Below are 71,053 nucleotides of genomic sequence, written 5' to 3'. Positions count from 1 at the left end.
GTATGCTGAAGGGTTGAAGGCTCCATGGGCTTACTTTATGGGGTCAGTTCCTGGGCACGGGGGCACGCTTGGTGCAGCTGATGGCTGCGGCTGTGCTGTGCTGGGGCTTGGTGCTGCAGCGTGGCACTCAGTCAGGTTGGATCTACTTCATCTTCGGTGACAGTAGCAATCACAAGAAGTAGCATGAATGGAGGTTTGCTTTCTGAATTGCAGCACGGCATGCTCGTTGGTGCTGAACGTTTGCCTCTCTTGTTTTCCAGGACACTGGAGTTCCTGATGAGACACTTGGCGTGTCTGGCTGGGAGCTCCACCATCACAAACATGCATGCCAAGAACCTAGCCATTGTGTGGGCTCCAAACCTCTTAAGGTAAACTGCTGGTTCTGTTTCAACACAACGCTTACATCTGTTCTCCATTAAAAAAAAAAACAGTGCTCCCTTTTTCTCCATCAAATGTGCTCTTCTCCTGTAAAATCTGTGGCTGACAGAAGAGCAGGAGCCTGAGCTGTTCTCCATCCCCACGGGCACAATGTCTAGGTGACAATTTCTGCAGTCTTGTTGAGATGGGACTGACGTGTCCTTGATCATCCAGGGGAATTTCTGCAGTGGCATCACTGATTGCCCACTGCGGAAGTCTCCAGAGCCTCAGCTGACAGCTTTTGGCTGCAACAATTCAGACTCGGGGAAACGGTCTTGGAGAAATGACTTCTAAAATCTGCCTTTTCTACAGATCACAGCAGAACGAGTCTGCCTGCGCCAGCGGAAGAGCTGCCTGCATGGAGCTGCAGACGCAGTCGGATGTGGTGGAATTCATCATCAACCACACCGACGTCCTCTTCGGCTCCAAATCCGGAGCAGACATTGCAGATGCAGCAGGTGAGTGTCTTCCTCCATTAGCTTGATCTTGACCTGACACCTTGACCAAATGCAGGCCTTCTCCAGGATGTTTGAGATACTCTTTTACCATCAAGGGGACAGCAGACTTCTGGACTTCCATTAGGGTATGGCATCCTGTTGCTGGATGCTGAGAATGTCCAAGCCCAAACTTCACAAGGAGGAAACCGTCATTATTATGGTTTGCACGCAGGAAAAGCTTGATGCAAGTGTGGCAGCGAAGCTTTCTCAGTTCCCTGCCCCCATTTCCTTGGGTTTTTCCTTGCCTATTTTGATACAGTAAGCTGCTCTTAATGATGACCGTGTCCTTTGCCATAAACACACCTCTTCCCACATGGTTATTTTGAGCTCCTCTTCTTCCAGTGGCTCGGATAAGCAAGCCTGAGAAAAATACAGCACCTCCCCCAGAACTGTGGTGGCTGTGCTGCTGCTTTCTGATCCTCGCTCTTACCTGTGGTTTTCCCTGACAGGGCACAATTCTCTCCCAGGGCCCAAGTCTGTGGGGGTCTCTTCTGCTGCCACAAAGCTGCTCAGCCTGGAGGAGGCACAGGCACAGAGGCGAGGCCACAGCACCTCTTCTGTGGTAACAGAGAGCAGCAGGGACATTGAAGTGGAAGAAAGCCCTGCAGCTGGGCAGGGCAAATTCCACACCGTCGTTGACTTTCCATCTGACAGGTAAAGAGGACTTTCTTTTCCAGCACCTAGCATCATTGTTTGGGTGGGTTTTTGTGTTTTCCTGCAGAAACCAGGCAGTGCTAGGAACAAGCAACTGCTGCCAAGAGCTCAGTGCTGCTCTTCCCTCACCCTGCACCACGCACGACTCACAGCATTGGCTGTTCTCTCTCTCCAGACAAAATCCACCCAGCAAGACTGAGGAATCACCAGCTAGCAGTTGGTGTTGCTGCTTCAGCCTCAGGAAGCCATCCTCTGGCAGCAAACGCCAACTGCAGCGCAATGCCAGGCAGCCCTCTGAAACAGCAGTGGTAGTCCTGGCAGGTAAGGGTGCAAATGCAGCTTCCAAATCCCTGCTTTTCAGGAACATAGAATTCAAGCTTGCTCTGCACATGTATCTCTTTCTAGCGTTCAATCCCGTGCCTAAATCTTCACCCCTGATCAAGTACCACTGTCGTAATTCAGCTTGTGAAAGTTTGACACTAACCCCTGTGTATCCTTTCTAGGTGAATCGAGCCCTTGCCAAGCCATAAGATCCAGGGCAAGTAGCGAGGATGCTCTGTGTGCTTCCATCAGTGGAGAGCTCATAGGAAGCACAAGTTGCTGCAGTTCTAATAGCAGCCTTCCATCTGACATCAGTAATGGAGAGAAGGAGCTCATCGAAGTCCATGCTCTCATTACACCTGGCTCTGCTGAAGTTGCTGACCTGAGCCTCCCAGACACCACAGTCACAAGTGTGGATTTTAACCCAGAGTCTCTGCAGTGCAGCCCATCTGAAGCACAGTGTGAGTGCCCCGACAGCAGCACCTCCATGCAGGAGCAGGTCAGCATCAGTGAAGAGGAGCAGAGCCTCTTGCAGGGGGACTTTCAATCAGGCCTCCAGTCCCAGGCACCGGACAGCAGCACTGAGAGCTCTGAGCCACTCTCTCCATGACAAGACAGGATGAGTCCCATCTTCACCGTGGACCTCTCACACCCTCCTGTCCTTTATATAATAATAAAAGCACACTCGTGCTCAATCAACGCCTTGACTGCCTCCAGAGTCTTCATTCACACGGACTGGGATGAATGCAGCACACAGCAAGGCACCCCAGCTTGCAATGCTGTGGCTGTGGGGTGCATGCAGCTCAGCTCCGGGTTTGTTCCTGTTTTGTCTGGCTTTGGGATGTCTGCAGGGGGAGCTCTGCTACCATTTGGCATGGTAGCAAATAATCTCTCGCATCCTGGATGCTGCTCATGATACTCCCAAGCTTCCTGGCTGTGGCTTTGTGATGCTTTTCAGGGCCTTCTGATGCATTTTCATGCCTTGGATGTTGCTTAACACCTCCCTCCTCCCATCATGTCCTTTCCTGGCTCCCATCTACGAACTGGCCCTGCAGATCATCTCCAGACCTGTCATCAGCACACTGCGGCAGGAGAAGCTCCCCTGGCCAACGTCAGGCAGTACTGCTTGGTCTGCAGCTCAGTGGCCATTTCCCTTTTAGGCGGCTCCTGCAGAAGAATCAAGCAGCAGAACCTTTTGCTCACCCTGCACCACACAAATGCTGCAAAAGCAGAAACAACCTGGGAATCTCTGGTTTGCAAGACTTCACAGACACTTATTGACTGTGTCTGATGGTTCCCTCCCATCCTTGATTTCCTTCTCCCCTTCTCCTCGTCTGATCCCACTGCTGAGCCATGATCAAGCTGCCCAGTGTGGCAGAGCATCGTGCAGAGCCGTGCTGGCACCTCCTCCCCTTCCTCTCCTGCAGCTCAGCCTGCAACCTGAGCAAGTTTTTTTCTGAGAAAGTGACCAGCTCTTTTCCATCCCTTTGCCCCTACAAACAGTTGTCCAGAGGATCTCGTCCAAGAATTCCTGGAACAGCCTGCAGCTGGCTCTCCTGAAGTTCAGGCTCCTGCCTTTGCTTCCTGCCAGGCCCGCATTCCTTGAGATCACCAACTCAAGGAGGGCATGGTCACTGCAGCCCTGACCGCCTCCTGTCGTAACCCCTGGTGTGCACCATGTCCAGCAATGCTTCCCTTCTGCTTGCTGTGCCCAATGCCTGCACCACAGAGTGATTCTCACTGCACTCCAGGAGTCTGTCAGATTGCTTGCAGCCAGCCATGCTGATTTCCCAGACTGACTGGAATCCCCCATCAGGATGAGAGTCAGTGAGTGCGATGCTTCTGCTGGCTGCAGTAAGCAGCTCCCACCAACAGGCTCTCTTTCCAGGCGGCTGTAGCAGACCCTCACCTCCAGAAGCCCTGCACTGCTGCACTTCCTAATTTTACCCACAAGTTCACAACCTGCTCATGGCTCTTCTTAGTTCTTTGCACTCAACTTCTCATCATAGAGGGCAAATCCCTTGCCTTCCAGAATTCCATAGTATCAATTGTGTCTGCTAATGTCAGGATTTTTTTTCTTTCTTTTCTTTTTCCATTTTCTAGGTAGGAAAATGAATTTCTGAGCCAGGAGAAGCAGAAGTGAAACAGTCTTCCTGGCACTGCTCAGGTTGCAGGAGTTGCCAAGTGCTCCTCAGGTAATGTGTGCTGAAGAGCTGACCTTGGTGGCAGGGGCTGTGGCTGCATTTTGTGCCTGTCATGCGGGAATCCAAGAAAGCCTATTCAGAGCAGGAGCTGCAGAGCGAGATAAACATCACGAGAAGGTAAGGCTGAGAAGCAAGGACACCTCCAGAAAGAAGAGAAAAACTGAGTCAAGTGAGCTGCGTGACGGCCGTGTGATGCTGACCATGATTGGAGGAAGAGCGCATGGCTGGGAATGACTGATGGCTCTGGTTGGATGGGTGCCTGTGTGCACAGAGTTAAGGAGTGTTTGTGGGATGTTTTGCTGGCATCTAACGGCTGTAAGGGGAAGTCAAGAGAGAAAACTTGTGAATGCATAGAAGGGATGTTAAAATCTGGAACAGACTGTTTGGATCAGTCACAGCTGAGTCCAGATTGCCACACTGTCAGAACCTGGGGCCTAGGATTTTCCTTTAAGAGTGCCAACTGCTCATTTTAAATGATAAAAAGTAACATTGATAGAAGCTTCCCTCCTTGCATTAGAATAAGGCATTGATATTTGATGTTTCTGTCTTTCCATTCCTTTAGCAGCCTGGGTGTTGATGCAGCTGTATGCATCTGCTGCCCTCTCCTTCTGTTTTGTGTAAAAGAACAGTAAAATATGCAATCAGTGTGAGATCTTTCTGAAGTATTTTACTTTATTTGCCCCTAGGCTGCAATGGCTGGGAAATGGCAGTGTCACCCAGGAGCCCACACGGCGACCTGATGTCTCATTGTTGGGGTCTATTGGAAACCACCACGATGACAAAAGAATGCCTGGGATTCCTCCGGCCCAAATGCCAAACCTTGCACTTGGCTGTGCTGAACCTCATGAGGTTCACCCAGGCCCACCTCTCAAGTCTGCTGAGCTCAAACAGATGTCATTTTTCTCGTGTCCTTCCATTCCGAATCCATCTGTTCCCCAAAGCAAAAGAATTTGGAAGGAACCACCGACAGTTATGTGAGCGATTTCAGCGTCTATTTCTGATCATGGCAACAACTTCAGAGGTCACACTTAATTTACGGTGCCCGTTGTAATTCTGACCAAGGCTGCAGTTGCAGCTGACTTCCCAAGGCTGCAAGACGTGGTGGTGACACAGCCTTGTGCTTCTGCATTGGTGCTCATCCCACGTTTCCTTTCTCTGTCTCGCAGGTCAGCTCCTGCTGGAAGCAGATGGTATCCCAGTGTGAATGAAGGTCAGTGCAGGAGCAGCTGCTGATGGGAGGAAGGAAGTCCATGCTGAAGAGCTCTGAAGCATCTGCAGGTATGGTTCTGGAGGAGGCAGCAGTGATGTCGGAGGGCTCCCAGCAGGAAGCTGTCTCATCCAAATGCTTGCTGAGTGGTTGGAAGGGAGCTTTCTGCATGACAGCAGCACCAGTTGCTTGCTTCAAATGCTGCAAAGACAAGGATTAGCACGAGTTCCAGTATCTACAGTATCATCACGAATCACGATAGGATTACAATGTGTCCTCATACAAACGCAGCCATTTCTCTCTGAGTCCAAAGGCTGTCCGGAAAGCATCTTTGAGGTCTCTCACACCAAACCACTGCTGTCCGTGTGGGATCTGACTCATTAGGGTATAGGGGTTAGGAACCACAGGCTGTCTTTTGAGAACGGGTTCAGTCATTTCCTTACATCTTGCAGCAGCCGATACGTGCCGTCTGCCTTCCGTGCCGACAGGATTGGGGTGTTATAAGGCCACAGACAAGGTTCCAGAAGACCATCCTTAAGCACTGTCTGTGTTACAGCTTTTAGACCCACTCTCCCTTCTAAGGCTATGGGATATTGTTGCTGTTTCACAGCTCCACTCCCTCCTTGGGCAGTTCTTTGTAAGGGAAAATTGTGAGTCCACCCCGATTTCCTTCCCCTGCCCACACCTTTTGATTCATTTCTTCTTCATCACAGCTGTTAACACATTCATTGACCCCTGATATCTGTTTCACAGACTTGCAGCTGTAATCCTCATTTAACTGTTAAATCTCTCCCCCATAAATCGGTCCCTGCTTCAGGCACACAGAACAATTGCCCTGCAACTATTTTATCTTTCCATTTTAGTTCTGTGGTCTCCAAGAGTGGAGCTGTCACTTCTGATCCCTCAGCCCCAGTTATGCACAACAGCCACATCCAGATACACGTCTGGTACCTCTGAACTAGCTAATGCTGTAGGATGGAATGTTGTTTCTGCACTGGCTATCAAATGTGGGATTGCTCTGAAGCAGTACAGCACAATGTGTTTTGTAATTTGACCTTAGAAACAGTTTGAAAAAGTAGAAAGACTTTATTAGTATTAGTAAAAAGAAGTTATTTCATAACATATTTTAGAAATACAGTTGTTCAATCATGTGATCAATTCTCACTTACAGAACTGTAATAGTTACAAATTGCATGGGTATAGCATTAAGGACCAGAAAGCATGTTGTAAGGCCATTCTGTTTGGATAGGAGAAGCTCAGCAAAAGAAAAACAGACTCCAAAGAAGCCAGGGCCTCCACACAAGGCCGAAGTGACTCACTCTGTGGGCAGGTTGGGATGCAACAGGCAGGCATCAAGAGACTCCCCTCTGTCCTCCTTCCAAACTTCTCTCTCTTCAGGGATGAGCAGCTGTCCAGAAATAGTGGCCAAGTGTTGATAAGCAGCTGTCAGGCGTTCAATAATTAGCAGTATACCTGCTGAGCTAGCAACAATTGGTGTTTAGCCAGTCACACACACACACACAGAATGGCCCGGGTTGGAAGGGACCTCAAGGATCAGGAATCTCCAACTCCCTGCCACAGGCAGGACCACCAACATCTGTAGCACTGCATATATGCACATTGCTGGATAGAAACAGCAGTGTGGGAAAAAACTGTATGCTGTGGATGCAAAGGGTGAATCAGAATGGCTTAACAGCTGTCCCACAAGGAAAAGCAATCCCTTACCTGCTGTGACATGCTCATGGCAACACCAATGCAGAAGCTAGCAGCTGATGCCCACAAGGACAGCCAGCCTGGACTTATTTTCACTACATATCTTTGTCCTGATGTCCTTGTAGAACCTGGGACATTTCTCCATCTCAGCAGAAGAGGGCAAGAGGGGTAGAAAGCATGCACACTCTCCTCTATTTTTCTGGCACTCAAAGAGAAAGAGAAAATGAAAATCAGCTGTGTTTCCCTGCCCATGGCAAACACCAGCCTTTCCATCCTTATAGTCCTTCATGTCATCAGCACTAATTGAAACAACATCCCACTCACCTTTGCCATGTCTGGCAGAGGTTGCAGCTCTTTCTATTGCATCCCTCTAGCTTTCAAGTCAAGAGCTCCTGTGTCACACAAGGAAAAGCAATCTTTTACCTGCTGTGCCATGCTCATGGCAGCAGAAGTCCAGATGCCAGCAGCTGATGCCCACAAGGACAGCCAGCCTGGACTTATTTTCATTACATATCTTTGTCCTGATGTCCTTCTAGAAGCTGGGACATTTCTCACTCTGAGCAGCAGAGGGCAGGAGAGTTAGAAGTTGCAGGCACACTCTCCTCTTTTTCTGCCACACAAAGAGAAAATGAAAACCAGATGTGTTTCCCTGCCCATTGCAAACACCAGACTTTGCATCCTTACAGTCCTCCTGACATCAACAGCAACTGAAACAACATCCCACTCACCTTTGCCATGTCTGGCAGAGGTTGCAGCTCTTTCTATTGCATCCCTCTAACTTTCAAGTCAAGAGCTCCTGTGTCACACAAGGAAACGCAATCTTTTACCTGCTGTGCCATGCTCATGGCTGCAGACGTCCAGATGCCAGCAGCTGATGCCCACAAGGACAGCCAGCCTGGACTTATTTTCATTACATATCCTTGTCCTGATGTCCTTCTACAAGCTGGAACATTTCTCCATCTCAGCAGAAGAGGGCAGGAGGGGTCCAAGGTGAGGGCACACTCTGCTCTTTTTCTGGCACTCAAAGAGAAAGAGAAAATGAAAACCAGATGTGTTTCCCTGCCCATGGCAAACACCAGCCTTTCCATCCTTCCAGTCCTTCCTGACATCAGCACTAATTGAAACAACATCCCACTCACCTTTGCCATGTCTGGCAGAGGTTTCAGCTCTTTGTATTGCATCCCTCTAGCTGTCAAGTCAAGAGCTCCTGTGTCACACAAGGAAAAGCAATCTTTTACCTGCTGTGCCATGCTCATGGCTGCAGCAATGGAGATGCCAGCAGCTGATGCCCACAAGGACAGCCAGCCTGGACTTATTTTCATTATATATCCTTGTCCTGATGTCCTTCTACAAGCTGGAATATTTCACCATCTCAGCAGAAGAGGGCAGAAGGGGTCCAAGGTTAGGGCACACTCTGCTCTTTAACTGGCACTCAAAGAGAAAGAGAAAATGAAAACCAGATGTGTTTCCCTCCCCATGGCAAACACCAGACATTCCATCTTTACAGTCCTTCCTGACATCAGCACTAATTGAAACAACATCCCACTCACCTTTGCCATGTCTGGCAGAGGTTGCAGCTCTTTCTATTGCATCCCTCTAGCTTTCAAGTCAAGAGCTCCTGTGTCACACAAGGAAAAGCAATCTTTTACCTGCTGTGCCATGCTCATGGCAGCAGCAATGCAGATGCCAGCAGCTGATGCCCACAAGGACAGCCAGCCTGGACTTATTTTCATTACATATCTTTGTCCTGATGTCCTTCTAGAAGCTGGGACATTTCTCACTCTGAGCAGCAGAGGGCAGGAGAGTTAGAAGTTGCAGGCACACTCTCCTCTTTTTCTGCCACACAAAGAGAAAATGAAAACCAGATGTGTTTCCCTGCCCATTGCAAACACCAGACTTTGCATCCTTACAGTCCTCCTGACATCAACAGCAACTGAAACAACATCCCACTCACCTTTGCCATGTCTGGCAGAGGTTGCAGCTCTTTCTATTGCATCCCTCTAACTTTCAAGTCAAGAGCTCCTGTGTCACACAAGGAAAAGCAATCTTTTACCTGCTGTGCCATGCTCATGGCTGCAGACGTCCAGATGCCAGCAGCTGATGCCCACAAGGACAGCCAGCCTGGACTTATTTTCATTACATATCCTTGTCCTGATGTCCTTCTACAAGCTGGAACATTTCTCCATCTCAGCAGAAGAGGGCAGGAGGGGTCCAAGGTGAGGGCACACTCTGCTCTTTTTCTGGCACTCAAAGAGAAAGAGAAAATGAAAACCAGATGTGTTTCCCTGCCCATGGCAAACACCAGCCTTTCCATCCTTCCAGTCCTTCCTGACATCAGCACTAATTGAAACAACATCCCACTCACCTTTGCCATGTCTGGCAGAGGTTTCAGCTCTTTGTATTGCATCCCTCTAGCTGTCAAGTCAAGAGCTCCTGTGTCACACAAGGAAAAGCAATCTTTTACCTGCTGTGCCATGCTCATGGCAGCAGCAATGGAGATGCCAGCAGCTGATGCCCACAAGGACAGCCAGCCTGGACTTATTTTCATTATATATCCTTGTCCTGATGTCCTTCTACAAGCTGGAATATTTCACCATCTCAGCAGAAGAGGGCAGAAGGGGTCCAAGGTTAGGGCACACTCTGCTCTTTAACTGGCACTCAAAGAGAAAGAGAAAATGAAAACCAGATGTGTTTCCCTCCCCATGGCAAACACCAGACATTCCATCTTTACAGTCCTTCCTGACATCAGCACTAATTGAAACAACATCCCACTCACCTTTGCCATGTCTGGCAGAGGTTGCAGCTCTTTCTATTGCATCCCTCTAGCTTTCAAGTCAAGAGCTCCTGTGTCACACAAGGAAAAGCAATCTTTTACCTCCTGTGCCATGCTCATGGCAGCAGCAATGCAGATGCCAGCAGCTGATGCCCACAAGGACAGCCAGCCTGGACTTATTTTCATTACATATCTTTGTCCTGATGTCCTTCTAGAAGCTGGGACATTTCTCACTCTGAGCAGCAGAGGGCAGGAGAGTTAGAAGTTGCAGGCACACTCTCCTCTTTTTCTGCCACACAAAGAGAAAATGAAAACCAGATGTGTTTCCCTGCCCATTGCAAACACCAGACTTTGCATCCTTACAGTCCTCCTGACATCAACAGCAACTGAAACAACATCCCACTCACCTTTGCCATGTCTGGCAGAGGTTGCAGCTCTTTCTATTGCATCCCTCTAGCTTTCAAGTCAAGAGCTCCTGTGTCACACAAGGAAAAGCAATCTTTTACCTGCTGTGCCATGCTCATGGCTGCAGACGTCCAGATGCCAGCAGCTGATGCCCACAAGGACAGCCAGCCTGGACTTATTTTCATTACATATCTTTGTCCTGATGTCCTTCTAGAAGCTGGAACATTTCTCCATCTCAGCAGAAGAGGGCAGGAGGGGTCCAAGGTGAGGGCACACTCTGCTCTTTTTCTGGCACTCAAAGAGAAAGAGAAAATGAAAACCAGATGTGTTTCCCTGCCCATGGCAAACACCAGCCTTTCCATCCTTCCAGTCCTTCCTGACATCAGCACTAATTGAAACAACATCCCACTCACCTTTGCCATGTCTGGCAGAGGTTGCAGCTCTTTCTATTGCATCCCTCTAGCTTTCAAGTCAAGAGCTCCTGTGTCACACAAGGAAAAGCAATCTTTTAACTCCTGTGCCATGCTCATGGCAGCAGCAATGCAGATGCCAGCAGCTGATGCCCACAAGGACAGCCAGCCTGGACTTATTTTCATTACATATCTTTGTCCTGATGTCCTTCTAGAAGCTGGAATATTTCACCATCTCAGCAGAAGAGGGCAGGAGGGGTCCAAGGTGAGGGCACACTCTGCTCTTTTTCTGGTACACAAAGAGAAAATGAAAACCAGATGTGTTTCCCTGCCCATGGCAAACACCAGACTTTCCATCCTTACAGTCCTTCCTGACATCAGCAGCAACTGAAACAACATCCCACTCACCTTTGCCATGTCTGGCAGAGGTTGCAGCTCTTTCTATTGCATCCCTCTAGCTTTCAAGTCAAGAGCTCCTGTGTCACACAAGGAAAAGCAATCTTTTACCTCCTGTGCCATGCTCATGGCAGCAGCAATGCAGATGCCAGCAGCTGATGCCCACAAGGACAGCCAGCCTGGACTTATTTTCATTACATATCTTTGTCCTGATGTCCTTCTAGAAGCTGGAATATTTCACCATCTCAGCAGAAGAGGGCAGGAGGGGTCCAAGGTGAGGGCACACTCTGCTCTTTTTCTGGTACACAAAGAGAAAATGAAAACCAGATGTGTTTCCCTGCCCATGGCAAACACCAGACTTTCCATCCTTACAGTCCTTCCTGACATCAGCAATAATTGAAACAACATCCCACTCACCTTTGCCATGTCTGGCAGAGGTTGCAGCTCTTTCTATTGCATCCCTCTAGCTTTCAAGTCAAGAGCTCCTGTGTCACACAAGGAAAAGCAATCTTTTACCTGCTGTGCCATGCTCATGGCAGCAGCAATGCAGATGCCAGCAGCTGATGCCCACAAGGACAGCCAGCCTGGACTTATTTTCATTACATATCCTTGTCCTGATGTCCTTCTACAAGCTGGAACATTTCTCCATCTCAGCAGAAGAGGGCAGGAGGGGTCCAAGGTGAGGGCACACTCTGCTCTTTATCTGGCACTCAAAGAGAAAGAGAAAATGAAAACCAGATGTGTTTCCCTCCCCATGGCAAACACCAGACTTTCCATCTTTACAGTCCTTCCTGACATCAGCACTAATTGAAACAACATCCCACTCACCTTTGCCATGTCTGGCAGAGGTTGCAGCTCTTTCTATTGCATCCCTCTAGCTGTCAAGTCAAGAGCTCCTATGTCACACAAGGAAAAGCAATCTTTTACCTGCTGTGCCATGGTCATGGCAGCAGCAATGGAGATGCCAGCAGCTGATGCCCACAAGGACAGCCAGCCTGGACTTATTTTCATTACATATCCTTGTCCTGATGTCCTTCTACAAGCTGGAACATTTCTCCATCTCAGCAGAAGAGGGCAGGAGAGTTCCAAGGTAAGGGCACACTCTCCTCTTTTTCTGGCACACAAAGACAAAGAGAAGATGAAAACAAGATGTGTTTCCCAGCCCATGGCAAACACCAGCCTTTCCATCCTTACAGTCCTTCCTGACATCAGCAGCAACTGAAACAACATCCCACTCACCTTTGCCATGTCTGGCAGAGGTTGCAGCTCTTTCTATTGCATCCCTCTAGCTTTCAAGTCAAGAGCTCCTATGTCACACAAGGAAAAGCAATCTTTTACCTGCTGTGCCATGCTCATGGCAGCAGCAATGCAGATGCCAGCAGCTGATGCCCACAAGGACAGCCAGCCTGGACTTATTTTCATTACATATCTTTGTCCTGATGTCCTTTTCGAAGATTGGACATTTCACCCTCTGAGCAGAAGAGGGCAGGATGGGTCCAAGGTGAGGGCACACTCTGCTCTTTTTCTGGCACACAAAGAGAAAAGAAAAACAAGATGTGTTTCCCTGCCCATGGCAAACACCAGACTTTCCATCCTTAAAGTCCTTCCTGACATCAGCAGCAACTGAAACAACATCCCACTCACCTTTGCCATGTCTGGCAGAGGTTGCAGCTCTTTCTATTGCATCCCTCTAGCTTTCAAGTCAAGAGCTCCTGTGTCACACAAGGAAAAGCAATCTTTTACCTGCTGTGCCATGCTCATGGCAGCAGCAATGCAGATGCCAGCAGCTGATGCCCACAAGGACAGCCAGCCTGGACTTATTTTCATTACATATCTTTGTCCTGATGTCCTTCTACAAGCTGGAACATTTCTCCATCTCAGCAGAAAAGGGCAGGAGGGGTCCAAGGTGAGGGCACACTCTGCTTTTAACTGGCACTCAAAGAGAAAGAGAAAATGAAAACCAGATGTGTTTCCCTCCCCATGGCAAACACCAGACTTTCCATCTTTACAGTCCTTCCTGACATCAGCACTAATTGAAACAACATCCCACTCACCTTTGCCATGTCTGGCAGAGGTTGCAGCTCTTTCTATTGCATTCCTCTAGCTTTCAAGTCAAGAGCTCCTGTGACACAAGGAAAAGCAATCTTTTACTAGCTTTGCCATGCTCATGGCAGCAGCAATGCAGATGCCAGCAGCTGATGCCCACAAGGACAGCCAGCCTGGACTTATGTTCATTACGCATCTTTGTCCTGATGTCCTTCTAGAAGCTGGAACATTTCTCCATCTCAGCAGAAGAGGGCAGGAGGGGTCCAAGGTGAGGGCACACTCTGCTCTTTATCTGGCACTCAAAGAGAAAGAGAAAATGAAAACCAGATGTGTTTCCCTCCCCATGGCAAACACCAGACTTTCCATCCTTCCAGTCCTTCCTGACATCAGCACTAATTGAAACAACATCCCACTCACCTTTGCCATGTCTGGCAGAGGTTGCAGCTCTTTCTATTGCATCCCTCTAGCTTTCAAGTCAAGAGCTCCTGTGTCACACAAGGAAAAGCAATCTTTTACCTCCTGTGCCATGCTCATGGCAGCAGCAATGCAGATGCCAGCAGCAGATGCCCACAAGGACAGCCAGCCTGGACTTATTTTCATTACATATCTTTGTCCTGATGTCCTTCTAGAAGCTGGAACATTTCTCCATCTCAGCAGAAGAGGGCAGGAGGGGTCCAAGGTGAGGGCACACTCTGCTCTTTTTCTGGCACTCAAAGAGAAAGAGAAAATGAAAACCAGATGTGTTTCCCTGCCCATGGCAAACACCAGCCTTTCCATCCTTCCAGTCCTTCCTGACATCAGCACTAATTGAAACAACATCCCACTCACCTTTGCCATGTCTGGCAGAGGTTGCAGCTCTTTCTATTGCATCCCTCTAGCTTTCAAGTCAAGAGCTCCTGTGTCACACAAGGAAAAGCAATCTTTTACCTCCTGTGCCATGCTCATGGCAGCAGCAATGCAGATGCCAGCAGCTGATGCCCACAAGGACAGCCAGCCTGGACTTATTTTCATTACATATCTTTGTCCTGATGTCCTTCTAGAAGCTGGAATATTTCACCATCTCAGCAGAAGAGGGCAGGAGGGGTCCAAGGTGAGGGCACACTCTGCTCTTTTTCTGGTACACAAAGAGAAAATGAAAACCAGATGTGTTTCCCTGCCCATGGCAAACACCAGACTTTCCATCCTTACAGTCCTTCCTGACATCAGCAATAATTGAAACAACATCCCACTCACCTTTGCCATGTCTGGCAGAGGTTGCAGCTCTTTCTATTGCATCCCTCTAGCTTTCAAGTCAAGAGCTCCTGTGTCACACAAGGAAAAGCAATCTTTTACCTGCTGTGCCATGCTCATGGCAGCAGCAATGCAGATGCCAGCAGCTGATGCCCACAAGGACAGCCAGCCTGGACTTATTTTCATTACATATCCTTGTCCTGATGTCCTTCTACAAGCTGGAACATTTCTCCATCTCAGCAGAAGAGGGCAGGAGGGGTCCAAGGTGAGGGCACACTCTGCTCTTTATCTGGCACTCAAAGAGAAAGAGAAAATGAAAACCAGATGTGTTTCCCAGCCCATGGCAAACACCAGACTTTCCATCTTTACAGTCCTTCCTGACATCAGCACTAATTGAAACAACATCCCACTCACCTTTGCCATGTCTGGCAGAGGTTGCAGCTCTTTCTATTGCATTCCTCTAGCTGTCAAGTCAAGAGCTCCTGTGACACAAGGAAAAGCAATCTTTTACTAGCTTTGCCATGCTCATGGCAGCAGCAATGCAGATGCCAGCAGCTGATGCCCACAAGGAAAGCCAGCCTGGACTTATGTTCATTACGCATCGTTGTCCTGATGTCCTTCTAGAAGCTGGAACATTTCTCCATCTCAGCAGAAGAGGGCAGGAGGGGTCCAAGGTGAGGGCACACTCTGCTCTTTATCTGGCACTCAAAGAGAAAGAGAAAATGAAAACCAGATGTGTTTCCCTCCCCATGGCAAACACCAGACTTTCCATCCTTCCAGTCCTTCCTGACATCAGCACTAATTGAAACAACATCCCACTCACCTTTGCCATGTCTGGCAGAGGTTGCAGCTCTTTCTATTGCATCCCTCTAGCTTTCAAGTCAAGAGCTCCTGTGTCACACAAGGAAAAGCAATCTTTTACCTCCTGTGCCATGCTCATGGCAGCAGCAATGCAGATGCCAGCAGCTGATGCCCACAAGGACAGCCAGCCTGGACTTATTTTCATTACATATCTTTGTCCTGATGTCCTTCTAGAAGCTGGAATATTTCACCATCTCAGCAGAAAAGGGCAGGAGGGGTCCAAGGTGAGGGCACACTCTGCTCTTTATCTGGCACTCAAAGAGAAAGAGAAAATGAAAACCAGATGTGTTTCCCAGCCCATGGCAAACACCAGCCTTTCCATCCTTACAGTCCTTCCTGACATCAGCAGCAACTGAAACAACATCCCACTCACCTTTGCCATGTCTGGCAGAGGTTGCAGCTCTTTCTATTGCATCCCTCTAGCTTTCAAGTCAAGAGCTCCTGTGTCACACAAGGAAAAGCAATCTTTTACCTGCTGTGCCATGCTCATGGCAGCAGCAATGCAGATGCCAGCAGCTGATGCCCACAAGGACAGCCAGCCTGGACTTATTTTCATTACATATCCATGTCCTGATGTCCTTCTACAAGCTGGAACATTTCTCCATCTCAGCAGAAGAGGGCAGGAGGGGTCCAAGGTGAGGGCACACTCTGCTCTTTATCTGGCACTCAAAGAGAAAGAGAAAATGAAAACCAGATGTATTTCCCTGCCCATGGCAAACACCAGACTTTCCATCCTTCCAGTCCTTCCTGACATCAGCACTAATTGAAACAACATCCCACTCACCTTTGCCATGTCTGGCAGAGGTTGCAGCTCTTTCTATTGCATCCCTCTAGCTGTCAAGTCAAGAGCTCCTATGTCACACAAGGAAAAGCAATCTTTTACCTGCTGTGCCATGCTCATGGCAGCAGCAATGCAGATGCCAGCAGCTGATGCCCACAAGGACAGCCAGCCTGGACTTATTTTCATTACATATCCTTATCCTGATGTCCTTCTACAAGCTGGAATATTTCTCCCTCTGAGCAGCAGAGGGCAGGATGGGTCCAAGGCGAGGGCACACTCTGCTCTTTATCTGGCACACAAAGAGAAAGAGAAAATGAAAACCAGATGTGTTTCCCTGCCCATGGCAAACACCAGCCTTTCCATCCTTACAGTCCTTCCTGACATCAGCACTAACTGAAACAACATCCCACTCACCTTTGCCATGTCTGGCAGAGGTTGCAGCTCTTTCTATTGCATCCCTCTAGCTTTCAAGTCAAGAGCTCCTGTGTCACACAAGGAAAAGCAATCTTTTACCTGCTGTGCCATGCTCATGGCAGCAGCAATGCAGATGCCAGCAGCTGATGCCCACAAGGACAGCCAGCCTGGACTTATTTTCATTACATATCTTTGTCCTGATGTCCTTCTAGAAGCTGGGACATTTCTCACTCAGAGCAGCAGAGGGCAGGAGAGTTAGAAGTTGCAGGCACACTCTCCTCTTTTTCTGCCACACAAAGAGAAAATGAAAACCAGATGTGTTTCCCTGCCCATTGCAAACACCAGACTTTGCATCCTTACAGTCCTCCTGACATCAACAGCAACTGAAACAACATCCCACTCACCTTTGCCATGTCTGGCAGAGGTTGCAGCTCTTTCTATTGCATCCCTCTAGCTTTCAAGTCAAGAGCTCCTGTGTAACACAAGGAAACGCAATCTTTTACCTGCTGTGCCATGCTCATGGCAGCAGCAATGCAGATGCCAGCAGCTGATGCCCACAAGGACAGCCAGCCTGGACTTATTTTCATTACATATCTTTGTCCTGATGTCCTTCTAGAAGCTGGAACATTTCCCCATCTCAGCAGAAGAGGGCAGGAGGGGTCCAAGGTGAGGGCACACTCTGCTCTTTTTCTGGCACTCAAAGAGAAAGAGAAAATGAAAACCAGATGTGTTTCCCTGCCCATGGCAAACACCAGTCTTTCCATCCTTCCAGTCCTTCCTGACATCAGCACTAATTGAAACAACATCCCACTCACCTTTGCCATGTCTGGCAGAGGTTGCAGCTCTTTCTATTGCATCCCTCTAGCTTTCAAGTCAAGAGCTCCTGTGTCACACAAGGAAAAGCAATCTTTTACCTGCTGTGCCATGCTCATGGCAGCAGCAATGCAGATGCCAGCAGCTGATGCCCACAAGGACAGCCAGCCTGGACTTATTTTCATTACATATCTTTGTCCTGATGTCCTTTTCGAAGATTGGACATTTCACCCTCTGAGCAGAAGAGGGCAGGATGGGTCCAAGGTGAGGGCACACTCTGCTCTTTATCTGGCACTCAAAGAGAAAGAGAAAATGAAAACCAGATGTATTTCCCTGCCCATGACAAACACCAGCCTTTCCATCCTTACAGTCCTTCCTGACATCAGCACTAATTGAAACAACATCCCACTCACCTTTGCCATGTCTGGCAGAGGTTGAAGCTCTTTCTATTGCATCCCTCTAGCTTTCAAGTCAAGAGCTCCTGTGTCACACAAGGAAAAGCAATCTTTTACCTCCTGTGCCATGCTCATGGCAGCAGCAATGCAGATGCCAGCAGCTGATGCCCACAAGGACAGCCAGCCTGGACTTATTTTCATTACATATCTTTGTCCTGATGTCCTTCTACAAGCTGGAACATTTCTCCATCTCAGCAGAAGAGGGCAGGAGGGGTCCAAGGTGAGGGCACACTCTGCTCTTTATCTGGCACTCAAAGAGAAAGAGAAAATGAAAACCAGATGTGTTTCCCTGCCCATGGCAAACACCAGACTTTCCATCTTTAAAGTCCTTCCTGACATCAGCACTAATTGAAACAACATCCCACTCACCTTTGCCATGTCTGGCAGAGGTTGCAGCTCTTTCTATTGCATCCCTCTAGCTATCAAGTCAAGAGCTCCTGTGTCACACAAGGAAAAGCAATCTTTTACCTGCTGTGCCATGCTCATGGCAGCAGCAATGCAGATGCCAGCAGCTGATGCCCACAAGGACAGCCAGCCTGGACTTATTTTCATTACATATCCTTGTCCTGATGTCCTTCTACAAGCTGGAACATTTCTCCATCTCAGCAGAAGAGGGCAGGAGAGTTCCAAGGTGAGGGCACACTCTCCTCTTTTTCTGGCACACAAAGACAAAGAGAAGATGAAAACAAGATGTGTTTCCCAGCCCATGGCAAACACCAGCCTTTCCATCCTTACAGTCCTTCCTGACATCAGCAGCAACTGAAACAACATCCCACTCACCTTTGCCATGTCTGGCAGAGGTTGCAGCTCTTTCTATTGCATCCCTCTAGCTTTGAAGTCAAGAGCTCCTGTGTCACACAAGGAAAAGCAATCTTTTACCTGCTGTGCCATGCTCATGGCAGCAGCAATGCAGATGCCAGCAGCTGATGCCCACAAGGACAGCCAGCCTGGACTTATTTTCATTACATATCTTTGTCCTGATGTCCTTTTCGAAGATTGGACATTTCACCCTATGAGCAGCAGAGGGCAGGATGGGTCCAAGGTGAGGGAACACTCTGCTCTTTTTCTGGCACACAAAGACAAAGAGAAAATGAAAACCAGATGTATTTCCCTGCCCATGACAAACACCAGCCTTTCCATCCTTACAGTCCTTCCTGACATCAGCACTAATTGAAACAACATCCCACTCACCTTTGCCATGTCTGGCAGAGGTTGCAGCTCTTTCTATTGCATTCCTCTAGCTGTCAAGTCAAGAGCTCCTGTGACACAAGGAAAAGCAATCTTTTACTAGCTTTGCCATGCTCATGGCAGCAGCAATGCAGATGCCAGCAGCTGATGCTTACAAGGAAAGCCAGCCTGGACTTATGTTCATTACGCATCTTTGTCCTGATGTCCTTCTAGAAGCTGGAACATTTCTCCATCTCAGCAGAAGAGGGCAGGAGGGGTCCAAGGTGAGGGCACACTCTGCTCTTTATCTGGCACTCAAAGAGAAAGAGAAAATGAAAACCAGATGTGTTTCCCTCCCCATGGCAAACACCAGACTTTCCATCCTTCCAGTCCTTCCTGACATCAGCACTAATTGAAACAACATCCCACTCACCTTTGCCATGTCTGGCAGAGGTTGCAGCTCTTTCTATTGCATCCCTCTAGCTTTCAAGTCAAGAGCTCCTGTGTCACACAAGGAAAAGCAATCTTTTACCTCCTGTGCCATGCTCATGGCAGCAGCAATGCAGATGCCAGCAGCTGATGCCCACAAGGACAGCCAGCCTGGACTTATTTTCATTACATATCTTTGTCCTGATGTCCTTCTAGAAGCTGGAATATTTCACCATCTCAGCAGAAGAGGGCAGGAGGGGTCCAAGGTGAGGGCACACTCTGCTCTTTTTCTGGTACACAAAGATAAAATGAAAACCAGATGTGTTTCCCTGCCCATGGCAAACACCAGACTTTCCATCCTTAAAGTCTTCCTGACTTCAGCAATAATTGAAACAACATCCCACTCACCCTTGCCATGTCTGGCAGAGGTTGCAGCTCTTTCTATTGCATCCCTCTAGCTGTCAAGTCAAGAGCTCCTGTGTCACACAAGGAAAAGCAATCTTTTACCTGCTGTGCCATGCTCATGGCAGCAGCAATGCAGATGCCAGCAGCTGATGCCCACAAGGACAGCCAGCCTGGACTTATTTTCATTACATATCTTTGTCCTGATGTCCTTCTAGAAGCTGGGACATTTCTCACTCTGAGCAGCAGAGGGCAGGAGAGTTAGAAGTTGCAGGCACACTCTCCTCTTTTTCTGCCACACAAAGAGAAAATGAAAACCAGATGTGTTTCCCTGCCCATTGCGAACACCAGACTTTGCATCTTTACAGTCCTCCTGACATCAGCAGCAACTGAAACAACATCCCACTCACCTTTGCCATGTCTGGCAGAGGTTGCAGCTCTTTCTATTGCATCCCTCTAGCTTTCAAGTCAAGAGCTCCTGTGTCACACAAGGAAACGCAATCTTTTACCTGCTGTGCCATGCTCATGGCAGCAGCAATGCAGATGCCAGCAGCTGATGCCCACAAGGACAGCCAGCCTGGACTTATTTTCATTACATATCCTTGTCCTGATGTCCTTTTCGAAGATTGGACATTTCACCCTCTGAGCAGAAGAGGGCAGGATGGGTCCAAGGTGAGGGCACACTCTGCTCTTTATCTGGCACTCAAAGAGAAAGAGAAAATGAAAACCAGATGTATTTCCCTGCCCATGGCAAACACCAGCCTTTCCATCCTTCCAGTCCTTCCTGACATCAGCACTAATTGAAACAACATCCCACTCACCTTTGCCATGTCTGGCAGAGGTTGCAGCTCTTTCTATTGCATTCCTCTAGCTTTCAAGTCAAGAGCTCCTGTGACACAAGGAAAAGCAATCTTTTACTAGCTTTGCCAGGCTCATGGCTGCAGACGTCCAGATGCCAGCAGCTGATGCCCACAAGTACAGCCAGCCTGGACTTATATTCATTACATATCTTTGTCCTGATGTCCTTCTAGAAGCTGGAACATTTCTCCATCTCAGCAGAAGAGGGCAGGAGGGGTCCAAGGTGAGGGCACACTCTGCTCTTTATCTGGCACACAAAGGGTAAATGAAAACCTGATGTGTTTCCCTGCCCATGGCAAACACCAGCCTTTCCATCCTTACAGTCCTTCCTGACATCAGCACTAATTGAAACAACATCCCACTCACCTTTGCCATGTCTGGCAGAGGTTGCAGCTCTTTCTATTGCATCCCTCTAGCTTTCAAGTCAAGAGCTCCTGTGTCACACAAGGAAAAGCAATCTTTTACCTCCTGTGCCATGCTCATGGCAGCAGCAATGCAGATGCCAGCAGCTGATGCCCACAAGGACAGCCAGCCTGGACTTATTTTCATTACATATCTTTGTCCTGATGTCCTTCTAGAAGCTGGAATATTTCTCCCTCTGAGCAGCAGAGGGCAGGAGGGGTCCAAGGTGCGGGCACACTCTGCTCTTTTTCGGGTACACAAAGAGAAAATGAAAACCAGATGTGTTTCCCTGCCCATGGCAAACACCAGACTTTCCATCCTTAAAGTCTTCCTGACTTCAGCACTAATTGAAACAACATCCCACTCACCCTTGCCATGTCTGGCAGAGGTTGCAGCTCTTTCTATTGCATCCCTCTAGCTGTCAAGTCAAGAGCTCCTGTGTCACACAAGGAAAAGCAATCTTTTACCTGCTGTGCCATGCTCATGGCAGCAGCAATGCAGATGCCAGCAGCTGATGCCCACAAGGACAGCCAGCCTGGACTTATTTTCATTACATATCCTTGTCCTGATGTCCTTCTACAAGCTGGAACATTTCTCCATCTCAGCAGAAGAGGGCAGGAGAGTTCCAAGGTGAGGGCACACTCTCCTCTTTTTCTGGCACACAAAGACAAAGAGAAGATGAAAACAAGATGTGTTTCCCAGCCCATGGCAAACACCAGCCTTTCCATCCTTACAGTCCTTCCTGACATCAGCAGCAACTGAAACAACATCCCACTCACCTTTGCCATGTCTGGCAGAGGTTGCAGCTCTTTCTATTGCATCCCTCTAGCTTTGAAGTCAAGAGCTCCTGTGTCACACAAGGAAAAGCAATCTTTTACCTGCTGTGCCATGCTCATGGCAGCAGCAATGCAGATGCCAGCAGCTGATGCCCACAAGGACAGCCAGCCTGGACTTATTTTCATTACATATCTTTGTCCTGATGTCCTTTTCGAAGATTGGACATTTCACCCTCTGAGCAGCAGAGGGCAGGATGGGTCCAAGGTGAGGGAACACTCTGCTCTTTTTCTGGCACACAAAGACAAAGAGAAAATGAAAACCAGATGTATTTCCCTGCCCATGACAAACACCAGCCTTTCCATCCTTACAGTCCTTCCTGACATCAGCACTAATTGAAACAACATCCCACTCACCTTTGCCATGTCTGGCAGAGGTTGCAGCTCTTTCTATTGCATTCCTCTAGCTGTCAAGTCAAGAGCTCCTGTGACACAAGGAAAAGCAATCTTTTACTAGCTTTGCCATGCTCATGGCAGCAGCAATGCAGATGCCAGCAGCTGATGCTTACAAGGAAAGCCAGCCTGGACTTATGTTCATTACGCATCTTTGTCCTGATGTCCTTCTAGAAGCTGGAACATTTCTCCATCTCAGCAGAAGAGGGCAGGAGGGGTCCAAGGTGAGGGCACACTCTGCTCTTTATCTGGCACTCAAAGAGAAAGAGAAAATGAAAACCAGATGTGTTTCCCTCCCCATGGCAAACACCAGACTTTCCATCCTTCCAGTCCTTCCTGACATCAGCACTAATTGAAACAACATCCCACTCACCTTTGCCATGTCTGGCAGAGGTTGCAGCTCTTTCTATTGCATCCCTCTAGCTTTCAAGTCAAGAGCTCCTGTGTCACACAAGGAAAAGCAATCTTTTACCTCCTGTGCCATGCTCATGGCAGCAGCAATGCAGATGCCAGCAGCTGATGCCCACAAGGACAGCCAGCCTGGACTTATTTTCATTACATATCTTTGTCCTGATGTCCTTCTAGAAGCTGGAATATTTCACCATCTCAGCAGAAGAGGGCAGGAGGGGTCCAAGGTGAGGGCACACTCTGCTCTTTTTCTGGTACACAAAGAGAAAATGAAAACCAGATGTGTTTCCCTGCCCATGGCAAACACCAGACTTTCCATCCTTAAAGTCTTCCTGACTTCAGCACTAATTGAAACAACATCCCACTCACCCTTGCCATGTCTGGCAGAGGTTGCAGCTCTTTCTATTGCATCCCTCTAGCTGTCAAGTCAAGAGCTCCTGTGTCACACAAGGAAAAGCAATCTTTTACCTGCTGTGCCATGCTCATGGCAGCAGCAATGCAGATGCCAGCAGCTGATGCCCACAAGGACAGCCAGCCTGGACTTATTTTCATTACATATCTTTGTCCTGATGTCCTTCTAGAAGCTGGGACATTTCTCACTCTGAGCAGCAGAGGGCAGGAGAGTTAGAAGTTGCAGGCACACTCTCCTCTTTTTCTGCCACACAAAGAGAAAATGAAAACCAGATGTGTTTCCCTGCCCATTGCGAACACCAGACTTTGCATCTTTACAGTCCTCCTGACATCAGCAGCAACTGAAACAACATCCCACTCACCTTTGCCATGTCTGGCAGAGGTTGCAGCTCTTTCTATTGCATCCCTCTAGCTTTCAAGTCAAGAGCTCCTGTGTCACACAAGGAAACGCAATCTTTTACCTGCTGTGCCATGCTCATGGCAGCAGCAATGCAGATGCCAGCAGCTGATGCCCACAAGGACAGCCAGCCTGGACTTATTTTCATTACATATCCTTGTCCTGATGTCCTTTTCGAAGATTGGACATTTCACCCTCTGAGCAGAAGAGGGCAGGATGGGTCCAAGGTGAGGGCACACTCTGCTCTTTATCTGGCACTCAAAGAGAAAGAGAAAATGAAAACCAGATGTATTTCCCTGCCCATGGCAAACACCAGCCTTTCCATCCTTCCAGTCCTTCCTGACATCAGCACTAATTGAAACAACATCCCACTCACCTTTGCCATGTCTGGCAGAGGTTGCAGCTCTTTCTATTGCATTCCTCTAGCTTTCAAGTCAAGAGCTCCTGTGACACAAGGAAAAGCAATCTTTTACTAGCTTTGCCAGGCTCATGGCTGCAGACGTCCAGATGCCAGCAGCTGATGCCCACAAGTACAGCCAGCCTGGACTTATATTCATTACATATCTTTGTCCTGATGTCCTTCTAGAAGCTGGAACATTTCTCCATCTCAGCAGAAGAGGGCAGGAGGGGTCCAAGGTGAGGGCACACTCTGCTCTTTATCTGGCACACAAAGGGTAAATGAAAACCTGATGTGTTTCCCTGCCCATGGCAAACACCAGCCTTTCCATCCTTACAGTCCTTCCTGACATCAGCACTAATTGAAACAACATCCCACTCACCTTTGCCATGTCTGGCAGAGGTTGCAGCTCTTTCTATTGCATCCCTCTAGCTTTCAAGTCAAGAGCTCCTGTGTCACACAAGGAAAAGCAATCTTTTACCTCCTGTGCCATGCTCATGGCAGCAGCAATGCAGATGCCAGCAGCTGATGCCCACAAGGACAGCCAGCCTGGACTTATTTTCATTACATATCTTTGTCCTGATGTCCTTCTAGAAGCTGGAATATTTCACCATCTCAGCAGAAGAGGGCAGGAGGGGTCCAAGGTGAGGGCACACTCTGCTCTTTTTCTGCCACACAAAGAGAAAATGAAAACCAGATGTGTTTCCCTGCCCATTGCGAACACCAGACTTTGCATCTTTACAGTCCTCCTGACATCAGCAGCAACTGAAACAACATCCCACTCACCTTTGCCATGTCTGGCAGAGGTTGCAGCTCTTTCTATTGCATCCCTCTAGCTTTCAAGTCAAGAGCTCCTGTGTCACACAAGGAAACGCAATCTTTTACCTGCTGTGCCATGCTCATGGCAGCAGCAATGCAGATGCCAGCAGCTGATGCCCACAAGGACAGCCAGCCTGGACTTATTTTCATTACATATCTTTGTCCTGATGTCCTTCTAGAAGCTGGAACATTTCTCCATCTCAGCAGAAGAGGGCAGGAGGGGTCCAAGGTGAGGGCACACTCTGCTCTTTATCTGGCACACAAAGGGTAAATGAAAACCTGATGTGTTTCCCTGCCCATGGCAAACACCAGCCTTTCCATCCTTACAGTCCTTCCTGACATCAGCACTAATTGAAACAACATCCCACTCACCTTTGCCATGTCTGGCAGAGGTTGCAGCTCTTTCTATTGCATCCCTCTAGCTTTCAAGTCAAGAGCTCCTGTGTCACACAAGGAAAAGCAATCTTTTACCTCCTGTGCCATGCTCATGGCAGCAGCAATGCAGATGCCAGCAGCTGATGCCCACAAGGACAGCCAGCCTGGACTTATTTTCATTACATATCTTTGTCCTGATTTTCTTCTAGAAGCTTGGACATTTCTCCCTCTGAGCAGCAGAGAGCAGGAGGGGTCCAAGGTGAGGGCACACTCTGCTCTTTATCTGGCACTCAAAGAGAAAGAGAAAATGACAACCAGATGTGTTTCCCTGCCCATTGCAAACACCAGACTTTCCATCCTTACAGTCCTTCCTGACATCAGCAGCAACTGAAACAACATCCCACTCACCTTTGCCATGTCTGGCAGAGGTTGCAGCTCTTTCTGTTGCATCCCTCTAGCTTTCAAGTGAAGAGTTCCTGTGTCACACAAGGAAAAGCAATCTTTTACCTGCTGTGCCATGCTCATGGCAGCAGCAATGCAGATGCCAGCAGCTGATGCCCACAAGGACAGCCAGCCTGGACTTATTTTCATTACATATCTTTGTCCTGATGTCCTTCTAGAAGCTTGGACATTTCTCCCTCTGAGCAGCAGAGAGCTGGATGGGTCCAAGGTGAGGGCACACTCTGCTCTTTATCCGGCACTCAAAGAGAAATAGAAAATGAAAATAAGATGTGTTTCCCAGCCCATGGCAAACACCAGACTTTCCATCCTTACAATCTTCCTGACTTCAGGAATAATTGAAACAACATCCCACTCACCTTTGCCACGTCTGGCAGAGGTTGCAGCTCTTTCTACTGCATCCCTCTAGCTTTCAAGACAAGAGCTCCTGTGTCACACAAGGAAAAGCAATCTTTTACCTGCTGTGCCATGCTCATGGCAGCAGAAGTCCAGATGCCAGCAGCTGATGCCCACAAGGACAGCCAGCCTGGACTTAGACTTATTTTCATTACATATCTTTGTCCTGATGTCCTTCTAGAAGCTGGAACATTTCTCCATCTCAGCAGAAGAGGGCAGGAGGGGTCCAAGGTGAGGGCACACTCTCCTCTTTATCTGGCACTCAAAGAGAAAGAGAAAATGAAAACCAGATGTGTTTCCCAGCCCATGGCAAACACCAGCCTTTCCATCCTTACAGTCTTCCTGACTTCAGCACTAATTGAAACAACATCCCACTCACCTTTGCCATGTCTGGCAGAGGTTGCAGCTCTTTCTATTGCATCCCTCTAGCTTTCAAGTCAAGAGCTCCTGTGTCACACAAGGAAAAGCAATCTTTTACCTGCTGTGCCATGCTCATGGCAGCAGCAATGCAGATGCCAGCAGCTGATGCCCACAAGGAAAGCCAGCCTGGACTTATCTTCATTACATATCTTTGTCCTGATGTCCTTTTCGAAGCTTGGACATTTCACCCTCTGAGCAGCAGAGGGCAGGATGGGTCCAAGGTGAGGGCACACTCTGCTCTTTATCTGGCACTCAAAGAGAAAGAGAAAATGAAAACCAGATGTATTTCCCTGCCCATGACAAACACCAGCCTTTCCATCCTTACAGTCCTTCCTGACATCAGCACTAATTGAAACAACATCCCACTCACCTTTGCCATGTCTGGCAGAGGTTGCAGCTCTTTCTATTGCATCCCTCTAGCTTTCAAGTCAAGAGCTCCTGTGACACAAGGAAAAGCAATCTTTTACCTGCTTTGCCATGCTCATGGCAGCAGCAATGCAGATGCCAGCAGCTGATGCCCACAAGGAAAGCCAGCCTGGACTTATTTACATTATATATCCTTGTCCTGATGTCCTTCTAGAAGCTGGAACATTTCTCCACCTCAGCAGAAGAGGGCAGGAGGGGTCAAAGGTGAGGGCACATTCTGCTGTTTATCTGGCACGCAAAGAGAAAGAGAAAATGAAAACCAGATGTGTTTCCCTCCCCATGGCAAACACCAGCCTTTCCATCCTTACTGTCCTCCTAACATCAGCACTAATTGAAACAACATCCCACTCACCCTTGCCTTGTCTGGCAGAGGTTGCAGCTCTTTCTATTGCATCCCTCTAGCTTTCAAGTCAAGAGCTCCTGTGTCACTCAAAGAAAAGAATCTTTTACCTGCTGTGCAATGCTCATGGCAGCAGCAATGCAGATGCCAGCAGCTGATGCCCACAAGGACAGCCAGCCTGGACTTATTTACATTATATATCCTTGTCCTGATGTCCTTCTAGAAGCTGGAACATTTCTCCACCTCAGCAGAAGAGGGCAGGAGGGGTCCAAGGTGAGGGCACACTCTGCTCTTTATCTGGCACTCAAAGAGAAAGAGAAAATGAAAACCAGATGTGCTTCCCAGCCCATGGCAAACACCAGCCTTTCCATCCTTACAATCTTCCTGACTTCAGCAATAATTGAAACAACATCCCACTCACCTTTGCCATGTCTGGCAGAGGTTGCAGCTCTTTCTATTGCATCCCTCTAGCTTTCAAGTCAAGAGCTCCTGTGTCACACAAGGAAAAGCAATCTTTTACCTGCTGTGCCATGCTCATGGCAGCAGCAATGCAGATGCCAGCAGCTGATGCCCACAAGGAAAGCCAGCCTGGACTTTTTTACATTACATATCTTTGTCCTGATGTCCTTCTAGAAGCTGGAACATTTTTCCATCTCAGCAGAAGAGGGCAGGAGGGGTCCAAGGTGAGGGCACACTCTCCTCTTTTTCTGGAATACAAAGAGAAAATGAAAACCAGATGTGTTTCCCTGCCCATGGCAAACACCAGCCTTTCCATCCTTAAAGTCCTCCTGACATCAGCACTAATTGAAACAACATCCCACTCACCTTTGCCATGTCTGGCAGAGGTTGCAGCTCTTTCTATTGCATCCCTCTAGCTTTCAATCAAGAGCTCCTGTGTCACTCAAGGAAACGCAATCTTTTACCTGCCGTGCCATGCTCATGGCAGCAGAAGTCCAGATGCCAGCAGCTGATGCCCACAAGGACAGCCAGCCTGGACTTATTTTCATTACTCATCTTTGTACTGATGTCCTTTTCGAAGCTTAGACATTTCACCCTCTGAGCAGCAGAGGGCAGGATGGGTCCAAGGTGAGGGCACACTCTGCTCTTTATCTGGCACTCAAAGAGAAAGAGAAAATGAAAACCAGATGTGCTTCCCAGCCCATGGCAAATACCAGCCTTTCCATCCTTACAATCTTCCTGACTTCAGCAATAATTGAAACAACATCCCACTCACCTTTGCCTAATCTGGAAGGGAGGTGATGCTCTTTCTATTATCCCCCTCTGGCTTTGAATTCACCAGTGCTTGTGTCACACAAGGAAATGCAACATTCCAGCTGTTCTGCCATTCCCATAGCAACAACTATGCAGATGCGAGCAGCTGATGCCCACAAGGACAGCCAACCTGGACTTATTTTCATTACATATCTTTGTCCTGAAGTCCTTCTAGAAGGTTGAACACTTCTCCATCTCTGCTGCAATGGTCAAAAAGGGTCCAAGTTTAGGGCACTCTCTCCTCATGGCCTCTTGCACTCAAAGGCAAAGAGAAGATGAAAACCAGAAGTGTTTCTTTGCCCATGGCAGACACTAGCCTTTCCATCCTGACAGTCCTTCCTACAATCAGCTTGAATTGAAAGAACATCCCCCACATCTCTTTTTTGTACTTATTCATGCGTGAATAATAATAAAGAGAATTTTTCTGTAAATCTTATTTCTGCATGGAAACGATCTGATAACCGGAGCTTTTTTCTCTAAAACAATCCTGCAAATTTGCACTGCTTATCTATGTACGCAAAATGTTTTTGCGTTTTTTCATCTCAAATATCAATACATCTGGCAAAATAAGATAGAAAAAGTATTTACAGACATTTTTGGACATAGATTACTTCTGGTCAAGTGGGAAAGAATCCCTAAGCTGCAATCATGATATTCTTTTATCAGTTTCTCTGATTTAGCAAGTGTTACTAAAAGGGAAATAAGACACAGGCTTTTGATAGCAGCTGCCAATTTAAGAATGATAATAAGTTTTATTATTCTTGGCTAAGATCAAAGTCCTGCATTTCAGGTTTATCTCCATTTCATCAAGTATAATTAACAGTTTTGGATAGCCACATTATTATATGGCAATATTGTCTTCCTGCAAGGAATTTCATTGTTTTACACGTGCCACAGGTTGTTAATAGATTGCCTGATTACCATTTATTTTTTTTATTGGCTTATGATGACCACAGAAAATTATACAGCAGCACCATAAAAACTTTAAATCCTATCCCATGTATCTGCATTCATATGAAAATAATATTGGAAAGCATTGGTGAAACTAAGATTACAAAATAAAGCAGAGGACAATTTCAGTGAAAGCCTGCAGGTTTCACAGCTCTGCCCATTTCAACCCCCTGAAGACATCCACGGGTTTCCTGCTGTGGGACACAGGCACTCACCTGCAGCTCAGCACTGCCTGCTCATGCCTGCGCACACCTTCAGGCTGGAACCAAGGAAATCCTCAGCAAAGACATCAGTACACTTTTGTTATGATGACTTTCCTAAAGAAGCATCAAATATTTCTTCACGAGAAATACTGCAAGTCCCTTTGACACTAGCCCTTATTTTAAATGTTTAGATTTATGCTTCATTCAGGCGTGCTGTCACTCACAAAAAGATTTTTATTCTTTTGCTTTTCATTCTGAGGAACACAGTGATTTCTGCCTTGTTTACTGACTGTAGGCACAGCAATACTCCTGCACCTTCAGGGAAACAGCAAATCCATCTCTTTCACACCCTACTTCTATCAAGCTCATTCACCTTACAAGGTATTTATTGCAAGCAGCTCTTCCAAAAATGGAGATTAACAGAACCTGCAACCCAGGACACCTATGTAAGCCAGTACTTTTCATCTCCTGAAGGTGTAGGTAGACACAGAGCTGGAACATCTTTTCCAGAGCTGTGTGATGCTATCTCATCTGTGTTCCTTTACTGTGCACTCAGTTTCACTTCTTATCTAACCTGGTTGCATCCCAGGATTTCTGGTGCCAAAAATAAACTGACAGCTTTCATCACTAGTTAAAAGGAAACTGCAATAGGAAAAGCAATTTTTCTGATTTCTCTGTTGATCAGAGATGCTTCATGCAAGCCTGATGCGGTAGAAACAATATCAGCTTTAGAATGACAGTCATTAGAGCAGAATCCTTTCACTGATGAAATCCCACAGTCCTGATTCATACAACACTGACACTGGAGGACACAGTAGTTTAGATGAGAGCGCATTAAAAATGACTAAGTTAAGGTCTCAGCAAAGAGTGACAAGTATGAAAAAAAGAAGTTGCAGAAACTGCTTCAGTTTGGCACTCTGGCATAAAGTATGACAACACACAACCTGCCTGTGCAGTTCCAGAAGCAGAAGAAAGCCGTCAACCAAGACTTGTTCTCATCTGCTCTGAAAGTCCACTGGGACAAGGCCACTTTTCTCTGACGTGCTTCCAGAAGTATCACTTCTGAGCACTGTGCCAGGGAGTTACCAAGATCCTGTTTGTGTGTACAAAGGAGAAAAAGACGTCTGTCAGGAAACAGACTTGGTGAAGGAGAAGCAGCATTTTCCAGAGTACTTCAGAAAGAACTGAGCACTGCCCCAAGAGCTTCAGAGCGGCAGGCTGTCACAGTGTGCCAACCAGCTCAGCTGTGAGTTGGCACTGAAGCTGCACCACAGGGAGAACAAAGCCCCCTGTGCACCCTTGGAGAGCCAAGGGTTGGAGATTCATGAACCTTGAGCTCCTTTCCAAGCCGGGCCATGCTGTGATTCTGGGATTCTCACCTTTGCCTCATCTGGCAGAGGGAGGCAGCTCTTTCTCTTGTCTCCCTATGGCTGTCAGGTCACCAGGGCCAGTGTCACACAGGGAACTGCAAACACTGTGTGTGCTGTGCCCTGCCCATGGCAGCACAGAGGCAGCTGCCAGCAGCTGATGCCCACAAGGACAGCCAGCCTGGACTTCCTTTGATTCCTTCCCTTTGGATCAGCGTCCTTCAGGAAGGCGGAACATCTCTCCAGCTGAGCAGCAGAGGACAGCAGGGCTTCGTTGTCTGGGCATGTTCTCTTCTGGCCCTCTGGCCCTCACAGACACAGGAGGAGGACACAGAGGCTGCTGTAACACAGCCAGCCCTGCCTCTCAGGTCAGCTCTCAGGCCATCCTCTCTCCCCTCAGCAGCATCTCACTGTTCTGCACTCCTCTGGCCTGGGCTGGCAGAGGTGTGCAGCAGTTCTGCTGATCTCCCAGTGCTGGCCATGTCTGCAGTGCCTGTGTGAAAGACACAGGAAGCTGCCAGCATTGCACTGCTCTGCTGTGCCCCTGCCATCACCGAGTTTGCTGTCAGCAGCTGCTGCTACACGTCCATTCAGGCACAGGCCTTTCCTTCCTGGCCCTCTTTCCCCCCCTCTCTCCTCTGCTCTCTCTCGTGCTCCCCTTTGGCCTGGGCTGGCTGAGCAGTGCAGGCCTTGTTGTTGCTCCCTGGGCCAACTACGTCACGGTTCCCCGTGACTCTGCCAGCTGCTCTGACACAGCGACTGCGTCCTCAGTGTGGATTCCAGAATGCGACAGACGTCCAGAGAAGACTTCCAGGGCTGATTGGAACATGCTGCCATCAAGAACTGCCATGGCTCAGGCCCCCTGGGAATCTGCTCACAGCGAAAGCTGCTGTCACTCTGTGTGGGCACAGCCTTGTCTGTGTAGGCCTGCTCACACTGCAGCCCCTGTCTGCACCAGAACCGTGCCGATCCACCTTCTCTTGGCCTCCTTGCCTGCATGGAAAAGGGCAGCTTGGGCTGAAGGCCCTCAACTTTCAGATGGCCGAGTGAAGTCTCTGAGCCCTGGTGACCCACGCAGCTCTTCAGCCTGCTGACCTGCTCTGCTGGGGCTGCCTTAAAAGGCAGAGGGCACGTTATCCTAATGTCCCCACATCCATCCCTCTTAGCATACTGTAGGCCAGTTCCTAAAAGGACACCTGCACAATCTCTCTGAATGTTAATCAACACGTAGTTGGTCTGTGCACTGCAGAAATTGCACCTAGGTTTTCAGTGGTGATTAGCTATGTGTTTAGTCAGAGGTGCAATGGTTCTAATGGTGAGAGAAAGACATTCCCAGTTGTCATCAGGTGGAACACACTTCAGACTGGAATCCTCAAGCAGACTGCAGTCAAGCTTTCTTAATTATTCGTTGTTGTTATCAATTCAGACACATCTCTTAATTCCTGCCTGAATGAACATTCTGTAATAATCTGCTGAGACAGTGCAAGGCTTGACAATGAGACTACAGTTTATGAAAGGAGCACTTTTTACTTCCTTTACAAGTTCTTATCTGAATGCTAAATGCAACATCAATTCACTTCTCACTGGGTTGAACGTTTTAAATATTTGGTAAACATAATGGTTCTAATTCTGACATTTAATATGAAAATATTAAAATTCCTTGTAAGTACTTTTTTGTTAGAATGCCAGATGCTAAAGGGATGAAGTGGCACAAGAAAGCAAAATATCTCTGCTGATGGCAGGAAGGACTGTAAGGATGGAAAGGCTGGTGTTTGCCATGGGCAGGGAAACACATCTGGTTTTCTTGTTCCCTTTGTCTTTGAGTGCCAGAAAAATAGAGGAGAGCGTGCCCTCACCTTGGACCCCTCCTGCCCTCTGCTGCTGAGATGGAGAAATGTCCCAGCTCCTACAAGGACATCAGGACAAAGATAAGTATTGGAAATAAGTCCAGGCTGGCTGTACTTGTGGGCATCTGTTGCTGGAAAATTTAATGGCAGTAAACTGCCTAGATAATGACAGAATGAGGGTGACAATAGAATGGTACGTAATCACAGTGCAATGAAAAAAGTATGCAGGGTGCAGGAAGGGAGGTGTGGACATTCTGAGTTGCAACTCTTTATTTGCTCCAGAAAGCTCTATCAGAATGGCAGACTGAAGGAAATATTTGAGTGTTTTTTTAATGTGACTGGATAAAAGATCCATGTGGCAAATTGAATAACTGAGTGGTAAAGGGACATAGATACCTCACTGTTTCATGGAACCTTTCAATTAAGCATCTGAGCACTGCGTACAGGACTTGGGAATATAAGTATTACAGGATCATGGAATATCTTTATTTGGAAGGGACCTCGAGGATCATGTATTCCACCTCCTGGTTCCACACCGGACCTCCTATGGGTCAAGCCCTGTGTCTGAGAGCATTGTGCAAATGCTCTTTGGCCTTTGTCAGCTCAGTGCCAAACCACTGCCCTGGGGAGCCAGTGCCAAATTCCATGTATCTAGTTCATCCTACAGAATGATGCCAAGAACAGTTATAGAGATCGACTTACAAACAAAATTCTTGTCTTGAATTAATGGTACACTCACCATTTAAAAAAAAAAAAAAAAAAAAAAAAAAAGAAGAAAAAGAAAAAAGAAGAAAAAAAAAGAAAAAAAAAAAACAAAGCCACATTCTTACGCTGGCATTTTACAGTATTGTCAGATTTTTGTAATTCTGTTGTGTCATATAAGATTCTCTCATCGTGAAATAATGACCAAGTTCTCTTTTCAGATCTAAACATACAAATGCTGAAGGCAGCAGTGCTGTTCAAGAGTACATTACCAGCTCAAACACTGCTTTGGCTATAAAACTGAAGGCAGTCAGGAATTTTATCAAGGAGTTAGCATGTAAGTGTAGATTTAAAAGCAACCTGTATTGTTACTTAGAGTTTGATATAGTGTAATCCAATGCACAGTACTTGTAACGTGTGTTTTACAAAATGCTTTGCAATGTAGGGATCTATTAAGATAAATGCTGCAAGTTCTAATATGTCCATGACCTTTTCAAACAGTTCCTTACTCCTACACATCACTACGAGTAGTTCTTCTGTCAGGAAGGATCACATGAGTAATTAACCTGTGACCTTAAGTTTGGAATTAAATGCATACAGTGGAAGTAAGAGCTGTGGGTTATTTTGCTCTTTCAGTGTTGAACAGCCGAGGTGTTTTGTTTTGGAGGGTGGACAGTGATGGGACAAGTGGGGAATGGCTTTAAACTGAGACGAGGGGTGTTGAGGTTTAGGTTGGATGTGAGGAGGAAGTTTTTCAGCCAGAGGGTGGTGAGGCACTGGAACAGGTTGCCCAGGGAGGCTGTGGATGCCCCATCCCTGCAGGCATCCAAGGCCAGGCTGGATGTGGCTCTGGGCAGCCTGGGCTGCTGGTGGGCAGGTTAGAAAGCCCACAGGACTTTATTGCAGCCCTGGGTGCAGGGGGATCACTGCTCCTAGCATGCACACAGAAGAGCTGGAGCACACAGGTGATGTACATTCCACTTGTGAACATTCCTGCAATTGCAGAGAGCGTGCGCCTGTTCCAATCACTGCTGCACAGATTAAAAACTGATTGCAGATGAGCTGTTTTGGTATGGGGTTCTTGCCAACGGTCTGCAGTGGCTGTGTGATTCCTCGGGGAGTTGCTCTCCAGCCCAAAGGTCATGTCCTAAGTCGACCAGATCCCGTTTGTGTCCAGAAATGGCTGACAACAGATCAGCTGCTGGTCAAGTTTCTAACATCACACTGGCCTTGCTCCAGTGTCTGTGTCATCAGCCCCAGCACATACGGTGCACCTCTTCAAGGCTTTGCAACACTGAGACTCTGCACTTGGGCTCCAGACATCCTGCTGCACCAAGAGGTTATTCTAGCTTTGGTATCTTGCAACTTTGTATATAACTACATCACTGTAATCATAAATGTCTAGGAGCATGGAGGTGGAGAAATTAATCTCCCTGTAATTCTCTGTACTGCAGCCCCGTGGTTGTCAACACCTAATGCTATATTGAAATTTCAGTTGAGAAATTGAAAGCTGCCCTTAACAAAAAAGCATCTGGATTTGTTACTGAAATCACACTGAGGATCAATAAATCCAAATGCTTCTAGCATAACCACGATTATAGGCAGTGTTTAGACAAGCTCTTACAGGAAAACCATGAACACAAGGCTAAAGAGAGACTAAGTGATGCACTCTGCAGGAATACTCATGGAAGTCTTCACAGTGCAGGAGTCTGATCTGATTACAGATGCTGTGCTTTAAGTACCCCTTATCATATCTTTTTTTTCACTGTTGTGCAGGGGTTGGACTCAGTGATCTCTGGAGGCTGGAGATGCTGTTTGCTAATGGCAGATGGAGAGAGGAAAAGCAAGTGAAAGGCATGCTGTGCATAGCCACCACATGGCATCTGCCCCATTTCCCCCTGCACAAAGGAGGAGCAGCTCACAAGCTTGGCCTGGGCCAGGGAAGGGAGCAGACAAACATCTGGACCGACCCCAAACAAGCTGGTTCTGCAGGTTGGGTGTCTTCTGCTGCTTGTCTCACATCCTGCTGCTCAGCGGTAGATTTGTTCCTGCTCAGTGCTAACAGGAAACTCACACAGCATTTCTGTTTCAGCTGTGCCAACGCTTTGATCCCTTGCTGCTTGGATGGGGCGTTTGAAGAAGGATGCCTGTGCTGATGTCCAGCCAGGCTTTGGGGATGAGTCTCCACACCAGGGTACGACTGACAGGACTGAGGGTTGGGGATCCAGCCAGGTCGAGTCCAGTGTGCTTTGCTCTTGTTCTTAGTGCTTGTTTTTGCTCAGGAGGGCAGGAGGTGAACCTCGTGAACCAATGCCTGCAGACGGGGTTTGCAGAGAAAGAGGTCCTGCAGGCCTTGTGTGACAGCCATGGAGCTGCAGCGAGGCTGCATCCGTGTAAAACACCAGAGATCCACGGAGGTGTGAAGGGGAGCTGTGGGCTGCAGTCACGCAGGAAGGGATGTGCATGCTCGGGGTTTGGTTGTTGTGTGTGTGTTAAGTGACTGTGATACCACTGCTGGGTCAGTGTGAGTGTACGGAACAAGTGTGACAGCCTTTTTGATGGAGCCCTGTGAAAGGAGTCCTATGGACTTGAGATCCAACTATCAGCCCGTGGGCATCATCCAGGAGTTGGGGTAGGGGATGAGGCAAGGGAAGTTGGGCTAAGAAAGGGATAAAGCAGTCTGGCAGTAGTTCTGTGTTTCTCCCATCTCCTGCTTTATTTCCTTCCAGGTGAAATTGATGGGTGCTGCAACATGCCCTTGAATGTAACAAAACCCACTCTAGTGTGGATTTGACATGGGCCCAGCACTGCAAGGTACGCTGCTGGGAGGAAGCGTCCATCTGGCTGAGGGCAGGAAGGCCCTCCAGAGGGATGCACTGAGGCCAGTTGTGCGAGGCTCAACAAGAGCAAGCGCCAGGTCCTGCGCTTTGGTCATGACGACCCCGTGCCAGCTTCTCCAGGATTTGGCTGGGGTAGAATTCCAAGCAGCCCCTGATTCCAGAACGTTGGGCTGGGCTGTTGGAATCTTCTGCCCTTGTGACTGGTCTTGCCTCCCCACCCTGTGCGTCGTGGTGGAGCAGCCTGGTGGCCCTCAGTGATGTCATAAGGGCTAGAATGAGGGGAGGAGCAGTGCGTGCTGCGTCCCTTCATTGGAGCGCTGGAGCTCTGACTGAGCAGCTCGCTTGTTGCACTTGTGCACCGACTGCGTCCCTTTGTCTTCACACCGTCCTGTGCAGCACCTTGTAGGTAAGCTGAGACAGTGTGGGAGAGACGGGGGGACAGTGAGTGCTGAGAACTGCTGGCTGGCGGAGCTCATAGGATCACATTATCTCCATCAGCAGAGGGGTGGCCATGAGGGACAGGGAGGTGATCGTCCCCCCCTGCTCTGCTCTTGTGAGGCCCCAGCTGCACTACAGTGTCCAGAAAGACAGGGAGCTGTTGGAGAGGGTCCAGAGGCGAGCCACAGAGATGATCAGGGGACAGGAGCACCTCCCCTGCCAAGACAGGCTGAGGGAGCTGGGCTTGTTCAGCCTGGAGAAAAGAAGGCAGTGGGGTGACCTCATGGCAGCCTTCAGTACCTAAAGGGAGCCTAAAAAGAGGAGGGGAATCAACTCTTTGAAAGGGTAGATATCAGCAGGACAAGGGGAAATGGTTTTAAGTTGAAAACTTAAGTTTTTAAGTTGAGGGAGGGCAGATTTTGGTTTTTCCCTTGTAGTCTTTGCTAAACCGTGGAAGCAAACTGACCTGCTCTTTCTCTCTCCTCTCTCCACCCTCTGCCTGCTTCCCTGCTGCAGCTTTTGCTCGTGGAAGATCAGAGCAAAGTGACAAGGAACGGCTGCGGATTCGTGAGATTTCTCTCCCTCGTTCTGATCTCTTGCCAGGTACCTGCCATGCTTTGTCCCCCCACATGCTTTAGCAGCCCGTGACGTCCCGTGTTTAGTAACACAGCCTCATCCAGCTTTGATGGGACGCTGGTCACGTGTGGGTTTTCTCCACATGCTCTGCAGCTCAGCCCTCAGAAGGATGCTGTCTGTGGTGCTGTGACCAGCTGGTTTTATGGAAAGCAATCCCTTAGGCAAAGAGTCCCAGCCCCAGCTTGTGCAGAGCTGCACAGCATCACCAGGGACACCAGCAGGCGTGCTTGGGCTGTGTGAGTGTGCCCGACAGCTGTAGGGAGCACAGCAGAGATGTGAACAGAGAAAATAAAAGTGTGTTTCTTTTCAGTTCCAGCTTGTCACACCTACGCTGATGGCTGTGGCGTGCAGCGAGATCAGCTGTGGGCCTGACCTGGCATGGACAGAGGTAGAGTATGAAGCTCTGATTGGTCTTTGTTCCCTGACTGCAGCCAGCAGAGTGAGCCGCAGATGTGCTCTCCTGCTTTCCAAGAGAGCTCCTCTGTGGCAAGACAGTAGTGCAAGAGTGGCAAGTTTATAAAAGTACCAGAGCCATCTCGGGTGTTGTGTTTGTCCTCTACTGACTTTTCCCTTGAAATGGCTGCAGAAACAACAATCATTCTCTGCTCTGTTTGGCCTCGCTGTTGGTTGGACTGCTCAAGAGAGCTGCTTGGTGCTTGCAATGGCACTGTTTGCACCTTGTAACTGCAGCCGTAGCTTTGGTTTCCCTCTTCACGGTCTCCTAGCATCTTAAACAGTCAGCCTTCCTGCACAAAGAGCGCAGGAAAGGATGTGGCAAAATACACAAGGCCACCTGTCTGCGTCAGTGCCATTGCTGATTAGTCTGGATGGGGAGAGATGCATCTTTGCTGGCGTGTGCCTGCTGCACACCAGGGAGAGAAACAGCCGTTATTAGACTTGCAGTTCCTTCTGAAGTGCCCATGATAAGGACCGAGTGCATTTCCTGCAGCTTTCTCTGCAGATGTGCTCCTCACCTTGAAATCCTCCTTGTTGGTTCCCAGCTCCTCACCGTGGCCTGTGCTCTCTGTTTCAGGCTGAGAACAAGGGGAAGCCCCTGCTAGACCATGAGGTGGCACCTGTGAATGTTCCAGCTATTGCTGCTGCCCATGCTATTAAGAGATACGTTGCCCAGGCAGCGGATGAACTCTCCATTGAGGTAAGCAGTTCAAGGCGTTCCTTGTTGCTCAATTTTACAATGGCAAATGTCTTCAGAGCTGCACTGGTGCAAGTGCTTTAATGCTCGGCGATGTTTGGCAGTGCAGAAGAATGCAGACATTTGAGCTGTGCTTTCCTCCCAGCCGTGCTGAAGCTGGGATTGACGTTGCAATCTCTTGCAGGTCGGAGACATCGTGTGTGTCATCGACATGCCACCAAAGGAGCTGACTCCCTGGTGGAGAGGCAAGCTCGGCTTCCAGGTAGGCACAAGCTTCAGACTGGAGAGTGCAACTGCAGTAAAGGCAGGAATCTTAGCTTAGAGCTGCTCTGCATGCACAGGATGCCTAATGGACGTAAACAGTTTCCCTGTGTCGGTGTCAGGGGACCTTGCCGTTGGCTGCAAATGTTGAAAAATTATTACCTTTATGCTTTGAACTATGGCCATTTTCTGCTGGATAGTCTTATGGAACGTCAGGCAAGCACGTTCCGAGGGAAATGTTATGTGGCTTTTGGTTTAACAGTTCAGACCTGAGAAGTGCTGCATGCAATAGTTGGCTTCTCTTCTTGTTACAGGTTGGATTTTTCCCAGGGGAGTGTGTGGAACTCATTAATAAGAACATTCCTGAGGCACTCATCAACTCTGTGCCAAAGCCAGGTAGGGATGTTACATTTGATGGTGTGGGGAAGCAAAATGAAGTCTTTTTGGGGGTGCGTTCCATGTTTAGTACCTCCTTTATCCATCCCACATTGTCCTCTGGGTTGATGATTCTTCATGCACACCATGGGGCAGAGATTTGGCCCAATCCTCCTGTGTTTATGATTGGACTTGGGGAAACTATAGAATCTTCATAGAATGGCTTGGGATGGTAGGGTCCTTAAGGATCCTCAAGCTTCCACTTCCTTGCATCAGGCTGTGCTGCCAGCCCCCACATTTAATGTCAGATTAGACCAGGCTGCCCAGGGCCCCATCCAACCTGGCCTTGGGCTCCTCCAGAGATGGGGAAAATCCCTTTTTGTATGTACTGGTTGGTAATGTTCTTCCCGTTCTGACGTTCTCTGTAGAATGTGCTGTGCTCGGCCTCATCCAACGGAGCCAGACCTGAAATGACCTGGTTTCTTCCTTTTGTTGTGCAGTGCCCAAGAAGCGCAGCAAGATCCTCACCTTCCTTCGTTCCTTGGTGAAGGCCCGCCCAAAGAAACTGACCGAGCGGGAGGTGGAGAAGGAAAGGGTGTTTGGCGGTGACCTGGGAGAGCATCTTCTCCACTCCGGTCGTGATGGTAAGGAGCTGCCCATTCCTGAGATCTTCCTCTGCTGGGCATCTAAAGAAGATGAAAGGGAGCTCATATCTAGCAGGGGGCAGGCTGATAGCCGTGGAGACACGTGTAATGGGAGTTGATGGCTGAAGGATAAAGTGAGGAGGATGCTCCTAAGAGACAAGCACATCTGTATTTGCTTCAGCCAAGCCTGGCTGGGCTTAGTGGATGGGATGTGAAGCACAGCCTGCAGCACGATTGAATCAGGAGCTCCACTGACGGCTGGCACGTGTTCTTCAGTCCCCCAGGTCCTCCAGAGCTGCGCTGAGTTCATTGAGCAGCACGGCGTGGTGCAGGGGATATACCGCCTGTCCGGCGTCGCGTCCAACATCCAGAGACTGCGGTAAGAGTGCTGCGACTGACACAGCCTGAGTGCATCTGGTGTGGCTTTGGGCTTGCCTTCCTCTCGCTCAACTGGGTTTGCGTCCCTCTCTCCAGGCAGGAATTTGAGTCGGAGCAGATTCCTGAGCTCACCGTCCGGGACATTCACAGCGTGAGCTCCCTCTGCAAGATGTACTTCAGGGAGCTCCCGAACCCTCTGCTCACCCACCAGCTGTACGGCAAGTTCTCGGTAAGCACAAGGCCACGTCTTTCATTTCCCTCTTCCTGGGCCTCTTGGCAGATGGCTGCAGCAGTGCCCCAGCTCGGAGGCCCTTTTGCTGTCAGCCCGAGGTTTACTCGCAGTGGTGTACTAGCCTGATTGGTGTCTCGCTCCCTTTCTGCACTACTCCAGGATGCTGTTGGTGCCGCTACAGAGGAGGAGCGGCTGCTCAGAATGCAGGACGTCATCCAGCAGCTGCCCGCTCCTCACTACAGGTCAGTGCTGCCCTCAGCCTGCTGAGCTCAGCCCTACTGCATTGCAGAGGGCAACGATGCGGTTCCAGGCTCTGTCTCACGCCGGCAGCACGATGCCTGTGTATGCTGAAGGGTTGAAGGCTCCATGGGCTTACTTTATGGGGTCAGTTCCTGGGCACGGGGGCATGCTTGGTGCAGCTGATGGCTGCGGCTGTGCTGTGCTGGGGCTTGGTGCTGCAGCGTGGCACTCAGTCAGGTTGGATCTACTTCATCTTCGGTGACAGTAGCAATCACAAGAAGTAGCATGAATGGAGGTTTGCTTTCTGAATTGCAGCACGGCATGCTCGTTGGTGCTGAACGTTTGCCTCTCTTGTTTTCCAGGACACTGGAGTTCCTGATGAGACACTTGGCGTGTCTGGCTGGGAGCTCCACCATCACAAACATGCATGCCAAGAACCTAGCCATTGTGTGGGCTCCAAACCTCTTAAGGTAAACTGCTGGTTCTGTTTCAACACAACGCTTACATCTGTTCTCCATTAAAAAAAAAAACAGTGCTCCCTTTTTCTCCATCAAATGTGCTCTTCTCCTGTAAAATCTGTGGCTGACAGAAGAGCAGGAGCCTGAGCTGTTCTCCATCCCCACGGGCACAATGTCTAGGTGACAATTTCTGCAGTCTTGTTGAGATGGGACTGACGTGTCCTTGATCATCCAGGGGAATTTCTGCAGTGGCATCACTGATTGCCCACTGCGGAAGTCTCCAGAGCCTCAGCTGACAGCTTTTGGCTGCAACAATTCAGACTCGGGGAAACGGTCTTGGAGAAATGACTTCTAAAATCTGCCTTTTCTACAGATCACAGCAGAACGAGTCTGCCTGCGCCAGCGGAAGAGCTGCCTGCATGGAGCTGCAGACGCAGTCGGATGTGGTGGAATTCATCATCAACCACACCGACGTCCTCTTCTGCTCCAAATCCGGAGCAGACATTGCAGATGCAGCAGGTGAGTGTCTTCCTCCATTAGCTTGATCTTGACCTGACACCTTGACCAAATGCAGGCCTTCTCCAGGATGTTTGAGATACTCTTTTACCATCAAGGGGACAGCAGACCTCTGGACTTCCATTAGGGTATGGCATCCTGTTGCTGGATGCTGAGAATGTCCAAGCCCAAACTTCACAAGGAGGAAACCGTCATTATTATGGTTTGCACGCAGGAAAAGCTTGATGCAAGTGTGGCAGCGAAGCTTTCTCAGTTCCCTGCCCCCATTTCCTTGGGTTTTTCCTTGCCTATTTTGATACAGTAAGCTGCTCTTAATGATGACCGTGTCCTTTGCCATAAACACACCTCTGCCCACCTGGTTATTTTGGGCTCCTCTTCTTCCAGTGGCTGGGATAAGCAAGCCTGAGAAAAATACAGCACCTCCCCCAGAACTGTGGTGGCTGTGCTGCTGCTTTCTGATCCTCGCTCTTACCTGTGGTTTTCCCTGACAGGGCACAATTCTCTCCCAGGGCCCAAGTCTGTGGGGGTCTCTTCTGCTGCCACAAAGCTGCTCAGCCTGGAGGAGGCACAGGCACAGAGGCGAGGCCACAGCACCTCTTCTGTGGTAACAGAGAGCAGCCGGGACATGGAAGTGGAAGAAAGCCCTGCAGCTGGGCAGGGCAAATTCCACACCGTCGTTGACTTTCCATCTGACAGGTAAAGAGGACTTTCTTTTCCAGCACCCAGCATCATTGTTTGGGTGGGTTTTTGTGTTTTCCTGCAGAAACCAGGCAGTGCTAGGAACAAGCAACTGCTGCCAAGAGCTCAGTGCTGCTCTTCCCTCACCCTGCACCACGCACGACTCACAGCATTGGCTGTTTTCTCTCTCCAGACAAAATCCACCCAGCAAGAATGAGGAATCACCAGCTAGCAGTTGGTGTTGCTGCTTCAGCCTCAGGAAGCCATCCTCTGGCAGCAAACGCCAACTGCAGCGCAATGCCAGGCAGCCCTCTGAAACAGCAGTGGTAGTCCTGGCAGGTAAGGGTGCAAATGCAGCTTCCAAATCCCTGCTTTTCAGGAACATACAATTCAAGCTTGCTCTGCACATGTATCTCTTTCTAGCGTTCAATCCCGTGCCTAAATCTTCACCCCTGATCAAGTACCACTGTCGTAATTCAGCTTGTGAAAGTTTGACACTAACCCCTGTGTATCCTTTCTAGGTGAATCGAGCCCTTGCCAAGCCATAAGATCCAGGGCAAGTAGCGAGGATGCTCTGTGTGCTTCCATCAGTGGAGAGCTCATAGGAAGCACAAGTTGCTGCAGTTCTAATAGCAGCCTTCCATCTGACATCAGTAATGGAGAGAAGGAGCTCATCGAAGTCCATGCTCTCATTACACCTGGCTCTGCTGAAGTTGCTGACCTGAGCCTCCCAGACACCACAGTCACAAGTGTGGATTTTAACCCAGAGTCTCTGCAGTGCAGCCCATCTGAAGCACAGTGTGAGTGCCCCGACAGCAGCACCTCCATGCAGGAGCAGGTCAGCATCAGTGAAGAGGAGCAGAGCCTCTTGCAGGGGGACTTTCAATCAGGCCTCCAGTCCCAGGCACCGGACAGCAGCACTGAGAGCTCTGAGCCACTCTCTCCATGACAAGACAGGATGAGTCCCATCTTCACCGTGGACCTCTCACACCCTCCTGTCCTTTATATAATAATAAAAGCACACTCGTGCTCAATCAACGCCTTGACTGCCTCCAGAGTCTTCATTCACACGGACTGGGATGAATGCAGCACACAGCAAGGCACCCCAGCTTGCAATGCTGTGGCTGTGGGGTGCGTGCAGCACAGCTCCGGGTTTGTTCCTGTTTTGTCTGGCTTTGGGATGTCTGCAGGGGGAGCTCTGCTACCATTTGGCATGGTAGCAAATAATCTCTCGCATCCTGGATGCTGCTCATGATACTCCCAAGCTTCCTGGCTGTGGCTTTGTGATGCTTTTCAGGGCCTTCTGATGCATTTTCATGCCTTGGATGTTGCTTAACACCTCCCTCCTCCCATCATGTCCTTTCCTGGCTCCCATCTACGAACTGGCCCTGCAGATCATCTCCAGACCTGTCATCAGCACACTGCGGCAGGAGAAGCTCCCCTGGCCAACGTCAGGCAGTACTGCTTGGTCTGCAGCTCAGTGGCCATTTCCCTTTTAGGCGGCTCCTGCAGAAGAATCAAGCAGCAGAACCTTTTGCTCACCCTGCACCACACAAATGCTGCAAAAGCAGAAACAACCTGGGAATCTCTGGTTTGCAAGACTTCACAGACACTTATTGACTGTGTCTGATGGTTCCCTCCCATCCTTGATTTCCTTCTCCCCTTCTCCTCGTCTGATCCCACTGCTGAGCCATGATCAAGCTGCCCAGTGTGGCAGAGCATCGTGCAGAGCCGTGCTGGCACCTCCTCCCCTTCCTCTCCTGCAGCTCAGCCTGCAACCTGAGCAAGTTTTTTTCTGAGAAAGTGACCAGCTCTTTTCCATCCCTTTGCCCCTACAAACAGTTGTCCAGAGGATCTCGTCCAAGAATTCCTGGAACAGCCTGCAGCTGGCTCTCCTGAAGTTCAGGCTCCTGCCTTTGCTTCCTGCCAGGCCCGCATTCCTTGAGATCACCAACTCAAGGAGGGCATGGTCACTGCAGCCCTGACCGCCTCCTGTCGTAACCCCTGGTGTGCACCATGTCCAGCAATGCTTCCCTTCTGCTTGCTGTGCCCAATGCCTGCACCACAGAGTGATTCTCACTGCACTCCAGGAGTCTGTCAGATTGCTTGCAGCCAGCCATGCTGATTTCCCAGACTGACTGGAATCCCCCATCAGGATGAGAGTCAGTGAGTGCGATGCTTCTGCTGGCTGCAGTAAGCAGCTCCCACCAACAGGCTCTCTTTCCAGGCGGCTGTAGCAGACCCTCACCTCCAGAAGCCCTGCACTGCTGCACTTCCTAATTTTACCCACAAGTTCACAACCTGCTCATGGCTCTTCTGAGTTCTTTGCACTCAACTTCTCATCATAGAGGGCAAATCCCTTGCCTTCCAGAATTCCATAGTATCAATTGTGTCTGCTAATGTCAGGATTTTTTTTCTTTCTTTTCTTTTTCCATTTTCTAGGTAGGAAAATGAATTTCTGAGCCAGGAGAAGCAGAAGTGAAACAGTCTTCCTGGCACTGCTCAGGTTGCAGGAGTTGCCAAGTGCTCCTCAGGTAATGTGTGCTGAAGAGCTGACCTTGGTGGCAGGGGCTGTGGCTGCATTTTGTGCCTGTCATGCGGGAATCCAAGAAAGCCTATTCAGAGCAGGAGCTGCAGAGCGAGATAAACATCACGAGAAGGTAAGGCTGAGAAGCAAGGACACCTCCAGAAAGAAGAGAAAAACTGAGTCAAGTGAGCTGCGTGACGGCCGTGTGATGCTGACCATGATTGGAGGAAGAGCGCATGGCTGGGAATGACTGATGGCTCTGGTTGGATGGGTGCCTGTGTGCACAGAGGTAAGGAGTGTTTGTGGGATGTTTTGCTGGCATCTAACGGCTGTAAGGGGAAGTCAAGAGAGAAAACTTGTGAATGCATATGAGGGGTGTTAAAATCTGGAACAGACTGTTTGGATCATTCACAGCTGAGTCCAGATTGCCACACTGTCAGAACCTGGGGCCTAGGATTTTCCTTTAAGAGTGCCAACTGCTCATTTTAAATGATAAAAAGTAACATTGATAGAAGCTTCCCTCCTTGCATTAGAATAAGGCATTGATATTTGATGTTTCTGTCTTTCCATTCCTTTAGCAGCCTGGGTGTTGATGCAGCTGTATGCATCTGCTGCCCTCTCCTTCTGTTTTGTGTAAAAGAACAGTAAAATATGCAATCAGTGTGAGATCTTTCTGAAGTATTTTACTTTATTTGCCCCTAGGCTGCAATGGCTGGGAAATGGCAGTGTCACCCAGGAGCCCACACGGCGACCTGATGTCTCATTGTTGGGGTCTATTGGAAACCACCACGATGACAAAAGAATGCCTGGGATTCCTCCGGCCCAAATGCCAAACCTTGCACTTGGCTGTGCTGAACCTCATGAGGTTCACCCAGGCCCACCTCTCAAGTCTGCTGAGCTCAAACAGATGTCATTTTTCTCGTGTCCTTCCATTCCGAATCCATCTGTTCCCCAAAGCAAAAGAATTTGGAAGGAACCACCGACAGTTATGTGAGCGATTTCAGCGTCTATTTCTGATCATGGCAACAACTTCAGAGGTCACACTTAATTTACGGTGCCCGTTGTAATTCTGACCAAGGCTGCAGTTGCAGCTGACTTCCCAAGGCTGCAAGACGTGGTGGTGACACAGCCTTGTGCTTCTGCATTGGTGCTCATCCCACGTTTCCTTTCTCTGTCTCGCAGGTCAGCTCCTGCTGGAAGCAGATGGTATCCCAGTGTGAATGAAGGTCAGTGCAGGAGCAGCTGCTGATGGGAGGAAGGAAGTCCATGCTGAAGAGCTCTGAAGCATCTGCAGGTATGGTTCTGGAGGAGGCAGCAGTGATGTCGGAGGGCTCCCAGCAGGAAGCTGTCTCATCCAAATGCTTGCTGAGTGGTTGGAAGGGAGCTTTCTGCATGACAGCAGCACCAGTTGCTTGCTTCAAATGCTGCAAAGACAAGGATTAGCACGAGTTCCAGTATCTACAGTATCATCACGAATCACGATAGGATTACAATGTGTCCTCATACAAACGCAGCCATTTCTCTCTGAGTCCAAAGGCTGTCCGGAAAGCATCTTTGAGGTCTCTCACACCAAACCACTGCTGTCCGTGTGGGATCTGACTCATTAGGGTATAGGGGTTAGGAACCACAGGCTGTCTTTTGAGAACGGGTTCAGTCATTTCCTTACATCTTGCAGCAGCCGATACGTGCCGTCTGCCTTCCGTGCCGACAGGATTGGGGTGTTATAAGGCCACAGACAAGGTTCCAGAAGACCATCCTTAAGCACTGTCTGTGTTACAGCTTTTAGACCCACTCTCCCTTCTAAGGCTATGGGATATTGTTGCTGTTTCACAGCTCCACTCCCTCCTTGGGCAGTTCTTTGTAAGGGAAAATTGTGAGTCCACCCCGATTTCCTTCCCCTGCCCACACCTTTTGATTCATTTCTTCTTCATCACAGCTGTTAACACATTCATTGACCCCTGATATCTGTTTCACAGACTTGCAGCTGTAATCCTCATTTAACTGTTAAATCTCTCCCCCATAAATCGGTCCCTGCTTCAGGCACACAGAACAATTGCCCTGCAACTATTTTATCTTTCCATTTTAGTTCTGTGGTCTCCAAGAGTGGAGCTGTCACTTCTGATCCCTCAGCCCCAGTTATGCACAACAGCCACATCCAGATACACGTCTGGTACCTCTGAACTAGCTAATGCTGTAGGATGGAATGTTGTTTCTGCACTGGCTATCAAATGTGGGATTGCTCTGAAGCAGTACAGCACAATGTGTTTTGTAATTTGACCTTAGAAACAGTTTGAAAAAGTAGAAAGACTTTATTAGTATTAGTAAAAAGAAGTTATTTCATAACATATTTTAGAAATACAGTTGTTCAATCATGTGATCAATTCTCACTTACAGAACTGTAATAGTTACAAATTGCATGGGTATAGCATTAAGGACCAGAAAGCATGTTGTAAGGCCATTCTGTTTGGATAGGAGAAGCTCAGCAAAAGAAAAACAGACTCCAAAGAAGCCAGGGCCTCCACACAAGGCCGAAGTGACTCACTCTGTGGGCAGGTTGGGATGCAACAGGCAGGCATCAAGAGACTCCCCTCTGTCCTCCTTCCAAACTTCTCTCTCTTCAGGGATGAGCAGCTGTCCAGAAATAGTGGCCAAGTGTTGATAAGCAGCTGTCAGGCGTTCAATAATTAGCAGTATACCTGCTGAGCTAGCAACAATTGGTGTTTAGCCAGTCACACACACACACACAGAATGGCCCGGGTTGGAAGGGACCTCAAGGATCAGGAATCTCCAACTCCCTGCCACAGGCAGGACCACCAACATCTGTAGCACTGCATATATGCACATTGCTGGATAGAAACAGCAGTGTGGGAAAAAACTGTATGCTGTGGATGCAAAGGGTGAATCAGAATGGCTTAACAGCTGTCCCACAAGGAAAAGCAATCCCTTACCTGCTGTGACATGCTCATGGCAACACCAATGCAGAAGCTAGCAGCTGATGCCCACAAGGACAGCCAGCCTGGACTTATTTTCACTACATATCTTTGTCCTGATGTCCTTGTAGAACCTGGGACATTTCTCCATCTCAGCAGAAGAGGGCAAGAGGGGTAGAAAGCATGCACACTCTCCTCTATTTTTCTGGCACTCAAAGAGAAAGAGAAAATGAAAATCAGCTGTGTTTCCCTGCCCATGGCAAACACCAGCCTTTCCATCCTTATAGTCCTTCATGTCATCAGCACTAATTGAAACAACATCCCACTCACCTTTGCCATGTCTGGCAGAGGTTGCAGCTCTTTCTATTGCATCCCTCTAGCTTTCAAGTCAAGAGCTCCTGTGTCACACAAGGAAAAGCAATCTTTTACCTGCTGTGCCATGCTCATGGCAGCAGCAATGCAGATGCCAGCAGCTGATGCCCACAAGGACAGCCAGCCTGGACTTATTTTCATTACATAACTTTCTCCTGATTTCCTTCTAGAAGCTTGGACATTTCTCCCTCTGAGCAGCAGAGGGCAGGATGGGTCCAAGGTGAGGGCACACTCTGCTCTTTATCTGGCACTCAAAGAGAAAGAGAAAATGAAAACCAGATATTTTTCCCTGCCCATGGCAAACACCAGCCTTTCCATCCTTACAGTCCTTCCTGTCATCAGCACTAATTGAAACAACATCCCACTCACCTTTGCCATGTCTGGCAGAGGTTGCAGCTCTTTCTATTGCATCCCTCTAGCTTTCAAGTCAAGAGCTCCTGTGTCACACAAGGAAAAGCAATCTTTTACCTGCTGTGCCATGCTCATGGCAGCAGAAGTCCAGATGCCAGCAGCTGATGCCCACAAGGACAGCCAGCCTGGACTTATTTTCATTACATATCTTTGTCCTGATGTCCTTCTAGAAGCTGGGACATTTCTCACTCTGAGCAGCAGAGGGCAGGAGAGTTAGAAGTTGCAGGCACACTCTCCTCTTTTTCTGCCACACAAAGAGAAAATGAAAACCAGATGTGTTTCCCTGCCCATTGCAAACACCAGACTTTGCATCCTTACAGTCCTCCTGACATCAACAGCAACTGAAACAACATCCCACTCACCTTTGCCATGTCTGGCAGAGGTTGCAGCTCTTTCTATTGCATCCCTCTAACTTTCAAGTCAAGAGCTCCTGTGTCACACAAGGAAACGCAATCTTTTACCTGCTGTGCCATGCTCATGGCTGCAGACGTCCAGATGCCAGCAGCTGATGCCCACAAGGACAGCCAGCCTGGACTTATTTTCATTACATATCCTTGTCCTGATGTCCTTCTACAAGCTGGAACATTTCTCCATCTCAGCAGAAGAGGGCAGGAGGGGTCCAAGGTGAGGGCACACTCTGCTCTTTTTCTGGCACTCAAAGAGAAAGAGAAAATGAAAACCAGATGTGTTTCCCTGCCCATGGCAAACACCAGCCTTTCCATCCTTCCAGTCCTTCCTGACATCAGCACTAATTGAAACAACATCCCACTCACCTTTGCCATGTCTGGCAGAGGTTTCAGCTCTTTGTATTGCATCCCTCTAGCTGTCAAGTCAAGAGCTCCTGTGTCACACAAGGAAAAGCAATCTTTTACCTGCTGTGCCATGCTCATGGCTGCAGCAATGGAGATGCCAGCAGCTGATGCCCACAAGGACAGCCAGCCTGGACTTATTTTCATTATATATCCTTGTCCTGATGTCCTTCTACAAGCTGGAATATTTCACCATCTCAGCAGAAGAGGGCAGAAGGGGTCCAAGGTTAGGGCACACTCTGCTCTTTAACTGGCACTCAAAGAGAAAGAGAAAATGAAAACCAGATGTGTTTCCCTCCCCATGGCAAACACCAGACATTCCATCTTTACAGTCCTTCCTGACATCAGCACTAATTGAAACAACATCCCACTCACCTTTGCCATGTCTGGCAGAGGTTGCAGCTCTTTCTATTGCATCCCTCTAGCTTTCAAGTCAAGAGCTCCTGTGTCACACAAGGAAAAGCAATCTTTTACCTGCTGTGCCATGCTCATGGCAGCAGCAATGCAGATGCCAGCAGCTGATGCCCACAAGGACAGCCAGCCTGGACTTATTTTCATTACATATCTTTGTCCTGATGTCCTTCTAGAAGCTGGGACATTTCTCACTCTGAGCAGCAGAGGGCAGGAGAGTTAGAAGTTGCAGGCACACTCTCCTCTTTTTCTGCCACACAAAGAGAAAATGAAAACCAGATGTGTTTCCCTGCCCATTGCAAACACCAGACTTTGCATCCTTACAGTCCTCCTGACATCAACAGCAACTGAAACAACATCCCACTCACCTTTGCCATGTCTGGCAGAGGTTGCAGCTCTTTCTATTGCATCCCTCTAACTTTCAAGTCAAGAGCTCCTGTGTCACACAAGGAAAAGCAATCTTTTACCTGCTGTGCCATGCTCATGGCTGCAGACGTCCAGATGCCAGCAGATGATGCCCACAAGGACAGCCAGCCTGGACTTATTTTCATTACATATCCTTGTCCTGATGTCCTTCTACAAGCTGGAACATTTCTCCATCTCAGCAGAAGAGGGCAGGAGGGGTCCAAGGTGAGGGCACACTCTGCTCTTTTTCTGGCACTCAAAGAGAAAGAGAAAATGAAAACCAGATGTGTTTCCCTGCCCATGGCAAACACCAGCCTTTCCATCCTTCCAGTCCTTCCTGACATCAGCACTAATTGAAACAACATCCCACTCACCTTTGCCATGTCTGGCAGAGGTTTCAGCTCTTTGTATTGCATCCCTCTAGCTGTCAAGTCAAGAGCTCCTGTGTCACACAAGGAAAAGCAATCTTTTACCTGCTGTGCCATGCTCATGGCAGCAGCAATGGAGATGCCAGCAGCTGATGCCCACAAGGACAGCCAGCCTGGACTTATTTTCATTATATATCCTTGTCCTGATGTCCTTCTACAAGCTGGAATATTTCACCATCTCAGCAGAAGAGGGCAGAAGGGGTCCAAGGTTAGGGCACACTCTGCTCTTTAACTGGCACTCAAAGAGAAAGAGAAAATGAAAACCAGATGTGTTTCCCTCCCCATGGCAAACACCAGACATTCCATCTTTACAGTCCTTCCTGACATCAGCACTAATTGAAACAACATCCCACTCACCTTTGCCATGTCTGGCAGAGGTTGCAGCTCTTTCTATTGCATCCCTCTAGCTTTCAAGTCAAGAGCTCCTGTGTCACACAAGGAAAAGCAATCTTTTACCTCCTGTGCCATGCTCATGGCAGCAGCAATGCAGATGCCAGCAGCTGATGCCCACAAGGACAGCCAGCCTGGACTTATTTTCATTACATATCTTTGTCCTGATGTCCTTCTAGAAGCTGGGACATTTCTCACTCTGAGCAGCAGAGGGCAGGAGAGTTAGAAGTTGCAGGCACACTCTCCTCTTTTTCTGCCACACAAAGAGAAAATGAAAACCAGATGTGTTTCCCTGCCCATTGCAAACACCAGACTTTGCATCCTTACAGTCCTCCTGACATCAACAGCAACTGAAACAACATCCCACTCACCTTTGCCATGTCTGGCAGAGGTTGCAGCTCTTTCTATTGCATCCCTCTAACTTTCAAGTCAAGAGCTCCTGTGTCACACAAGGAAACGCAATCTTTTACCTGCTGTGCCATGCTCATGGCTGCAGACGTCCAGATGCCAGCAGCTGATGCCCACAAGGACAGCCAGCCTGGACTTATTTTCATTACATATCCTTGTCCTGATGTCCTTCTACAAGCTGGAACATTTCTCCATCTCAGCAGAAGAGGGCAGGAGGGGTCCAAGGTGAGGGCACACTCTGCTCTTTTTCTGGCACTCAAAGAGAAAGAGAAAATGAAAACCAGATGTGTTTCCCTGCCCATGGCAAACACCAGCCTTTCCATCCTTCCAGTCCTTCCTGACATCAGCACTAATTGAAACAACATCCCACTCACCTTTGCCATGTCTGGCAGAGGTTGCAGCTCTTTCTATTGCATCCCTCTAGCTTTCAAGTCAAGAGCTCCTGTGTCACACAAGGAAAAGCAATCTTTTACCTCCTGTGCCATGCTCATGGCAGCAGCAATGCAGATGCCAGCAGCTGATGCCCACAAGGACAGCCAGCCTGGACTTATTTTCATTACATATCTTTGTCCTGATGTCCTTCTAGAAGCTGGAATATTTCACCATCTCAGCAGAAGAGGGCAGGAGGGGTCCAAGGTGAGGGCACATTCTGCTCTTTTTCTGGTACACAAAGAGAAAATGAAAACCAGATGTGTTTCCCTGCCCATGGCAAACACCAGACTTTCCATCTTTACAGTCCTTCCTGACATCAGCACTAATTGAAACAACATCCCACTCACCTTTGCCATGTCTGGCAGAGGTTGCAGCTCTTTCTATTGCATTCCTCTAGCTGTCAAGTCAAGAGCTCCTGTGACACAAGGAAAAGCAATCTTTTACTAGCTTTGCCATGCTCATGGCAGCAGCAATGCAGATGCCAGCAGCTGATGCCCACAAGGACAGCCAGCCTGGACTTATTTTCATTACATATCTTTGTCCTGATGTCCTTCTAGAAGCTGGGACATTTCTCACTCTGAGCAGCAGAGGGCAGGAGAGTTAGAAGTTGCAGGCACACTCTCCTCTTTTTCTGCCACACAAAGAGAAAATGAAAACCAGATGTGTTTCCCTGCCCATTGCTAACACCAGACTTTGCATCCTTACAGTCCTCCTGACATCAACAGCAACTGAAACAACATCCCACTCACCTTTGCCATGTCTGGCAGAGGTTGCAGCTCTTTCTATTGCATCCCTCTAGCTTTCAAGTCAAGAGCTCCTGTGTCACACAAGGAAAAGCAATCTTTTACCTGCTGTGCCATGCTCATGGCTGCAGACGTCCAGATGCCAGCAGCTGATGCCCACAAGGACAGCCAGCCTGGACTTATTTTCATTACATATCTTTGTCCTGATGTCCTTCTAGAAGCTGGAACATTTCTCCATCTCAGCAGAAGAGGGCAGGAGGGGTCCAAGGTGAGGGCACACTCTGCTCTTTTTCTGGCACTCAAAGAGAAAGAGAAAATGAAAACCAGATGTGTTTCCCTGCCCATGGCAAACACCAGCCTTTCCATCCTTCCAGTCCTTCCTGACATCAGCACTAATTGAAACAACATCCCACTCACCTTTGCCATGTCTGGCAGAGGTTGCAGCTCTTTCTATTGCATCCCTCTAGCTTTCAAGTCAAGAGCTCCTGTGTCACACAAGGAAAAGCAATCTTTTAACTCCTGTGCCATGCTCATGGCAGCAGCAATGCAGATGCCAGCAGCTGATGCCCACAAGGACAGCCAGCCTGGACTTATTTTCATTACATATCTTTGTCCTGATGTCCTTCTAGAAGCTGGAATATTTCACCATCTCAGCAGAAGAGGGCAGGAGGGGTCCAAGGTGAGGGCACACTCTGCTCTTTTTCTGGTACACAAAGAGAAAATGAAAACCAGATGTGTTTCCCTGCCCATGGCAAACACCAGACTTTCCATCCTTACAGTCCTTCCTGACATCAGCAGCAACTGAAACAACATCCCACTCACCTTTGCCATGTCTGGCAGAGGTTGCAGCTCTTTCTATTGCATCCCTCTAGCTTTCAAGTCAAGAGCTCCTGTGTCACACAAGGAAAAGCAATCTTTTACCTCCTGTGCCATGCTCATGGCAGCAGCAATGCAGATGCCAGCAGCTGATGCCCACAAGGACAGCCAGCCTGGACTTATTTTCATTACATATCTTTGTCCTGATGTCCTTCTAGAAGCTGGAATATTTCACCATCTCAGCAGAAGAGGGCAGGAGGGGTCCAAGGTGAGGGCACACTCTGCTCTTTTTCTGGTACACAAAGAGAAAATGAAAACCAGATGTGTTTCCCTGCCCATGGCAAACACCAGACTTTCCATCCTTACAGTCCTTCCTGACATCAGCAATAATTGAAACAACATCCCACTCACCTTTGCCATGTCTGGCAGAGGTTGCAGCTCTTTCTATTGCATCCCTCTAGCTTTCAAGTCAAGAGCTCCTGTGTCACACAAGGAAAAGCAATCTTTTACCTGCTGTGCCATGCTCATGGCAGCAGCAATGCAGATGCAAGCAGCTGATGCCCACAAGGACAGCCAGCCTGGACTTATTTTCATTACATATCCTTGTCCTGATGTCCTTCTACAAGCTGGAACATTTCTCCATCTCAGCAGAAGAGGGCAGGAGGGGTCCAAGGTGAGGGCACACTCTGCTCTTTATCTGGCACTCAAAGAGAAAGAGAAAATGAAAACCAGATGTGTTTCCCTCCCCATGGCAAACACCAGACTTTCCATCTTTACAGTCCTTCCTGACATCAGCACTAATTGAAACAACATCCCACTCACCTTTGCCATGTCTGGCAGAGGTTGCAGCTCTTTCTATTGCATCCCTCTAGCTGTCAAGTCAAGAGCTCCTATGTCACACAAGGAAAAGCAATCTTTTACCTGCTGTGCCATGGTCATGGCAGCAGCAATGGAGATGCCAGCAGCTGATGCCCACAAGGACAGCCAGCCTGGACTTATTTTCATTACATATCCTTGTCCTGATGTCCTTCTACAAGCTGGAACATTTCTCCATCTCAGCAGAAGAGGGCAGGAGAGTTCCAAGGTAAGGGCACACTCTCCTCTTTTTCTGGCACACAAAGACAAAGAGAAGATGAAAACAAGATGTGTTTCCCAGCCCATGGCAAACACCAGCCTTTCCATCCTTACAGTCCTTCCTGACATCAGCAGCAACTGAAACAACATCCCACTCACCTTTGCCATGTCTGGCAGAGGTTGCAGCTCTTTCTATTGCATCCCTCTAGCTTTCAAGTCAAGAGCTCCTATGTCACACAAGGAAAAGCAATCTTTTACCTGCTGTGCCATGCTCATGGCAGCAGCAATGCAGATGCCAGCAGCTGATGCCCACAAAGACAGCCAGCCTGGACTTATTTTCATTACATATCTTTGTCCTGATGTCCTTCTAGAAGCTGGGACATTTCTCACTCTGAGCAGCAGAGGGCAGGAGAGTTAGAAGTTGCAGGCACACTCTCCTCTTTTTCTGCCACACAAAGAGAAAATGAAAACCAGATGTGTTTCCCTGCCCATTGCAAACACCAGACTTTGCATCCTTACAGTCCTCCTGACATCAACAGCAACTGAAACAACATCCCACTCACCTTTGCCATGTCTGGCAGAGGTTGCAGCTCTTTCTATTGCATCCCTCTAGCTTTCAAGTCAAGAGCTCCTGTGTCACACAAGGAAACGCAATCTTTTACCTGCTGTGCCATGCTCATGGCTGCAGACGTCCAGATGTCAGCAGCTGATGCCCACAAGGACAGCCAGCCTGGACTTATTTTCATTACATATCTTTGTCCTGATGTCCTTCTAGAAGCTGGAATATATCACCATCTCAGCAGAAGAGGGCAGGAGGGGTCCAAGGTGAGGGCACACTCTGCTCTTTTTCTGGTACACAAAGAGAAAATGAAAACCAGATGTGTTTCCCTGCCCATGGCAAACACCAGACTTTCCATCCTTACAGTCCTTCCTGACATCAGCAGCAACTGAAACAACATCCCACTCACCTTTGCCATGTCTGGCAGAGGTTGCAGCTCTTTCTATTGCATCCCTCTAGCTTTCAAGTCAAGAGCTCCTGTGTCACACAAGGAAAAGCAATCTTTTACCTGCTGTGCCATGCTCATGGCAGCAGAAGTCCAGATGCCAGCAGCTGATGCCCACAAGTACAGCCAGCCTGGACTTATTTTCATTACATATCTTTGTCCTGATGTCCTTTTCGAAGATTGGACATTTCACCCTCTGAGCAGAAGAGGGCAGGATGGGTCCAAGGTGAGGGCACACTCTGCTCTTTTTCTGGCACACAAAGAGAAAAGAAAAACAAGATGTGTTTCCCTGCCCATGGCAAACACCAGACTTTCCATCCTTAAAGTCCTTCCTGACATCAGCAGCAACTGAAACAACATCCCACTCACCTTTGCCATGTCTGGCAGAGGTTGCAGCTCTTTCTATTGCATCCCTCTAGCTTTCAAGTCAAGAGCTCCTGTGTCACACAAGGAAAAGCAATCTTTTACCTGCTGTGCCATGCTCATGGCAGCAGCAATGCAGATGCCAGCAGCTGATGCCCACAAGGACAGCCAGCCTGGACTTATTTTCATTACATATCTTTGTCCTGATGTCCTTCTACAAGCTGGAACATTTCTCCATCTCAGCAGAAAAGGGCAGGAGGGGTCCAAGGTGAGGGCACACTCTGCTTTTAACTGGCACTCAAAGAGAAAGAGAAAATGAAAACCAGATGTGTTTCCCTCCCCATGGCAAACACCAGACTTTCCATCTTTACAGTCCTTCCTGACATCAGCACTAATTGAAACAACATCCCACTCACCTTTGCCATGTCTGGCAGAGGTTGCAGCTCTTTCTATTGCATTCCTCTAGCTTTCAAGTCAAGAGCTCCTGTGACACAAGGAAAAGCAATCTTTTACTAGCTTTGCCATGCTCATGGCAGCAGCAATGCAGATGCCAGCAGCTGATGCCCACAAGGACAGCCAGCCTGGACTTATGTTCATTACGCATCTTTGTCCTGATGTCCTTCTAGAAGCTGGAACATTTCTCCATCTCAGCAGAAGAGGGCAGGAGGGGTCCAAGGTGAGGGCACACTCTGCTCTTTATCTGGCACTCAAAGAGAAAGAGAAAATGAAAACCAGATGTGTTTCCCTCCCCATGGCAAACACCAGACTTTCCATCCTTCCAGTCCTTCCTGACATCAGCACTAATTGAAACAACATCCCACTCACCTTTGCCATGTCTGGCAGAGGTTGCAGCTCTTTCTATTGCATCCCTCTAGCTTTCAAGTCAAGAGCTCCTGTGTCACACAAGGAAAAGCAATCTTTTACCTCCTGTGCCATGCTCATGGCAGCAGCAATGCAGATGCCAGCAGCAGATGCCCACAAGGACAGCCAGCCTGGACTTATTTTCATTACATATCTTTGTCCTGATGTCCTTCTAGAAGCTGGAACATTTCTCCATCTCAGCAGAAGAGGGCAGGAGGGGTCCAAGGTGAGGGCACACTCTGCTCTTTTTCTGGCACTCAAAGAGAAAGAGAAAATGAAAACCAGATGTGTTTCCCTGCCCATGGCAAACACCAGCCTTTCCATCCTTCCAGTCCTTCCTGACATCAGCACTAATTGAAACAACATCCCACTCACCTTTGCCATGTCTGGCAGAGGTTGCAGCTCTTTCTATTGCATCCCTCTAGCTTTCAAGTCAAGAGCTCCTGTGTCACACAAGGAAAAGCAATCTTTTACCTCCTGTGCCATGCTCATGGCAGCAGCAATGCAGATGCCAGCAGCTGATGCCCACAAGGACAGCCAGCCTGGACTTATTTTCATTACATATCTTTGTCCTGATGTCCTTCTAGAAGCTGGAATATTTCACCATCTCAGCAGAAGAGGGCAGGAGGGGTCCAAGGTGAGGGCACACTCTGCTCTTTTTCTGGTACACAAAGAGAAAATGAAAACCAGATGTGTTTCCCTGCCCATGGCAAACACCAGACTTTCCATCCTTACAGTCCTTCCTGACATCAGCAATAATTGAAACAACATCCCACTCACCTTTGCCATGTCTGGCAGAGGTTGCAGCTCTTTCTATTGCATCCCTCTAGCTTTCAAGTCAAGAGCTCCTGTGTCACACAAGGAAAAGCAATCTTTTACCTGCTGTGCCATGCTCATGGCAGCAGCAATGCAGATGCCAGCAGCTGATGCCCACAAGGACAGCCAGCCTGGACTTATTTTCATTACATATCCTTGTCCTGATGTCCTTCTACAAGCTGGAACATTTCTCCATCTCAGCAGAAGAGGGCAGGAGGGGTCCAAGGTGAGGGCACACTCTGCTCTTTATCTGGCACTCAAAGAGAAAGAGAAAATGAAAACCAGATGTGTTTCCCAGCCCATGGCAAACACCAGACTTTCCATCTTTACAGTCCTTCCTGACATCAGCACTAATTGAAACAACATCCCACTCACCTTTGCCATGTCTGGCAGAGGTTGCAGCTCTTTCTATTGCATTCCTCTAGCTGTCAAGTCAAGAGCTCCTGTGACACAAGGAAAAGCAATCTTTTACTAGCTTTGCCATGCTCATGGCAGCAGCAATGCAGATGCCAGCAGCTGATGCCCACAAGGAAAGCCAGCCTGGACTTATGTTCATTACGCATCGTTGTCCTGATGTCCTTCTAGAAGCTGGAACATTTCTCCATCTCAGCAGAAGAGGGCAGGAGGGGTCCAAGGTGAGGGCACACTCTGCTCTTTATCTGGCACTCAAAGAGAAAGAGAAAATGAAAACCAGATGTGTTTCCCTCCCCATGGCAAACACCAGACTTTCCATCCTTCCAGTCCTTCCTGACATCAGCACTAATTGAAACAACATCCCACTCACCTTTGCCATGTCTGGCAGAGGTTGCAGCTCTTTCTATTGCATCCCTCTAGCTTTCAAGTCAAGAGCTCCTGTGTCACACAAGGAAAAGCAATCTTTTACCTCCTGTGCCATGCTCATGGCAGCAGCAATGCAGATGCCAGCAGCTGATGCCCACAAGGACAGCCAGCCTGGACTTATTTTCATTACATATCTTTGTCCTGATGTCCTTCTAGAAGCTGGAATATTTCACCATCTCAGCAGAAAAGGGCAGGAGGGGTCCAAGGTGAGGGCACACTCTGCTCTTTATCTGGCACTCAAAGAGAAAGAGAAAATGAAAACCAGATGTGTTTCCCAGCCCATGGCAAACACCAGCCTTTCCATCCTTACAGTCCTTCCTGACATCAGCAGCAACTGAAACAACATCCCACTCACCTTTGCCATGTCTGGCAGAGGTTGCAGCTCTTTCTATTGCATCCCTCTAGCTTTCAAGTCAAGAGCTCCTGTGTCACACAAGGAAAAGCAATCTTTTACCTGCTGTGCCATGCTCATGGCAGCAGCAATGCAGATGCCAGCAGCTGATGCCCACAAGGACAGCCAGCCTGGACTTATTTTCATTACATATCCATGTCCTGATGTCCTTCTACAAGCTGGAACATTTCTCCATCTCAGCAGAAGAGGGCAGGAGGGGTCCAAGGTGAGGGCACACTCTGCTCTTTATCTGGCACTCAAAGAGAAAGAGAAAATGAAAACCAGATGTATTTCCCTGCCCATGGCAAACACCAGACTTTCCATCCTTCCAGTCCTTCCTGACATCAGCACTAATTGAAACAACATCCCACTCACCTTTGCCATGTCTGGCAGAGGTTGCAGCTCTTTCTATTGCATCCCTCTAGCTGTCAAGTCAAGAGCTCCTATGTCACACAAGGAAAAGCAATCTTTTACCTGCTGTGCCATGCTCATGGCAGCAGCAATGCAGATGCCAGCAGCTGATGCCCACAAGGACAGCCAGCCTGGACTTATTTTCATTACATATCCTTATCCTGATGTCCTTCTACAAGCTGGAATATTTCTCCCTCTGAGCAGCAGAGGGCAGGATGGGTCCAAGGCGAGGGCACACTCTGCTCTTTATCTGGCACACAAAGAGAAAGAGAAAATGAAAACCAGATGTGTTTCCCTGCCCATGGCAAACACCAGCCTTTCCATCCTTACAGTCCTTCCTGACATCAGCACTAACTGAAACAACATCCCACTCACCTTTGCCATGTCTGGCAGAGGTTGCAGCTCTTTCTATTGCATCCCTCTAGCTTTCAAGTCAAGAGCTCCTGTGTCACACAAGGAAAAGCAATCTTTTACCTGCTGTGCCATGCTCATGGCAGCAGCAATGCAGATGCCAGCAGCTGATGCCCACAAGGACAGCCAGCCTGGACTTATTTTCATTACATATCTTTGTCCTGATGTCCTTCTAGAAGCTGGGACATTTCTCACTCAGAGCAGCAGAGGGCAGGAGAGTTAGAAGTTGCAGGCACACTCTCCTCTTTTTCTGCCACACAAAGAGAAAATGAAAACCAGATGTGTTTCCCTGCCCATTGCAAACACCAGACTTTGCATCCTTACAGTCCTCCTGACATCAACAGCAACTGAAACAACATCCCACTCACCTTTGCCATGTCTGGCAGAGGTTGCAGCTCTTTCTATTGCATCCCTCTAGCTTTCAAGTCAAGAGCTCCTGTGTCACACAAGGAAACGCAATCTTTTACCTGCTGTGCCATGCTCATGGCAGCAGCAATGCAGATGCCAGCAGCTGATGCCCACAAGGACAGCCAGCCTGGACTTATTTTCATTACATATCTTTGTCCTGATGTCCTTCTAGAAGCTGGAACATTTCCCCATCTCAGCAGAAGAGGGCAGGAGGGGTCCAAGGTGAGGGCACACTCTGCTCTTTTTCTGGCACTCAAAGAGAAAGAGAAAATGAAAACCAGATGTGTTTCCCTGCCCATGGCAAACACCAGTCTTTCCATCCTTCCAGTCCTTCCTGACATCAGCACTAATTGAAACAACATCCCACTCACCTTTGCCATGTCTGGCAGAGGTTGCAGCTCTTTCTATTGCATCCCTCTAGCTTTCAAGTCAAGAGCTCCTGTGTCACACAAGGAAAAGCAATCTTTTACCTGCTGTGCCATGCTCATGGCAGCAGCAATGCAGATGCCAGCAGCTGATGCCCACAAGGACAGCCAGCCTGGACTTATTTTCATTACATATCTTTGTCCTGATGTCCTTTTCGAAGATTGGACATTTCACCCTCTGAGCAGAAGAGGGCAGGATGGGTCCAAGGTGAGGGCACACTCTGCTCTTTATCTGGCACTCAAAGAGAAAGAGAAAATGAAAACCAGATGTATTTCCCTGCCCATGACAAACACCAGCCTTTCCATCCTTACAGTCCTTCCTGACATCAGCACTAATTGAAACAACATCCCACTCACCTTTGCCATGTCTGGCAGAGGTTGAAGCTCTTTCTATTGCATCCCTCTAGCTTTCAAGTCAAGAGCTCCTGTGTCACACAAGGAAAAGCAATCTTTTACCTCCTGTGCCATGCTCATGGCAGCAGCAATGCAGATGCCAGCAGCTGATGCCCACAAGGACAGCCAGCCTGGACTTATTTTCATTACATATCTTTGTCCTGATGTCCTTCTACAAGCTGGAACATTTCTCCATCTCAGCAGAAGAGGGCAGGAGGGGTCCAAGGTGAGGGCACACTCTGCTCTTTATCTGGCACTCAAAGAGAAAGAGAAAATGAAAACCAGATGTGTTTCCCTCCCCATGGCAAACACCAGACTTTCCATCTTTAAAGTCCTTCCTGACATCAGCACTAATTGAAACAACATCCCACTCACCTTTGCCATGTCTGGCAGAGGTTGCAGCTCTTTCTATTGCATCCCTCTAGCTATCAAGTCAAGAGCTCCTGTGTCACACAAGGAAAAGCAATCTTTTACCTGCTGTGCCATGCTCATGGCAGCAGCAATGCAGATGCCAGCAGCTGATGCCCACAAGGACAGCCAGCCTGGACTTATTTTCATTACATATCCTTGTCCTGATGTCCTTCTACAAGCTGGAACATTTCTCCATCTCAGCAGAAGAGGGCAGGAGAGTTCCAAGGTGAGGGCACACTCTCCTCTTTTTCTGGCACACAAAGACAAAGAGAAGATGAAAACAAGATGTGTTTCCCAGCCCATGGCAAACACCAGCCTTTCCATCCTTACAGTCCTTCCTGACATCAGCAGCAACTGAAACAACATCCCACTCACCTTTGCCATGTCTGGCAGAGGTTGCAGCTCTTTCTATTGCATCCCTCTAGCTTTGAAGTCAAGAGCTCCTGTGTCACACAAGGAAAAGCAATCTTTTACCTGCTGTGCCATGCTCATGGCAGCAGCAATGCAGATGCCAGCAGCTGATGCCCACAAGGACAGCCAGCCTGGACTTATTTTCATTACATATCTTTGTCCTGATGTCCTTTTCGAAGATTGGACATTTCACCCTATGAGCAGCAGAGGGCAGGATGGGTCCAAGGTGAGGGAACACTCTGCTCTTTTTCTGGCACACAAAGACAAAGAGAAAATGAAAACCAGATGTATTTCCCTGCCCATGACAAACACCAGCCTTTCCATCCTTACAGTCCTTCCTGACATCAGCACTAATTGAAACAACATCCCACTCACCTTTGCCATGTCTGGCAGAGGTTGCAGCTCTTTCTATTGCATTCCTCTAGCTGTCAAGTCAAGAGCTCCTGTGACACAAGGAAAAGCAATCTTTTACTAGCTTTGCCATGCTCATGGCAGCAGCAATGCAGATGCCAGCAGCTGATGCTTACAAGGAAAGCCAGCCTGGACTTATGTTCATTACGCATCTTTGTCCTGATGTCCTTCTAGAAGCTGGAACATTTCTCCATCTCAGCAGAAGAGGGCAGGAGGGGTCCAAGGTGAGGGCACACTCTGCTCTTTATCTGGCACTCAAAGAGAAAGAGAAAATGAAAACCAGATGTGTTTCCCTCCCCATGGCAAACACCAGACTTTCCATCCTTCCAGTCCTTCCTGACATCAGCACTAATTGAAACAACATCCCACTCACCTTTGCCATGTCTGGCAGAGGTTGCAGCTCTTTCTATTGCATCCCTCTAGCTTTCAAGTCAAGAGCTCCTGTGTCACACAAGGAAAAGCAATCTTTTACCTCCTGTGCCATGCTCATGGCAGCAGCAATGCAGATGCCAGCAGCTGATGCCCACAAGGACAGCCAGCCTGGACTTATTTTCATTACATATCTTTGTCCTGATGTCCTTCTAGAAGCTGGAATATTTCACCATCTCAGCAGAAGAGGGCAGGAGGGGTCCAAGGTGAGGGCACACTCTGCTCTTTTTCTGGTACACAAAGATAAAATGAAAACCAGATGTGTTTCCCTGCCCATGGCAAACACCAGACTTTCCATCCTTAAAGTCTTCCTGACTTCAGCAATAATTGAAACAACATCCCACTCACCCTTGCCATGTCTGGCAGAGGTTGCAGCTCTTTCTATTGCATCCCTCTAGCTGTCAAGTCAAGAGCTCCTGTGTCACACAAGGAAAAGCAATCTTTTACCTGCTGTGCCATGCTCATGGCAGCAGCAATGCAGATGCCAGCAGCTGATGCCCACAAGGACAGCCAGCCTGGACTTATTTTCATTACATATCTTTGTCCTGATGTCCTTCTAGAAGCTGGGACATTTCTCACTCTGAGCAGCAGAGGGCAGGAGAGTTAGAAGTTGCAGGCACACTCTCCTCTTTTTCTGCCACACAAAGAGAAAATGAAAACCAGATGTGTTTCCCTGCCCATTGCGAACACCAGACTTTGCATCTTTACAGTCCTCCTGACATCAGCAGCAACTGAAACAACATCCCACTCACCTTTGCCATGTCTGGCAGAGGTTGCAGCTCTTTCTATTGCATCCCTCTAGCTTTCAAGTCAAGAGCTCCTGTGTCACACAAGGAAACGCAATCTTTTACCTGCTGTGCCATGCTCATGGCAGCAGCAATGCAGATGCCAGCAGCTGATGCCCACAAGGACAGCCAGCCTGGACTTATTTTCATTACATATCCTTGTCCTGATGTCCTTTTCGAAGATTGGACATTTCACCCTCTGAGCAGAAGAGGGCAGGATGGGTCCAAGGTGAGGGCACACTCTGCTCTTTATCTGGCACTCAAAGAGAAAGAGAAAATGAAAACCAGATGTATTTCCCTGCCCATGGCAAACACCAGCCTTTCCATCCTTCCAGTCCTTCCTGACATCAGCACTAATTGAAACAACATCCCACTCACCTTTGCCATGTCTGGCAGAGGTTGCAGCTCTTTCTATTGCATTCCTCTAGCTTTCAAGTCAAGAGCTCCTGTGACACAAGGAAAAGCAATCTTTTACTAGCTTTGCCAGGCTCATGGCTGCAGACGTCCAGATGCCAGCAGCTGATGCCCACAAGTACAGCCAGCCTGGACTTATATTCATTACATATCTTTGTCCTGATGTCCTTCTAGAAGCTGGAACATTTCTCCATCTCAGCAGAAGAGGGCAGGAGGGGTCCAAGGTGAGGGCACACTCTGCTCTTTATCTGGCACACAAAGGGTAAATGAAAACCTGATGTGTTTCCCTGCCCATGGCAAACACCAGCCTCTCCATCCTTACAGTCCTTCCTGACATCAGCACTAATTGAAACAACATCCCACTCACCTTTGCCATGTCTGGCAGAGGTTGCAGCTCTTTCTATTGCATCCCTCTAGCTTTCAAGTCAAGAGCTCCTGTGTCACACAAGGAAAAGCAATCTTTTACCTGCTTTGCCATGCTCATGGCACAGAAGTCCAGATGCCAGCAGCTGATGCCCACAAGGACAGCCAGCCTGGACTTATTTTCATTACATATCTTTGTCCTGATGTCCTTCTAGAAGCTGGAACATTTCACCATCTCAGCAGAAAAGGGCAGGAGAGTTCCAAGGTGAGTGCACACTCTCCCGTGTTTATCTGGCACTCAAAGAGAAAGAGAAAATGAAAACCAGATGTGTTTCCCTGCCCATGACAAACACCAGCCTTTCCATCCTTACAGTCCTTCCTGACATCAGCAGCAATGGAAACAACATCCCACTCACCTTTGCCATGTCTGGCAGAGGTTGCAGCTCTTTCTATTGCATCCCTCTAGCTTTCAAGTCAAGAGCTCCTGTGTCACACAAGGAAAAGCAACCTTTTACCTGCTGTGCCATGCTCATGGCAGCAGCAATGCAGATGCCAGCAGCTGATGCCCATAAGGACAGCCATCCTGGACTTATTTTCATTACATATCTTTGTCCTGATGTCCTTCTACAAGCTGGAACATTTCTCCATCTCAGCAGAAGAGGGCAAGATGGGTCCAAGGTGAGGGCACACACTCCCCTGTTTATCTGGCACTCAAAGAGAAAGAGAAAATGAAAACCAGATGTGTTTCGCTGCCCATGGCAAACACCAGCCTTTCCGTCCTTACAGTACTTCCTGACATCAGCAGCAATGGAAACAACATCCCACTCACCTTTGCCATGGCTGGCAGAGGTTGCAGCTCTTTCTATTGCATCCCTCTAGCTTTCAAGTCAAGAGCTCCTGTGTCACACAAGGAAAAGCAATCTTTTACCTGCTGTGCCATGCTCATGGCAACACCAATGCAGATGCCAGCAGCTGATGCGCACAAGTACTGCCAGCCTGGACTTATTTTTATTACATATCTTTGTCTTGATGTCCTACTAGAAGCTTGGACATTTCTCCCTCTGAGCAGCAGAGGGCAGGAGAGCTCCAAGGTGAGGGCACACTCTCCCCTGTTTATCTGGCATTCAAAGAGAAAGAGAAAATGAAAACCAGATGAGTTTCCCTGCCCATGGCAAACACCAGCCTTTCCATCCTTACAGTCCTCCTGAGATCAGCAGCAACTGAAACAACATCCCACTCACCTTTGCCATGTCTGGCAGAGGTTGCAGCTCTTTCTGTTGCATCCCTCTAGCTTTCAAGTCAAGAGCTCCTGGGTCACTCAAGGAAAAGCAATCTTTTACCTTCTTTGCCATGCTCATGGCAGCAGCAGTGCAGATGCCAGCAGCTGATGCCCACAAGGACAGCCAGGCTGGACTTATTTTCATTACATATCTTTGTCCTGATGTCCTTCTAGAAGCTGGAACATTTCTCCACCTCAGCAGAAGAGGGCAGGAGGGATCCAAGGTGAGGGCACACTCTCCTCTTTTTCTGGCACACAAAGAGAAAATGAAAACCAGATGTGTTTCCCAGCCCATGGCAAACACCAGCCTTTCCATCCTTACAGTCTTCCTGACTTCAGCACTAATTGAAAGAACATCCCACTCAAGTTAGCCATGTCTGGCAGAGGTTGCAGCTCTTTCTATTGCATCCCTCTAGCTTTCAAGTCAAGAGCTCCTGTGTCACTCAAGGAAAAGCAATCTTTTACCTGCTTTGCCACGCTCATCGCAGCAGCAATGCAGATGCCAGCAGCTGATGCCCACAAGGACAGCCAGCCTGGACTTATTTTCATTACATATCTTTGTCTTGATGTCCTTCTAGAAGCTTGGCCATTCTCCCTCTGAGCAGCAGAGGGCAGGAGAGCTCCAAGGTGAGGGCACACTCTCCCCTGTTTATCTGGCACTCAAAGAGAAAGAGAAAATGAAAACCAGATGTGTTTCCCTGCCCATGGCAAACACCAGCCTTTCCATCCTTACAGTCCTTCCTGACATCAGCAGCAATGGAAACAACATCCCACTCACCTTTGCCATGTCTGGCAGTGGTTGCAGCTCTTTCTATTCCATCCCTTTACCTTTCAAGTCAAGAGCTCCTGTGTCACACAAGGAAAAGCAATCTTTTACCTGCTTTGCCATGCTCATGCCAGCAGCAATGCAGATGCCAGCAGCTGATGCCCACAAGGACAGCCAGCCTGGACTTATTTTCATTCCATATCTTTGTCCTGATGTCCTTCTAGAAGCTGGAACATTTCTCCATCTCAGCAGAAAAGGGCAGGAGGGGTCCAAGGTGAGGGCACACATTCCTCTATTTATCTAGCACTGAAAGATTAAGACAAAATGAAAACCAGATGTGTTTCCCTGCCCATGGCAAACACCAGTCTTTCCATCCTTACAGTCCTTCCTGACATCAGCAGCACTAATTGAAACAACATCCCACTCACCTTTGCCATGTCTGGCAGAGTTTGCAGCTCTTTCTATTGCATCCCTCTAGCTTTCAAGTCAAGAGCTCCTGTGTCACTCAAGGAAAAGCAATCTTTAACCTGCTTTGCCATGCTCGTGGCAGCAGCAATGCAGATGCCAGCAGCTGATGCCCACAAGGACAGCCAGCCTGGACTTATTTTCATTACATATCTTTGTCCTGATGTCCTTCTAGAAGCTTGGCCATTCTCCCTCTGAGCAGCAGAGAGCAGTAGGGGTCCAAGGTGAGGGCACACTCTCCCCTGTTTATCTGGCACTCAAAGAGAAAGAGAAAATGAAAACCAGATGTGTTTCCCTGCCCATGGCAAACACCAGCCTTTCCATCCTTACAGTACTTCCTGACATCAGCAGCAATGGAAACAACATCCCACTCACCTTTGCCATGTCTGACAGAGGTTGCAGCTCTTTCTATTGCATCCCTCTAGCTTTTAAGTCAAGAGCTCCTGTGTCACACAAGGAAAAGCAATCTTTTACCTGCTTTGCCATGCTCATGGCAGCAGCAATGCAGATGCCAGCAGCTGATGCCCACAAGGACAGCCAGCCTGGACTTATTTTCATTACATATCTTTGTCCTGATGTCCTTCTACAAGCTTGGACATTTCTCCCTCTGAGCAGCAGAGGGCAGGAGGGGTCCAAGGTGAGGGCACACTCTCCTATTTTTCTGGAAAAAAGGCAAAGAGAAGATGAAAACCAGATGTCTTTCCCTGCCCATGGCAAACACCAGCCTTTCCATCCTTACAGTCCTTCCTGACATCTGCACTAATTGAAACAACATCCCACTCACCTTTGCCATGTCTGGCAGAGGTTGCAGCTCTTTCTATTGCATCCCTCTAGCTTTCAAGTCAAGAGCTCCTGTGTCACTCAAGGAAAAGCAATCTTTTACCTGCTTTGCCATGCTCATGCCAGCAGCAATGCAGATGCCAGCAGCTGATGCCCACAAGGACAGCCAGCCTGGACTTATTTTCATTCCATATCTTTGTCCTGATGTCCTTCTAGAAGCTGGAACATATCTCCATCTCAGCAGAAAAGGGCAGGAGGGGTCGAAGGTGAGGGCACACACTCCTCTATTTATCTAGCACTGAAAGATTAAGACAAAATGAAAACCAGATGTGTTTCCCTGCCCATGCCAAACACCAGTCTTTCCATCCTTACAGTCCTTCCTGACATCAGCAGCACTAATTGAAACAACATCCCACTCACCTTTGCCATTTCTGGCAGAGGTTGCAGCTCTTTCTATTGCATCCCTCTAGCTTTCAAGTCAAGAGCTCCTGTGTCACACAAGGACAAGCAATCTTTTACCTGCTTTGCCATGCTCATGGCAGCAGCAGTGCAGATGCCAGCAGCTGATGCCCACAAGGACAGCCAGCCTGGACTTATTTTCATTACATATCTTTGTCCTGATGTCCTTCTAGAAGCTTGGACATTTCTCCCTCTGAGCAGCAGAGGGCAGGAGAGTTCCAAGGTGAGGGCACACTCTCCCCTGTTTTTCTGGCTCTCAAAGAGAAAGAGAAAATGAAAACCAGATACGTTTCCCTGCCCATGGCAAACACCAGCCTTTCCATCCTGACAGTCCTTCCTGACATCAGCAGCAATGGAAACAACATCCGACTCACCTTTGCCATGTCTGGCAGAGGTTTCAGCTCTATCTGTTACATCCCTCTAGCTGTCAAGTCAAGAGCTCCTGTGTCACACAAGGAAAAGCAATCTTTAACCTGCTGTGCCATGCTCATGGCAGCAGCAATGCTGATGCCAGCAGCTGATGCCCACAAGGACAGCCATCCTGGACTTATTTTCATTACATATCTTTGTCCTAATGTCCTTCTACAAGCTTGGACATTTTTCCCTCTAAGCAGAAGAGAGCAGGAGAGTTCCAAGGTGAGGGCACACTCTCCCCTGTTTATCTGGCACTCAAAGAGAAAGAGAAAATGAAAACCAGATGTGTTTCCCTGCCCATGGCAAACACCAGCCTTTCCATCCTTACAGTCCTTCCTGACATCAGCAGCAATGGAAACAACATCCCACTCACCTTTGCCATGTCTGGCAGAGGTTGCAGCTCTTTCTATTGCATCCCTCTAGCTTTCAAGTCAAGAGCTCCTGTGTCACACAAGGAAAAGCAATCTTTTACCAGCTGTGCCATGCTCATGGCAACACCAATGCAGATGCCAGCAGCTGATGCCAACAAGGACAGCCAGCCTGGACTTATTTTCATTACATATCTTTGTCCTGATGTCCTTCTAGAAGCTGGAACATTTCTCCATCTCAGCAGAAGAGGGCAGGGGGGGTCCAAGGTGAGGGCACACTCTCCTCTTTTTCTGGCACACAAAGAGAAAGAGAAAATAAATGTGTTTCCCTGCCCATGGCAAACACCAGCCTTTCCATCCTGACAGTCCTTCCTGACATCAGCAGCAATGGAAACAACATCCCACTCACCTTTGCCATGTCTGGCAGAGGTTGCAGCTCTTTCTATTGCATCCCTCTAGCTTTCAAGTCAAGAGCTCCTGTGTCACTCAAGGAAAAGCAATCTTTTACCTGCTTTGCCATGCTCATCGCAGCAGCAATGCAGATGCCAGCAGCTGATGCCCACAAGGACAGCCAGCCTGGACTTATTTTCATTACATATCTTTGTCTTGATGTCCTTCTAGAAGCTTGGCCATTCTCCCTCTGAGCAGCAGAGGGCAGGAGAGCTCCAAGGTGAGGGCACACTCTCCCCTGTTTATCTGGCACTCAAAGAGAAAGAGAAAATGAAAACCAGATCTGTTTCCCTGCCCATGGCAAACACCAGCCTTTCCATCCTTACAGTCCTTCCTGACATCAGCAGCAATGGAAACAACATCCCACTCACCTTTGCCATGTCTGGCAGTGGTTGCAGGTCTTTCTATTCCATCCCTTTACCTTTCAAGTCAAGAGCTCCTGTGTCACACAAGGAAAAGCAATCTTTTACCTGCTTTGCCATGCTCTTGGCAGCAGCAATGCAGATGCCAGCAGCTGATGCCCACAAGGACAGCCAGCCTGGACTTATTTTCATTCCATATCTTTGTCCTGATGTCCTTCTAGAAGCTGGAACATATCTCCATCTCAGCAGAAAAGGGCAGGAGGGGTCCAAGGTGAGGGCACACACTCCGCTATTTATCTAGCACTGAAAGATTAAGACAAAATGAAAACCAGATGTGTTTCCCTGCCCATGCCAAACACCAGTCTTTTCATCCTTACAGTCCTTCCTGACATCAGCAGCACTAATTGAAACAACATCCCACTCACCTTTGCCATGTCTGGCAGAGGTTGCAGCTCTTTCTATTGCATCCCTCTAGCTTTCAACTCAAGAGCTCCTGTGTCACACAAGGAAAAGCAATCTTTTACCTGCTTTGCCATGCTCATGGCAGCAGCAGTGCAGATGCCAGCAGCTGATGCCCACAAGGACAGCCAGCCTGGACTTATTTTCATTACATATCTTTGTCCTGATGTCCTTCTAGAAGCTTGGACATTTCTCCCTCTGAGCAGAGGAGGGCAAAAGGGGTTGAAGGTGAGGGCACACTCTCCTATTTTTCTGGAAAAAAAGACAAAGAGAAGATGAAAAGAAAGATGTCTTTCCCTGCCCATGGCAAACAACAGCCTTTCCATCCTTACAGTCCTTCCTGACATCTGCACTAATTGAAACAACATCCCACTCACCTTTGCCATGTCTGGCAGAGGTTGCAGCTCTTTCTATTGCATCCCTCTAGCTTTCAAGTCAAGAGCTCCTGTGTCACTCAAGGAAAAGCAATCTTTTACCTGCTTTGCCATGCTCATGGCAGCAGCAATGCAGATGCCAGCAGCTGATGCCCACAAGGACAGCCAGCCTGGACTTATTTTCATTACATATCTTTGTCCTGATGTCCTTCTAGAAGCTTGGCCATTCTCCCTCTGAGCAGCAGAGGGCAGTAAGGGTCCAAGGTGAGGGCACACTCTCCCCTGTTTATCTGGCACTCAAAGAGAAAGAGAAAATGAAAACCAGATGTGTTTCCCTGCCCATGGCAAACACCAGCCTTTCCATCCTTACAGTCCTTCCTGACATCAGCAGCAATGGAAACAACATCCCACTCACCTTTGCCATGTCTGGCAGAGGTTGCAGCTCTTTCTATTGCATCCCTCTAGCTTTCAAGTCAAGAGCTCCTGTGTCACACAAGGAAAAGCAATCTTTTACCTGCTTTGCCATGCTCAATGCAGCAGCAATGCAGATGCCAGCAGCTGATGCCCACAAGGACAGCCAGCCTGGACTTATTTTCATTACATATCTTTGTCCTGATGTCCTTCTAGAAGCTTGGACATTTCTCCCTCTGAGCAGCAGAGGGCAGGAGGGGTCCAAGGTGAGGGCACACTCTCCTATTTTTCTGGAAAAAAAGACAAAGAGAAGATGAAAACCAGATGTCTTTCCCTGCCCATGGCAAACAACATCCTTTCCATCCTTACAGTCCTTCCTGACATCTGCACTAATTGAAACAACATCCCACTCACCTTTGCCATGTCTGGCAGAGGTTGCAGCTCTTTCTATTGCATCCCTCTAGCTTTCAAGTCAAGAGCTCCTGTGTCACTCAAGGAAAAGCAATCTTTTACCTGCTTTGCCATGCTCTTGGCAGCAGCAATGCAGATGCCAGCAGCTGATGCCCACAAGGACAGCCAGCCTGGACTTATTTTCATTCCATATCTTTGTCCTGATGTCCTTCTAGAAGCTGGAACATATCTC

General features: G+C 48.5%; 1 protein-coding gene across 1 annotated transcript; it reads left to right on the top strand.

Moving 5' to 3' along the window:
* The first annotated feature begins 36,396 nt into the window (after nt 1–36,396).
* LOC149912658 (rho GTPase-activating protein 32-like) lies at nt 36,397–41,471 on the top strand. The gene is made up of 12 exons (XM_090131872.1): nt 36,397–36,517; nt 37,066–37,152; nt 37,496–37,573; nt 38,219–38,341; nt 38,523–38,600; nt 38,914–38,995; nt 39,475–39,618; nt 39,895–39,997; nt 40,093–40,225; nt 40,388–40,470; nt 40,831–40,938; nt 41,300–41,471. The coding sequence occupies exons 3-12, from the start codon at nt 37,520–37,522 to the stop codon at nt 41,469–41,471; spliced, it is 1,080 nt and encodes a 359-aa protein (XP_089987998.1). The 5' UTR covers nt 36,397–36,517; nt 37,066–37,152; nt 37,496–37,519.
* Nucleotides 41,472–71,053: the final 29,582 nt, after the last annotated feature.

Source organism: Phasianus colchicus, chromosome Z (genome assembly GCF_987193195.1).
Source record: "Phasianus colchicus chromosome Z, bPhaCol1.hap1.1, whole genome shotgun sequence".
NCBI lineage: Eukaryota > Metazoa > Chordata > Aves > Galliformes > Phasianidae > Phasianus > Phasianus colchicus.
This window is presented reverse-complemented; position numbering and strand designations above follow the sequence as displayed.

Coding starts and splice junctions, on each gene's coding strand:
- LOC149912658 (XM_090131872.1), top strand. CDS start 37,520: ATGGCTGTGGCGTGCAGCGAGATCAGCTGTGGGCCTGACCTGGCATGG. Junction 38,996..39,474: donor CAACTCTGTGCCAAAGCCAG/GTAGGGATGTTA, acceptor TTTGTTGTGCAG/TGCCCAAGAAGCGCAGCAAG. Junction 40,226..40,387: donor AGCTGTACGGCAAGTTCTCG/GTAAGCACAAGG, acceptor GCACTACTCCAG/GATGCTGTTGGTGCCGCTAC.